General features: G+C 47.1%; 2 protein-coding genes across 5 annotated transcripts in view; one reads left to right on the top strand and one right to left on the bottom strand.

The window, feature by feature from the left end:
* Nucleotides 1-4,975, top strand: part of TXN2 (thioredoxin 2) — a 6,701-nt gene extending 1,726 nt beyond the window's left edge. Inside the window, exons 2-4 of the mRNA XM_078872988.1 lie at nt 665-955; nt 2,027-2,150; nt 2,953-4,975. Coding sequence (XP_078729114.1) covers nt 665-955; nt 2,027-2,150; nt 2,953-3,114 — 577 coding nt within the window. The 3' untranslated portion in view covers nt 3,115-4,975. The remainder of the gene's footprint in view (nt 1-664; nt 956-2,026; nt 2,151-2,952) is intronic.
* A 9,708-nt stretch (nt 4,976-14,683) lies between these two features.
* ADAP2 (ArfGAP with dual PH domains 2) lies at nt 14,684-64,853 on the bottom strand. Of its 4 annotated transcripts, none has more exons than XM_078872983.1 (11): nt 64,440-64,853; nt 40,662-40,792; nt 35,147-35,238; nt 33,612-33,694; nt 33,003-33,115; nt 31,740-31,886; nt 27,491-27,574; nt 25,151-25,213; nt 24,196-24,273; nt 22,736-22,964; nt 14,684-19,073 (listed from the first exon to the last, which is right to left on the bottom strand). In XM_078872983.1, the coding sequence occupies exons 1-11, from the start codon at nt 64,525-64,527 to the stop codon at nt 19,030-19,032; spliced, it is 1,152 nt and encodes a 383-aa protein (XP_078729109.1). In that variant the 5' UTR covers nt 64,528-64,853; the 3' UTR covers nt 14,684-19,029. The 4 variants fall into 4 exon arrangements, with proteins under 4 accessions (XP_078729109.1, XP_078729111.1, XP_078729110.1 ...); XM_078872985.1 differs by having other exon boundaries at nt 22,834-22,964; XM_078872984.1 differs by lacking the exon at nt 14,684-19,073 and adding an exon at nt 19,089-20,899.
* Nucleotides 64,854-72,089: the final 7,236 nt, after the last annotated feature.

The following is a 72,089-nucleotide window of genomic DNA, read 5'->3' as shown; positions in this document are numbered from 1 at the left end:
TTTGCGCGTGCTGGGCTCAGATTAACATGGAATCGCTCTCAGTGTGCACTGCACAGTGACATAGCCGGCGACACGGGACTCCCACCTTATAAATGTCACTTTGTCATTAATACGTTCAAATTGTGTCGGCTAGCCTGTGATGCACAGCCTAGGTATGCAGCTAGCGGTAGCGCTGCAGCATCAATGTGTGAGAAGCAAATAGAAAAACAGCAATTGTATTGTCACTGACAGGAATAAGAGGACAGCTTGAAAGGCAGCTGGCTATTACGATCAATCCGTCCTGAAAACGCCGAATCTCAGATCCGAGTACTAACGGCTCAACCTGGTTAGCACTCGGATGGGAGAGTGGGAATACCACGGCTTGTTGGCTGGGGTTGCGAGGCAGTCGGAAGACAGCAGTAGAGCAAATAATTATTGACTTTGCAGAGCTTTACGTATTGTCTGCTCCTATACGTGGGTTTTCTCTAGGTAATCAAGGCTCTTCCCACATTCCAAATGCTCAATAACTGAACTGGCTAAAGATGCCAAAGTGGAACTATCCTGAATGTTAGGTTTGTGTATTCATAGGATACGAGCAGTGAATTGATCATGACTGATGATCGTTCTTATAATACTACAGCAGCAGTGATGCATGCGCCGTGTGCATGCACATGCACGTGTGCAGCCGCACATTATTTTTGCAGCAGATGGCGCACAGGCAGGTGCTGAGGCGACTGGTGGTGGTGCAGGAGGCCGTGAGCAGGGCGGCGCGCGGCTTCCATGCTCCGCTCTCCTCCTCATCGCTGTTGCTGACGACGCCATTGTCGAGGCCGCTCGACACGACATGGACACGCAGCGCGCGCGGCTTCACGTCCACGGCGACGCGCGCCGTCTCCTTCCACGTACAGGACGTGGACGACTTCACGGAGCGCGTGGTGAACAGCGACACGCCCGTCGTGGTCGATTTCCACGCGCAGTGAGTTGCTCGGTTTCAATGTCGCATGAATGTGGCACCTCTGAGACAGAGCTAATGGCGGTAGTCAGATACGGGGTTCCTGTAGTAGGATCGCAAATTCTGGTGGGAGGGAAGAAGGTTGAGGTGGTAGAAGAGTTTGTTTACTCAGGCGGTGATGTCCACAGCGCAGGGGGCTGTGAGAAGGAGCTCACGTCACTTTCGCAGGACAGGATTTGTTGGGCTATGAAGTGCCATTTCTACTACGGTATGGATTGGAGAAGTTGCTGGCGTTTGAGCACAGGTGTCTTAGTCAGATGCTGGGAATTCCGTGGCAAGACGGAAGTCCAAAAGTGAACGTCGCAGATGGGTGTTGTAAATGTCATTAGGCAGGATTTGTGAGCGCCGATTGCTGAGACCAAGACGAAGACCTAAGAGCAGGTGGAGGGAGATTGTGAGGTCAGATCTTGGAGGTCACTGCGTGTCGACTACAGCAGCTGTGTGACCTGGTGGAGGGTAGAGAGTGTTGGCGACGTTCAATTCGCATGACATCAGTGGCTCCGACCATGATGACACCTTGATCTTAAGCACCTCTGGTGGCTTCGGTCGCATACGGTGGATGAGTAAAGAATAATCAATTCTTACAAGATTCAATGAAATTTTAATGCTGTTACTTAGACGTCTAGTTTTTACAATTTCATTCGTATCATGAGCTTAGGCATTGATTTTAATAGAAATAAATTAAATAAAAAACATCTAAATGTAACTAAGGAGTGTTGCAACCTCCTTTAAGCGGGAAGTCATCATATGAGTCTATATATCTAGAAAGGCTTTAAAGCTGTCAAAATATCACTCAGACGATTTCCAAATTATAAACCTAAATTCAGAAGAATCCTTCATACAATTCCTTAACCACTCCTAAAGCTGCTTCATGTTTCCCATTCAAGTCGCTCGTCACTTTTAAAATATTTTGTAACTTGGGAAACCCAAAAAGTCACCAAGTCTAGCGACAAAATTGCCGAGTGGGGAACACCACCTCGGGGCAGTCCCGTCGTCCGTCTTGGCTGGCGCCCAATGTCTCCTGTACACTGACAGGTGGTGCGGGCCCTGCAAGATTCTGGGCCCTCGCCTCGAGAAGCTGGTGGCCAAGCAGTCGGGCAAGGTACTCATGGCCAAGGTGGACATCGACGACCACACGGACCTGGCCGTTGAGTATGGGGTGAGTGGACGAGGCCACCGTGGCGTTTGCAGATGGCAGCGGTGGGTTGATATCCCTCGAGGGATGCACTTCTTAGCAGTATGCAGGTGTATTGGTTCCCATGGTTCTTAAATATCAAACCCACGAGTGACTGGCATGCTTTGGGATGACTGGCATTTAGACACCCAGGCTTGTGTAATTTACTGAAGCCTTGCAACAAATGTGGCAAAAGGCAAGGTTTGTGCCATGTTATTATCTCAGGTTCCAGCCCTACTGGAGGACAGCCACTGATGATTTCCTACAAAGTGGTACTCAGTGACTGCAAGTTTAACGTTTAAAATAGGCAGCATCAATCAACTCAGTAGCATATTGTAACTGAAACATGATTGGCACCTCATCTATTCATAGATGGCTCTTGCCTATCGTTTTTAGCAACACAAACACATTGTTACCCTCCTAATGTTGTAGTCGTCGTAACTGGTTCAGAGTAAACGAATGGCAGTGTAAGTAATTTGTCCACATTAACTGTGCTGGCAGGGGCAGCCTCTTGGTGGACCAATAGATGGGCATATAGCAATTCAAGGCCCATTACCACCACCTGCTCAGGGCAACAACGCCCACATCCCATGTAATAAACTAAAGAGACCAGCAGGTAGGATGTATATTGAACTTTCGCACCGTACAATGCCAACTGTGCTAATCGGAGGTGCGAACGCAGAGGTGCTAATCGGTGGGCAGATGGGCGGCGAGTGGATTGACCCGTGCCCGCATGCACTGCTGCTGCTTGACTGGTGCCCTATGCACTGCTGCGCTGTGTTCCCAGGTGTCGGCGGTGCCCACGGTGCTCGCCATGCGGAACGGCAGCGTCGTCGACAAGTTTGTGGGCGTGCGCGACGAAGACCAGCTGGAAGTTTTCCTCAAGAAGCTTGTGAGCCCCGTGGCCTCGGCACAGAGGGAGGCGGGTGACACAAAGAGCACTGAATAGAAACACGGGGGGGGCAGGGGGGTGCCTTTGTTGAAACTGAGCCGAGGTGATGGAGGCAGCTGGCTCGTGGGTTCGGCGACGCTTCTTTAACCTCATGGGAGAGAATGTAACGCAAATGTATTCGCCAAAATGAGGACAACTTTGTTACACTTACAACGATCCCTTATGGTAGTTGTAAATGTTGCAAACGATCACAAGCTAGTTTCTACAACGAATAAATTAAACTGAGTCTAGATAATTGAAACTGCACAGGTAATCATCTGATTACTATAATTTGTCTCTATATCCGCGTTGGCTATGTAAGTGTAGGCGTTCTGTATTTAAGGATCTGCATTATGTTACGTGTAGGTTGTGTGATGTGGTAATGTGCACGAGTGCAAATTGTTGCCATTAAACCTGCATCACTTTGCTCAATTTCCCACAAATTTCTGAATGGTTGGAAGTGCTCACCAATGTGTGCATCAACCCATACCTCCACGTGAAACCTGTAATGTTTTAAGAACTCTGCAAATCTGCAAGACTCGTGAGGGTGACAGAGCAAAAGTGCTTTAACTTGAGTGTCCGAGGTGTCTTAAAATGCCCTCACTCTCACTCAATGAGGGTGAAGAAAGCTGCTTCTAATAGCCTGTGGGTGTGACACAGCACAGGATAAAACATTGTTTAAGAAGAGACTGACATTTGAGCTCTTACTTCGATGATAGCACTGTCTTAATAACAATAGTAACTACATGATTTGAATCCTGCTACCACGTGCATGACTAGCTATCAATGGGAAGTGCTGGGTTTGGTCTGTGGTGTGTTGCCTTTCGGAATAAATATACATTTAGCAGGGACTATTGCACAACAGGGAAAGACTCCAATCCACTACAGAAACAATTTCGAATTTGACCAAGTCTAAATGGGTTGCGTGGCATTGAAAGCTCTAGCCTTACAACACCTAGTCACGGCCGTAACCTCAATGTTTGTCACTTAAAGCTTCGCGTGAACATTGAGCACGCAGCTGCACTCTCCTGGATCCACGTCGATCCCGAGTTTCCACGTTCCACGTTGTAACGGCACTGCTGATGAGCCCCATGTTGTCGACTCCAGAGTTCCATCTCGTGCTCTGTCTCAGCAGAATGCTATGCGGTCACACTGCAGAGATGCCGGGACGTGGGTAGCAGACCTCGGCAGGAGCTGATTTACTTACCCAAGGACACGTTGTCGGCACTGCCATGAGCGGCAGTGCCGGCAACGTCGCGCTGCCGTCCACCGTCTGCCACCAAATTGAATCTATCATGACACCTGCTTAGCAGCACAGCCTCCACTGTTTACTTACAGCTGTTGCTCATACGAAAACAATCTCTTGTTTTTTTCCCAATATCGTGAAGAAGTCGTTGCTTAAAGTAGCAACTTACAAAGAGTGCTTTCAGTCACGTATTTTAGGGAAGTTGGAAACCCCTATTGGGTTGCAAGCACTTGTGTTGGGCACAAGTTTGGCTCCGTAATCCAAGCTTTCCCTGGCAAGCCTTGTTACAAATCATCACAATTCCTCGTTTTTACTTGCAGAGTTAAATATGAACTTTGGCCACACGGTACTTGTAATTGCGTTCATGGAGGGGTTCTCGAGCCAAGGCGGAGTTTGCATTTGTGTGTTTTGGGAGTCTGCGTGTGAGCCTGCATCGCTCTGAATCCTTTTGTTTTATTATTTACAGTATTTCTTCATGTATGGTTATTATTGCATAAAACACAACTTTGCAGAGTATTTACCTATTCAATTATTGTGATACATTGAACATGTTCCTGATTTGAAATTGCAGATTGTTCTCTTGTTGTAGTTTGTACTGAGTGGACATTGTCAATAAATCACACCTGTATGAAATGTGCCTTTTAAGGTCTTTCACAAACGTCGTACAAATCGCAATGGAACTGTAAAGTACGCATCACTCCTGCTCGCATACAAGCCCCAGGTTGCTCCGTGCTTATCGCGCTGGTGCACATCTCCACCGGTAGCTCGGAGCCAGTGGTAAACGTTCCACATTACCATGGAGTTGCCAACCCTCTTGGGACAACTACTGACTTGCCACAGTAGTAATTATTTTCCTGAGTACAGAGGAATGAGTCGTGTTGACTGCCGACTGGGATTAAACTCAAACCGAACAACGATGTGAGCAGTGTCAGCCCATGGTTAAAATTTACAATTCGGTTCTTGGCGCATATATTTGCTTCTAACTCATCATGCACATCTACAGCTATTTCTCAATCTATTGCTGGATGAAGGATTCACGCAGTGCGGGTCAATGAGTTTTTTTTACCATACTTCATGCCGGTTGATGCAGGTTGCTGAAGGATGCGGTTAGCATAGAAACAGTACATTCCAACAATGTATTATTCTGCACTGCCCAACACGCCGCTCCGCTGGACTGTAACACCTTCAATGCGTGGTGGTTATCTATGCAAGCTTGATTGAGGCACAAGCATCGCTTGGCTTATGAGGTCGGGCGCATCCCAGATAATTTGGCCACAGGCCCAACCACCCACCGCCGTCATCGCTCTCACAGCGCGCACGACGCTCGCTCGCGGGCCCTGGAGTTGGTGGCGATGGGAACGGCGCCGGGGCAGCCCACACCCCATGGAGTTGTCGGGCACCGCGAGCTGCAAGAGGTGAAAGCGCCGTCCTGCAATTGCCACTGCTGGTGGTAGGGCAGTGTAAATGGCATTTTAATCGTTGCGACATTAATGGACAATGCGATTTCTCTAAATTGGACCAAGACGCCGGAACACAATGGCCTCATCATGTTAGAATAATATCACGACGATCTTCTTGGTTCTTTCGGAAAAGTCACGTAGAATGGAAAAAATAAAAATAAAACATAAAATAATTCTCACGTTTCGGCCACAACGCAAGCAGCCGTCCTCAGGTGAAGAACAGGACAAGAGTCTGAATGACACACTCCAGGCTTGGAGCGACTATTTAAGCTGGGATGGAGGGGGGAAGGGCGCCTTGACAAAATAATTTGCATATCAAGAGGAATTTAGCATATTTATGGGAAATGCAGATATGCGATTAGTACTACTTGTGAAATGCGTAGGAGGTTTGGCGGGGGGTTTAAAGTCATTATGCCCGTGCATTATGCAGGATTAGCAGCATCAAAGGGAGGGGATAGGGGTAACATTAATAAAGGGAAGGAATGTTAATAGTATGTAGCTGCAGTAATTAAACCACCACGTAAACAACTAAAGTATAAACTACATAGTATCATCAGTATACTAAATATACTTTCAATAAGCTGAGCTATTTGTTTGTAGAAAGTTCCATTCCAGGTGAAGTATGTATTGGTTAAGCAGTGTCTCACCAGGGGGGGTACCCCAGTATTCAGTCCTTGATGAACAAAGTCTTTAATGATTGCGATGGTGTCAGGTCAAGGAACTTTGGTGAATAAGGAAACCACATAATTAGCAGCATCAAAGGGAGGGGATGGGGGTAACATTAATAAAGGGAAGGAATGTTAATAGTATGTAGCTGCAGTAATTAAACCACCACGTAAACAACTAAAGTATAAACTACATAGTATCATCAGTATACTAAATATACTTTCAATAAGCTGAACTATTAACAGTAAGTAATACATTACAATTCTATGTCGCAAAAAATATAATATGCTTCCAGCTAAACTTTGTTCTCTTACATCATGTCGCAAAAAATATAAATATAATATGCTTACAGCTAAACGTTGTTCTCTTACATCACACGAGTCTACACCGTACTATATACTGCCATAGACAAACCCAACATTAAATTTTATACTGTATTACTATACACCATTGTTATATTACACTATGTATTATTCTACCCACCTTAATGTATATCACACTGCTGTATATTCACTATACAATTACGATACTATATATTACTTTGTACATTGTATTAAACATTACAATTTTATATTATTTATTATTATACAATCCGCTATACACTGTACCATTGACCGTCGCGTGAAAGATACTAAGAGGAAGCAATGAAAAATGTCAATGGGAGAGTAATGGTAGGAGACTTGCAGCGGAGCAAAGAATCCATTCCCTGCGGAGAATACAAGATATATAGTCAATGCCAGTGAGTGGAACGCGGTCTGAAAGTCACCGTAAACGTGAACACAATCAGTTAAGATCCGAAATGGTTTATTACGTCCTTGATGATTGAGCCAGAATCCATCTTCTCGGTTGAAATTGTCTCTGTGTTTGTATATGTGGATCCGCCTCATGAACGAATCTCTCATGGTAGCCAGATGGCTTGCAGAGAACCTCTGTCTTGGAGAAGTCAATATCATGTGAGCCCACTGAATTGTAACAGTGATCTGCCACAGCTGAGGTGTTTGTCCTACCGTGTTTCAAGTCTGCTTTATGTTCACGGATGCGGTCCGAGACATGTCGTTTGGTTTCTCCAATGTAACTGCTACCACAGAGGCAACTTAATTTGTAGACGCCAGGGTACTGTATGTCTGGAACCACATCTTTTACAGACGGGACCAGATCACGGATTTTATGTACTGTGTTGAATCGGACCTGGATCTTATGTTTTATCAGGATTTTGGAGATCTTTTTTGTGACCCCAGCAATGTAGGGTAAGGTGATGGTTTTGAAAGGCTCCTCAACAGGGTCCTTCTTGATGGTTGGAGTGATGGCTTTTCGGATTGTGTAGTCGGAGTAACCATTAGCCTTAAGAGCTTGGCGTACGTGTTTGAGTTCACTGGCAATGTGTTCCTGGTCGGAGATGCATTGGGCTCTATGGTATAGAGTCTTGATGAGGGAATTCTTCTGGGATGGATGGTGGTGGGAATCCGGTTTTAGGTAAGCATCCGTATGGGTGGCTTTCCTGTAGACAGAATGGCTCATTGAACCATCAGGTCTCCTTTTAATTAGGACATCCAAAAAGGGTAGCTTGCCATCTTTTTCGACTTCCATGGTGAATCTGATGGCTGGGTGTATGGAATTGATGTGGTCGAGGAATTGGTCTAGAGCAGGCCGGCCATGTGGCCAGATGACAAAAGTGTCATCTACGTACCTCTTCCATAAGGTCGGGCGTAGAGTGGCAGTCTGGATGGCGTCAGTCTCAAATTTCTCCATGAAAACGTTGGCTACAACCGGAGATAGGGGGGAGCCCATTGGGGTGCCCTCAGTTTGTTTGTAGAAAGTTCCATTCCAGGTGAAGTATGTATTGGTTAAGCAGTGTCTCACCAGGGGGGGTACCCCAGTATTCAGTCCTTGATGAACAAAGTCTTCAATGATTGCGATGGTGTCAGGTCAAGGAACTTTGGTGAATAAGGAAACCACATCAAAACTGACAAGCAGGTCGTCTGGGGACAGGGAAATCCCCTTGATTGTCGATACCAGGTCAGTAGAGTTTAATACCGCAGAGGTGGTTTTTCCAGTGAAAGGCCGCAGGATTTTAGACAAAAAACGAGCCAGTTTGTAGGTGGGGGAATTGATAGTAGAGACAATGGGACGAAGAGGTGTATCTTCTTTATGTATCTTTCGCAAGCCATATAATCTTGGTGGCCTGGCTGCAGAAGGTTTCAACGAGAACTGTTTGGTTTGATCAATTAATGCGGTTGAATCAGAAATGATTTTGTTGGTTTTAATGACGAGGCTGTTGGTGGGGTCTCTTTTTATTTTTGTATAGCTGCCATCGTTGAGTAGTTCTTGAATTTTATTGTTGTATTCTATTTTGTCCATGATGACAGTGGCATTGCCTTTGTCGGCTGAGAGGATGACAATGTCATCCCTCTTTTTTAATTGAGCTAATTCAAAACGCTCATCTTTGCTGATGTTGCTAGCTGGCATCTTAGCGTTTTTGAGGGTTGCAGAGATTTCAGATCTTGCTACGTCTGCAGCGATGTGACTCAGGCCCTTGAGAGCCACATCTACTCGGGCAATGATCGTCGACGTCCACTGAAAAGGGGACGGCGCAGAGGGCCTGCTCGGTTCGCGTGAGGCTGCAAGTCGCAGTGATGCAGCTTCCAATCCAGCAACTTTATTTAACAAAGTTAAATCATGGGCCTAATCAGACATTAACATCGTCTATTTTTTCTCGATCACAATTGTCCGTGTTAAATACCAACGAGTTGACCTGTGGCCGCATGTGCGGCACTCACGCCATGGTTCTGCACACTACGTGTTTGATGCTAATTTCATTTATTTAATGCTAATTTCATTTATTTAAATAATGGAGAAGTCCACGACTTCCTCCTTATGCACCTGCCCCGATACTCTATTTAATTTTTTTTTACTATTTTTATTTTACCAGGTAAAGGCCCACTGAGCTATATTGCTCTCTTTCATAAGCGACCTGACAACAAATGATAGCTCAACGAAGTGTTTCTAAATGTGGAGGGCAACCCTCTCAAGGTAGAGAGACACACAAACGCCAAACACGCAGCTGGCGTCATCAGGGTCGTGATCACTCAGAAGGCTGCTTAGACCCCCCACCCCTTCCTGTCGGATCTGCGCCTTTCCTTTTTAGACCACGCCCCATTTAGGCTCCGCCTCCTGCGTGGTCCCACCCCTTCCCCAGTACACGGGGTAGGGCTGGTTTGGGTGGTGGTGAGTGGTGGTGTCAGTGGTGAGGTCAGTGGTGAGTGGTGGGGTCAGTGGCGGTGCGGGTGGAACAGCTTCACGACAAACAGTTCCCTATTGGAGCAGCAGCAGCGGCATCCTCGATGTTTACAATGACTGTACAGGACTTCTGAAACAAACCCCGACCTGACGCTAAGACGCCACCACGCACTGCTCACTCCGCCTGCAGTGACAGTCAACACTGCTGCTCTGACACAGGCAGCTCGTCAAGCACTCTCCGGACCCTTAACCTTACTCCCAACTCAAACCTTAACAAAAACCCCCACACCAACAACACCCGCCATTCACCACTAAGTGGCGGTGACATCACCACGGGCGCCTGTGCCAGGCCAGGTGCACTTTGAGGCCACGTGAAGTGTTGAAGACTCGCCAACAGGTCACGGAGCAGACCCAGCAGGTGCCATGGGCTGACTGAGAAGACTGGCAGATGCCCCCTACTGTGCCAGCTTGCTGCATTCTAGCCGCCCGGCGAACACCAACCCTGGCCCAAACACCAGCCCCGTGCCTCACCAGAACCTAAGGCCTCCCTCCTGTCGAGACCCGGGTTCAACCTCCGCCCCCGGCGGGAGGTCGCTGCTCCTGGCGAGTCTGGAGTTGCCTCCCCTCGGCCGGACGCACTGCGCAGACGTCTCAGGTTCGAGCCCTCTCCATGCCCTGCCCATGACGCCCCCCCCCCCTCTCTCTCTGCCTGCGAAGCTCTCTCTCCGTGTGGTGTCGTCTTCCCCCGTCTGACACGAACGGACACAAACACAACTCCCAGTGCCCTCCCCTCCACAGACACCAAGTGCGACCCCCTCTCCTCCCGTGTGCCAACTGCGTCGCGCACTTCAGCGCCGTCCCCCACGCTGCGTCTCGGCCCCGAGCGGCATGAGACGCGAGCCCCGGAGTTCGGGCCGAAGGGTTCGATCCTAGAGGCAGTGCAAGGTGGTTTGCCTCGAGGACGCTGCACTTTGCTTCCCCCCCCCGCTCACCTCCGATTAGCACGATTGTCTACGTACGGTGCGAAAGAGGTTCAACGTACATGCATGCACTGGTCTCGCAAGCCGAGTCGCACGCGGCTGTTCGCGCCCTCACCCGGGTGGTGCAGGATGTGGGCTCCTGCAGCAGCTGTGTGTGCTGTATGTTGAACTTCTTTCGCACCGTACGTAGCCAACCGCGCTAATCGGAGGTGTGGGTGAACTTGCTTGGCTGCCGCTCCGTTCCGATAGCGTCCTTCGGGACCGTCTATAAATGACGTCACGCGATTTTGGACGATTTTTGACACCCCCCCCCCCCCCGAGTCACATGGCGTCACAAAAAGTCAGACCCCCCCCTCAAATACGTCACAAAGCTCTGCCTCCCCAAATAAAACATGCTTCAAATCGCTTTAAACTATTGTCATTGTAGTGCGTATTTAATGTGGCGCTGCACTCTGATGTTGTAGGAGAAAAGATTTATTAAAAAGTATATTTCATTAAGTAGAACGTGTTGTCTATATGTATTTAAAGTTGCGCATTTTTACATGACGTCACATTCTCACCCCCCCCTCGTCACACATGTCTGACCCCCCCCCCCCTAGGCACGTGACGTCATTTATGGACGGCCCCTTACCCTGTACTCGAGTCCGTTATTCCATTTTCAACCACAACCGGTGACTGCTTCTTCCAGCAGACGGCACACTGCGACCGTACCAACATGTCATCACCACCACCCGTTTAGTCTTCTTTTCTGAAGAACCGTAAACACTCGAGAATTGGCCCGTAACACCTTCATAGACTATATATATAGAACCACAAAACTCTTGAAATTGTTGGTAGCGCCGGGACGCTTTGCCTGGTTCCCCCGGTCGCGTGAGTGAGCGACGGAGTTGATGTTAACGTCGTTCACTGCATTTGTGGTCATTTGGCCTTTCGTCACCATTAATGCACCGGCAATTTATTGACGGGTCAATTGTTGTTGGGAACTCACAATTACCTATGTGTATTTATTAAGGAACTGGTCGTGTTGCGTAATGCATGCGTACAATTTAATAATGGTGACTTCAGACAAGATGACCACAGTGGTTCTTCAGGAACTAGTTTCAAGTGTAAGGCTGAGAGCTGGTTGTACGCGCAGTGCACTCGGTATGCGAGTTGTTGCTGTAACATTGACCTGCTCCTCTGGACATCTATATAAAAGAGAGCTTTATAGCTCATCAGACCCCCCACTATAAATATTCTGATTCTCAGATTATGTTGCTGCGTCTCCAGGCTGCGCTTGTCTTTGTTTTGATGTGTTTCTCAGCATTCACCGATTTGAATCACAGCTGCTGTTATAAGTTACATTCAACACTTCTATAGCGTAAATATCATGCTGCTTCTCATGAACACGAACAAGTGAATTATGTTGTGCATGTGCCTACACTCCTGTTGCCAATAACATCTGGAAACACAGTAGCATTCGTTTAACAAGCAAGCCTACCGATGAGACCCAGAAAGTCAAAATCTATTTTTTGATGGCCTAAACGTATTTGTTTGTGAATACACAGCATGCAGTTCTGCTTTCATTTGAGTAACGTATGGTACCGTGACTGAAGCACGTGGAACACATTCCTGCGGAGGGAGCTGGTAGGAACGTTGGGTTGCTCGGTCAATGGCCAGGGTCAACGACGGCGTGGTGTATTCCGCAAATATGCCCGACTGAGGGCGGGCACAAGCCGGCGTGAGTAGGTTAAACGTTGAGTTTTATAAGGGCACCACGGGGTGACCAGCCCCTCACCACCCAGCCCCACCCCTCCCCACCCAGCCCCTCCCTCCCAGCCCCTCCCTGCACGACGGATGGACACAATAATCTCCTGTGGGCTGGTGTAACCAGGAGGTTCCTACCAGTAATATCTCACCTGAATCAGGGCCATCAACACAGGTGAACAATCCTGTGCCTAGCAGGGATTGGCTGGACCGGACTTTGAAACGATGACGAATCGGGACAACCGTTGGACCTTAATCGACGTGAGACGGTCATCAGGACCATCACCGTTGCTAGTCTAACAGCTGGCTCTGTGATAGAGCGATACAATCGTACACCCTAAGAAATCAGATCAGAGATTTTCCCATATATATACACTACAGCGCCCATGCCATCCTCAAACATTGAAGAATAATGGTCTGTCAAGCCACTGCTGGATGAAGGCCTCCTACACCGTGTCGGTCACGGGGTTTGCTTTACCATACTTCACCACGCTGGTCAGTGCAGGTTTATGAAGGGGGCTCTCGGCTGTTGCCGGGAATATAATTCGGGTTGCCGGGGTTTAAAAGGTCACTAGCTGACCACTGAGGCACCCCCTCCCTCTACCCGATAACTCTACGGAAGATTAATCCACCAAATCAAACACAATAAGGGCAGGGCAACATGAGCAGAACATTAACATAACATTATATACACACGCATGAACCAAGTTGAAAATGATCCAGTGTAATGCATTTAATATAGCTGCCCCAAAGTTTTAGAACCATCTAGTTTCGTCTCTTGGCATGTTCATTCTGAAATCTGTCCTCATGTAAACTATCAAAACAACTGAAGTTTGTCAATGTAATTTTACAATAATTTATATTATCACGTGTTCTTTTTACATCTGTAATTGTGGAATTATTTGATGTCTGCCGGCCGAGCCGCCTAAGACAAAGGGGACATCTCCTGGTTCCGATTGTAACGAATACACTTGGCTCTAATGCCCACGCCTTCGAAAATCGCCTGGGCACGTTGTTTCATTGCAGATTGTTTCGGCAGAACCCGATTGCCATGCGCAATGATAGAACGGCAGTTAAAACGGCCGCGGTTGAAGGAGTCGCGTGCACAGCATGGCCGTGTCGCGTGTCGCGGCCACACGCACGGGGTGACCGGGCCTCTTTGTGGCCACTGCGAGGTGGGAGAGGGGGTCGTGACCTGATTGGCCTGGCCTCAAGAAGAATGAATGGTCTGAAATGAATTAGGTCCCAGAAACGTTTAAGCCTGGGCATCAAATTGAGTCTACCAGTGCTTTATTTGCAGCGTGTTCCACGGCCTGAAGGGAATTGCTGAAAGTTATTAATACCATTAGGCCGGGGCCCAGCAGTAGACGAACATAAATTCCCTCAGTACAAACTCAGGAGTGCAGCTGAAACCACTGGATCTGGCGAGACCAGCAGTCACTTGCACAACATGTACACTGCGCGAAGGTGTATGTGAATACACACAAGCAACATTCCAAACAGTCCACGATGGTCGATAGCAATGTAACTCCTCCTCCGACAGGAACGCGACACCACGACCTTCCCCGTACGAGGCACCTCGTGAACGCTTCCCTCTCTCGTGCCCTCCTCACACAGATGGCGGAACCGCGATTTCATGAACGTCTCTGTCCTTGGTTCAGTTGAGTTGCTGCAGCGAGTTTTGTGTTTGTGGATTTAATCTCTGCAATTGGTATTTATATTAAAATATATTAACCATACTATCAACGTGATAGGAATACGATTATTGCTTTACATGGTCCTGTGAGCGAAATAAATGTCTATCACATTGTGGAAATTCAACGATGTTTACTACAAAAAAATTACTGCACCCCCCATGGGAATGTGGAATTCCCACCAATAGCTTTAAGTCACTCCCAAGTCACTCTTGGAAAAAGGGACATTCCTGGTCTTCTGAGTTGTCACCTGGTTAACCAAATCATCTTAGGGCCCATAACGGAGCAGTTCTGACAACGCATCTGAGAATGGAGACTTAACTACTACAGGAAACTACTTTAACATTTCAGTGAAGTGACCTTGTTAATCTTCATGTCCGTTAACTCACGGCGTCACATGTACGTATGTATCACTAAAGTGGCGAGTTGGTTCAGCACACAGCTCCACTCATCCCCCAGCTTCAGCGCTGCGTCTCGATGTCTTCGAGGCCATGCTCAGCCTTCTCCATCTCCTCGCACTACTTTGTGTTTTGACTTAACAGCTGACATATAAAATGTCACATGACACCAATCATCATATTTCCATGTTAGCAGTTTGAGGGTGATGGTAGTGCAAACAAATATTACAACAAACCAGTATATCTTTATGATACAATAAATGTATATTGCAATGCAGGTTCACCAATAGATGTCTGTAGCGAGCGATCGCAACCGACCAATCAATCCAGAGCTTCACCCGCTCTCCAGGTCAGGTAACATCACCATCAAAACACACATTTGCATTTTGTATTAAGAGGATTTTAGGTGATTTGGTGTAAGGCCCCTTCCTTGTTCTCAAGTTATAAGGGTGATGGATAAATATTGTTCAATAATACATCAAGATTGTGATGCTGCCTTTTAAACGGTTCTATTCAAGCAACCACACATGTATGCATTCTGAATCAAAAACACAGTTGCCAAACACCACTGTATTTAAGACAAGAGTTTTTAAATGTACATTTAACATTCACGTCAAGGCTTGCTTTCCATAAAAGTTAAGATTAATAAATAAAGTCAGGTAAAATTCCAATGAACCACACACATTCTCTATCTCTACCCATTGCTTTTTGTTACATATAACTTTACCTTTTTACAATAAATCCGAAGAGCGATACAAAATACTCACCATGCATTAATTAGATCACCCCCCCCCCCCCTAACTGTGGTCTGGCAGGTTGCGGACGGCACGGTTTTTGGTGGGGTGACATTTTGGGTTTCCTTTTACATAGGGGGAGCAACACGTTAAGGCTAATGCGGGTACGGCCTGGCTCACACATCGACAGCGCCATTGCCTGAAATGGACACGGGAACTGTAGCTGTATGAAGAGGGGGAACAGCGACTCACGATGCGTGCATTTGTATTTTGACAATGCACGCTCTTGATATTTTTTATGAAACATTAAAAACAAAGGCCTGCCAAATGTGATCTCTGGTTCAGTCAGAACGCCAATCCTGACCACCGAATAACCCAAACCTACTCATGTGGATTATTGTATCAGTATGACTCGGCTCGACAACAACAATGCTCTGGTAGCTTGTGGTTTGGGGAAAATGTTTCCTCTTTCAGGTAACGCGCGCACACATACACACAGGTGTTTTTCAATGGAGTAGTGACTTCATCAGACAATTCTTTCCCCGGATGACAGCATTACAATCGCACTTTCCCAGGAGACCTTGTCACATGCCCGAGAAATCTCTCCCTGTATTGGCAGCTCTGAACTAGTGTCAGAAACGCACTACCATGGAATATACCAACATAGTACCTATTGACCTCAAAGATGACGATGGGCTGAGCGGATCCATAACCAGGATTTAAACCTTCAGATTGCAAGGCAAGTGCTCTCATTGCAGTGCCTCGCAGCCTGTATTATATGCTGCCTGGTAGTTCAATTATCCAAATCACCTGCACGCATCTGAGTAGGTTGATGGGCACCAGAGCCAGCCAGCTCCTCTCAATTGCTAAATTGACGAATTTGCTTCTTCAGCTTCGCGCACGTTCGAGCGTGGCTATAAGTATAACGCGCAATGCTGATGAGGCTGCAGCCCAATGGTTGCCCGAAGGGTTTGCGAGTTGCCTTGAATTGAAAATTCCTGGATGGAATTTGTCACCACAGCCCAAAACAGGAGGCTCACGCCACTCGCGATGCCCTACGCCATGGAGGAACACGACGTGCTGGCACTGGCCGGTTAGGAATCCGAGCTCTGCACACCTTGCATCGACAGCGACACTAATTTGCATGACCGGAACATTCCGCTACTCCCATCATTGCGACTCTCCAAGATGTGAAATCTAATTACATATAAATGCACAACACTGAAAGATGCCATGTGAAAGGCAGAATAATTCCACGTGTTTAAAGGGGTTTTTTGTGCGCTATATCCTACTTTAATTTATACAGCAGTCAATATGGTTTCACTTCAGTCAGTCTTTGCACAACGCTTATAGTGTACCAATAGAACATTTCAATGCTCCATTGTAGACTATGCAGTCTCATGCAGTTTATCAATTCAACATTACAATGTAATAAACAGATTATACAATTTACCAAATGAAAATTATGTAGTTCGGTGAGGCATAAGTTCACGGAGTGGCTTTAAGCCATATAAAATTCAATAAAAGGTTTGTCGAACTTAAAAAGATAATGCAAAATAGACTTGAATCTTCAAAAATATATGCAGTCACCGAGGCTTATTCATGTCATTATCACGATCCTGAATATTTTTTAAAAAGTGACACATCAGTTAAAATGCAATAGGTACAAAGAACATTTTCCAAAAAATCCTGCAATTATGCATTCACAACGACAACAGCTACAAAATCGTAATTTCAAACGTTTGCAACTGCAAAGCTGGCACCGAGAATGAAAACAACACTTATACCGATGCACGTTAACGATTGCGTCACAAAGATGGCTTTCACCCCCCCACACCTTGAAACACAAAATAGAGTAAAGAGGCCACCTCCCTCCGGGCGTGTGACAAACATTCTGTCCCAGTCAAACACAGACATTCTACCAATGTGTGTGTGTGCGGGTGCTTATTACACCTGAGGTGCTGGACAGAAAAGCTTCTATAATACAGGTTTTTTTTGGGTGAGATCACATAAGTATATAAATGTGTTATGTTAAAACCCACCACCCGACACAGCCAATTAGTACGGTTTGTCACGTAAACAAAACATGCTAATTCGTTACTAGTGCAGCACACCGATGTGTTGGAGAGCAAATCCACAACATTTACAATCCGAGTACTTCGTTTCGCCAGTAATTACAACTAGCTTCATCACGTGACAAACCTTACTAATTGGCTGTGTCTAGTGGTGGCGAGTTTAATGACACGTATATTTATGCAATCTAACCCAAATAAAAACCTGTATTATGGATTATATTGGTCGCGAAAGCCCACGTGTTAGAAGTTCTATTTACAACCGCTTAAAAAAATATTCGATAAAAAAAAGACATCAGGCTTACTAAAAACGTGAGCGTGGACTCAAATAAGGAAATGGCTTGGCAATCCAATGCGTGACCCACAACGCATATTTGTTTAAGCACGTGAGAGGCCACAGAGAGCGTCTCACTTACAAAGGAAATGTGGGAAACTGTTCACCTGCAGGGACAGTTACTATGCTTTTATAATTTCAGTTGCAGCTCAGCAGCGTTTGGAACGGGCATCTGCAGGAGGCTCATACTCCTCTAACAAACGGCAGTGTCCCCTTTGTGTCCCCGCCTGCCCCTTCTTTCAGGGGCAGCTCCCTGGGGTGGCTGGGGAAGATTTTAAAGTGAGAGGTCATGACAGCTGACGTCCCATCCCCCAAATTGCTCCGTCAACATTTGTCCTCCAAAGGCTACTCTTACGTTCCCATCAACACTGGACTGACTTCAGGTATTTCTTTGGCTCTCCGACCTCTGGAGGCCACTCCACTGCCCACTTCGGTGACTTGCCCTCCTCCACCCTGCACACGATGTCCCGCCCATAATAACATTCCCCTTCCTGATTACATCCACAATACTTTCTTGCCAAGATGCATTTCAGGTTTGGCCACGTAGTAGTTTCATGCCAAAGTTCTTGTTATTAACCCTCTACCACCTGACAAGAATTACATTTTTACAAAGTTAGAATTGTTGTGCCAATGTATTGATTAAACTGTGACCAATAAAGTTCCTCCACCAGTGGCTTGAGACTCGTCATGACTGAGATTAACATGAAAGTATAGTTTCAGTGTTGATGTTAATTTCAAACATGAAATCTCAAGCCATCACTGAGCGGATTTATTCATCAGAATTTGATAACATTTTGGCATGTATACATAATACCTTTGTAAACGTGACAATCCTGTTGGGTGGTGGATGGTAAACAACAAGCATTTTGACATAAAACTACCATGTGGCCTAACCCGAAAGCAAATATGAATAATTGCATTTTAAGTTAACTTTCTTGCCATGTTGTGCTTTGAACTTTCAAGTTACTTGTCCAATTTCTAGCATTCTTCACACTCATCTGCAATAAGTCAAAACAACGCGCAGAGAACTCGGCCACCCAGTCACCGCCAGTGAGCTGCTGTCGATCTTTGCAATGAAGATTTAAAATGGCCATTCGTGTCTTTGTCCTGTGTCCATCCACGGTGCGTCCCGCTGTTGTGAGATTGTTCCTGGTCTAACCGAGACGGCCAGAACCGCACAAGGTAAACGGCAAATGTCGGACCGCAAAAATGGCAGTCAAATGAAGACGCACCCAGTAGCACAGGGCTCCACCCTGCTGGATTAGCCTGATGGCAATCACAAGAGTCCTCCCACCACAGGTCCCATTAAGCGCTTAAGCAACTTTTTTGCGTGATTTTTTTTAATTGTCAGAACTTGTTTAATCCGCTAGCCTATGAGGCTCTTGCGGTTTCCACGGAAACGTGGCCACGCTGAAAGAAATACAAATAAATATAAAATATAAAGCACGTTTTGAAAAAACTATTCATTGCGATTAATTAACACAGGAATGTTATTGTACATGGGAACATTTACACAAAAAATCCTGCTCAAATAATGTAAACTTCAACATGAGTAACAGTTATACCACAGTATATAAAAAAAATACTTTTATAACTACAGTTTAGAGTAAATTGTACATATTTCCCTTTACTTGCATTCAGTATACAGCGTACTGGCACAGTACTAGCTAATTTGTGTTTAAAATAGGAACTTAGTTTAAGGGCCAAGGCAGAAAATATAAAAATCCTACAGAGTGCATTTTCTGAAGCAAGCTCAAACTCATTTGAAGCCGACTGCAAACTTTCGGATTCAAATCCACAGACTTTAGTGGTTGGACATTCGGGCAATGGTGCTTCACAACCTTCGCCCATCAGATAATTTTGTATCTCATCGTCCACCGGACTGCTAAGTGCATGTAGCGATTCATGTTTGGGGGGGGGGGTCACAATTTCTATTGGGATTTTTTTTTTTCCGTCTCATTTATACGGCGTTGTTCACTCCCCATTAACCTAAAATGTAACAATATTGTGTTTCATTGGCCTACGTTTGCGTGGATATGAATGTATTTGTATGTACGTCATTCGATAACAATTGATGTAATCTATGCGTTGCTACAAACCTAATGCCCACCATGTCCACGAGCCAAAGGCCTCAAAAACAGGCCACGTGCTCAATCAATGAGTTTACCTGGCCACCACTCAGGCCCGTGCGGCGGGTCCACTTTGGCACAGAATTCCTCAGAGGTTGTGAGTTGTTCTGGATTAAACTCATGAGTTCAGGCTATATTTTGAAAATTGGCAGGAAGGCACTCTTTGCGTGGAAAAGGTGGACACAGGCAGTGTGGCAGGCTGAGAGGCTGACAGGCCCGATGGGCGTCACAGAAAACACTCAGCACAACACTGGGGGTACCGTGTTAGAGGCAGCATGCTGCCACTGTAAGAGATTGGTACAGTGAATCCCATACTATTCCTCTGACTTTCATAGGCAATCAGATTTCTGCTACTTAACATGTACCAGTTGATTACTTGGTATGATTTACTTATTTCATTTCAAGTAAAGAAACTCTTATAAAAATAACATGTCATTTGGGAATTTACCAATCCAGTAGCTTGAGTTTATGCGAGGACAGCAGCAGTACCCAATGAATAAAGCAACCAATTAATGTCATCACAGAGCCCATAATATCACAGCAGAGCGCTGTTCATCATGGGCTTAAAATAAACGTGCTAATTTGAACAGGCAATCATAAAAGTAATCAAGCAATCAACTGACATTTCTATCGAGATACCAGATTATGTTTTAAGTTGAAATCGTTTTCAAACAGAGTGAGCAGAGACCGTTTCCTTGTGCGAGGTCGCCCTCTCAGCACCACGCACACATGCGGACAAGAGGCGACCATCGCAACCGGGTACACGGTTGGATCGGGCCCCAGTCCAATCTCCCCTCGGCTCTTGGCAGCAGCAGCGGCAGCAGCATGCACAATCGACATTCAGGAGGTGGATTCTTGATTAGAATGGTTGGAGGTTAGGAAGTGGGGTAGGGGTGGAGGCTGGGTTATTAGTCCAGGGCCATGACCGGGATCGCGTGGAAGGCACCGCTCTATGATCGATGACAGGGTTGGTAGGATCCACCAAAGGTTATGGGAAGAGTGGAAAGTTCAGCGTTGCAGTTAAGGCTGGCCGGGCAGACATGAGTGAGCAGGCATGGCCGATTGTCTTTTGCAATCCTCAGTGCTTGCGCTTAAAGTGTGCCTCGGCTGTAGACATGGAAAAGAAGGGAAAACAGAAACAATGGAAACAAAAGAACAGATATGAAATAGGGAACCACCGAGCCCGCATGCAGGTCATGTCACCACGGCCCCGTCGCCAGGATTTCCCGCACACGTGTTAGTGCCGTGTACCCAGACAATCGGCACCAGACCCCAGCACCGCGGCCCAAGCACCAGGCCCATGAGTTCCATTCAAAGGAAAGAACATGCCAAGCAAGGCCGACGGCATGCTGGTCGTCGTGGGGAATGGGTTCGCGGGATGAGGCGAGGGGTAACGGAGGGCAAAGAGGGGTGCGGGTTGAGAGGGTCATGGGTCTGGGAAGTCGGCCACGAGCCAGGGAGGAGGGTGCAAGAGAGCGCGGGGTCGACTGTTTCCATGAGCAAGGCATCTGTGGTGAAGGCAATTTTGCATGGATACGATTTACCATGAGAGGTGACACCAGGAAGAATTTCACTGCTCCCCTACTCCATTTCAATTCCCTCCTTGGCAATCACCTCACAATATCCATAATACCGAATCCCTAATTATAATACCTTATCCATAATACAAAATTTGGTCCTATTTTTCAAGCATAATTTTCGCTCTAGACTTAGTCTAGTAGTAATTTTAAAACTAGCTGCGAGCATTCGTCAGAACCCTCATGATGAGAAGTGAGTGATGCGTACTTTACTAGCTCTCAAAACATTTCCTTTTATAGTTTTATTCAATTGCTTTAATATTATAATATTTATTTTCCACAATTCTTTCCACATATGCTATTGGTACCACATCACCATGGGAAAAGTTATATGTTCCAAAATCTCAACCAGAGAATGGCCGACTTCTGAAAAATCCTTTAAGTGGCCTATTTATCCATTACACAGTAGGGTGGGCACTTTCCAACACTCTGCTATGAGAGTGTCACATGACAAAATGATACATATAATTCTCAGAGCTGGAATTTAGCCAAATTAAGTGCAAAACCAACCCTCAATGTGTTTTTTGTTATTGCAGTCATTGTCGAATGGGCTGAGCTAGCTAACCACCCGCTACACGGGCTGCCTGGATTCATAGCCAGGATCTCAGCATTGCTCGCTCAACGCTTTGACCTCCAAGCTATCCGGATCGTCAGTCGGGTTCATTTAATCCCAGTGCAATTGAACGGGAGCCCCTTTGGTTTATGGCCCTTAAATTAAATTTAATGGCGTTTACTGTCCGGTCTGTGGGTTGTTTGGCTTTATAATTGAGATGTAGTCTCGAGCGAATAAGGGTTGCTTTAATTTTCGGATCCCAATGAATGGTAATGGAACTACATTCATTGTTTTTTTATTACCCATATAATGGGGGTGAACTTTGGATTTAAACATGTCGAATTTTATACTCTTTGGCTCTTTCGGTAAAGTCACGTAAGTCACCGAAAGAACCAAAAAGTATGGATCCTTGCAGTCACGAAAACTTCAAATCTAGAAATGTCGAATTTTTTGGGAGAATTTCAGAACTATTTAATATTTTCAGATCCTTTCCACTATATTCTGCAACTCATTTAAAGGTCTTTGTCCAAACTTAGTGAGGTCACCTGATACCGCGTGACGTCACTTTTGGCAGAAAAAGCGTGAGAGGGTCACTCTTCACATGATGTCACGGTTTTCCTATCAGTCCAAAAGCAAATCTCGAATCGTCCCAAATTTCGCATTTAGGCGTGATTTCATGGATTTCACGGATTCATATGAAAATTGGGAACAATTATTTACAGACAGTAGGCCATTGCACCACATAACATGCAGCAATGGGAAGTACGACAAAGGCTGAATGACCGACCGACTTGCCACGACGACACCACTCACCCGAGTACTCCTGTGGCGACATGGGGCGCATGATGACGCGGTGGAAGTGCGTGATCCACTGCGCCTGCTCATCCTCGGTGCGGCAGCCCATAACGTACTTGCGCTCGGGCGTGACGATGGTGATGCCGTACGCCCAGTGATGGCCCTGGAGGCCCGGCGGGAAGCCCTCCAGCACCGCGTAGCCGTGGTCGCCATTGCCCAGGAACACCTCGCCCTTGGCAAACGCGTCCTTAGCCCGGCCACAACCGCATGCGCCACCGCAACCGCCGTCCGGCATGGGTGGGGAGGAAAAGCGTCTCCGTTAGTTATTGTATAAACTAGAGGCACTCTGGTGGCTTAAATCATTAATATCGACCTTGCCAGTGCCCTGACACAAGACAAGCGGTTCTACCCCCGTCTGGGAGCTGACAATGGCCATTTCAGAGCAATTGCCAAAATCCTGGGTTAAAACGACGAAACTCTCCAACACTAAAAAAAAAAGTTCCGCCACTTTCACGAGCATTGGGCGGTGTTCATTGCCGTTTGTGGCCCTGAGGCAATGGTGGAAATTCCACGTTGCTTTAGTGGCAGTCAGGCATTGTTGACTTCCCACAGAGGGGTACTTATTTTTAAAGAGATTGGGAACGTCAAGGGGCTGAATTGGTTGAATTGACTCCCAACCAGGATTTTAACGCGTGCAACTTTCCCACTGCGTGTTGAGCAGCCTATGGATGTACGTTGAACTTATTTTGCGCCGTACGTAGCCAACCGTGATAATCGGAGGTGCGGGGGAAGGAAAAACTATAGAATTTTCTAATTAGATTTAAGTGTGCATAACTTCAGTGGCTTTCTAATATTGGAAGGAAGAGCCTTCCAGACGGCCGCAGAAGCGCATCTGAAAGCACGCGATACAGTGACCGTCTTTATTGGATGGCCAGCCCAACAAGTGGTAAAGGACCAATGGGAGTCAGTGAAATGCAGTGGATGTGGTCCAGGCAGTCCTATGGGTTTGGGGGGTTGGAGTGGCCCCATTTTGCAGATTGAGGTGGGGGGGGCAAACAAGAGACTTGAATCCCCACTAAAATCTCTGAATGGAGGTAGAAGCGAATGGACTTGTGCGAGTACAATCTATGTATACATGGACTGTAAAATAAAATAAAATAATAAACAAATATAATGTACCGTACTGCAGATTACTACTGTAAAGGCACGGTAACTAAGTTGGATGTTAATTTTTTTTATAATTGTAATCTGAGGCATGGATCCAAACCCACGAAACTTGCTCCATTAAACCAAGCTGCCTTGTGTGTCGCATTCCCTCGGCTACAGCTCCTCTCTAGCAGCCCGTGCTGATTTTTCCTTGACGTAGCCTGCATCAGCACCCGCCCCCCTCCCACAGTCGCCCCCCATCTCGAGTCGGTGAGTCCCCCCCCCTATGTGCAGCATCGTGGTGGTGTGCATGGGGCGGTGCTGGCGCCCACCAGGGGATCCTTGAAATACATGAGGCGCCGGTCGGCGGCATCCAGCGTAAACCAGCGTCGCCGGAAACTCTCCTTTTGCTGCCCACGCGGAAGGAGCACACGCAGCCCAGCGAACCAGCCGGTGCATGTACGGCACACACACAAAGACAAAGAACCCCCGGCCGTTTAGCCTATGCAAGTTGTCAGGGCCCACGCAAGTGCTGTCAGCCAGCGCCTATTACGGCCGGCATGGCACACAAGGCGGTGGTTGTGACAAGCACCACACCCGGCCACCTTTGTGTCTCTCCCCAGTGGTTATGTTATAACACATTGCACCAGGTACTCATTTAAGGTCGAGGCGACCTAGCGGAGGCCCAGTACTGATTCAAATAGGTGCCACGGATATTAGCGAAGGTTGGAAATTGAACTCCGGTCGCTGTGTTATTAGCGCAGTGTGCTAACCACGATGCCAATGCTCCCTACTGTATACACAACTTTCATTTTGAAACTGTCAAGTCAGGAAATTAAACATCTCCAAGAGGCACACAATTACACACATACTGAGACAAGTACGGACACGGTCACGACTCGTGTTTGCACAGGGAACTACTGCGAGCCACATCTCTCTCTGCACTAAATACATTTAAATCTGTAGACCGCCGTGCAGAATGCAGTGCATGGGATTGTGCATTGAACTGCACACGACTGAGGAGTTTAGCGTAATGCTAATCCCCACAGTAATCTGTAGAATCTGTAGACAGGCGTGGAGATTGGTTCAACACAAAGGCTTGTGGAGATGTGTCGATTGTGTTTGACAGGTGTGCAGTCTTCCTTTGAGTGTCAACTGTAACAAGTACCAGAAGCCTGTGCGCCACGCTCTGTTGTTGGAATAGCACTACGTCACCATGTGCGTGCTGTGCTTTAGTTTCCCATGTGAAGCCGCAGGCTGTAAGGGTGTGTGTCATGGCATGCGTACCTTGGGCCCCGTCTTCTCCATGTATCCCTCCTTCACGTAGTTCCTGGTGAGCCGTGGCGTTATCTGGCAGAAGCGACGGCAACATCCTCAGCAGTTAAACACAAAGCCTCAGCGAGGCGACCTCTCCGGTCAAGCGTTCGTCACGCGCTACTCTGGATGTCTTCAGCAGTGGATTCAATGCACAGCCCAACCGAGAAAAAACACTTGGATTACAAGCCGCTGAGAAAATGTACGCGTTAAACCACCTGCCCTCCACAGAGGAAAGTTACGTCAGCTACTAGCAGGAATATCAGGCAATTTTTTCTTATTATTGTTAAGCTTGTTTACCCAGGAATACCTCAGCAAGACTCCAGACTAATTTTCAGGAGAGTCCTACCAAGTTGCCTCATTTTGGTTTGTCAAGTCTTAGAAGCTCTAGTATGCAATGTGTGGCAACGTCATGAATACTAATCAAGTGCACCATGCCATGCATATTGATGAGCAAGTGGGTGGCGGCGTCTCGCAGATGAAACGGGAGCGGGCGAGCGCTCGTCAAACCGTCGACGAGCCAGACCCCTGCCCAACCGCCACCCGGCTTCTCACTTGCACGAGAGAACGGCAGTGGCGGTCAGAGCCAAAGAGCTCTTTAGTTGACACTTTAAGCACCACAGGCTATGAAACAAATGACAAAAGATACACGTTTGTGACTGTCGCCGTTACAAGCAGTGTTTATGTGAAACCAAGATGGCCACTGCAGCCTTTCTGTATGTGGAGCTCGTCAAGGTGCAGAGAAAGTACACTGTATATAAACGTGAGCCCGAATACAGCGGCGAGCGGTAATGTTCCTCTGCCCCAAATTGGCACCAACAGTTGACTGCTCACAAAAATCCCACGGACTCATGGAAGGATCCATTTCCTCCATTTAAACTGGTAACAACCAGTAGAGATTTTTCCATGGGAGGTAAACAATCACTACAACAAACAGCAACACAAGTTCCTGAGGCCAAAATAACTCATATTGCAGAAATCTAAATGCAGGTCTGGGCTATGTAACTATAACTGATAAAAGGATGTGTAAATCGTAGACTAGTGTTTCCTTGCCGAGTATTGGGTCTAAACAGCACATTCCACATCGACTGTGAAAGTGCGATGTTCAATGTAAACAGACGCAACAATGTAAACAGATGCAACATTCATTAAAAATGAATGTGGAACATCCATATTTAGCGTTGACCTTCAGGACTCGGCTTATGAAGTTACATCTTAAGTCATATGGGTTTGCTTTTTGAGTTTTTGGCCTGGCAGCCGAATGATAATAATGAATAATATTTTTACGTTTAACGTGCAGCACAGTATTCACTACTCACTCTCGGAGAAAGAGTACGATTCAGAGGCACGTGAAGGAACCATAGACAGCAAGCAGGAAGGCAGCAGCCACACGGTGACCTGGCACTACCAACAATTTCCCCCTAATATCTGAACCCTCTTTCGTTCTCAGACATCTGCAAATTGCAGGGTGGGTGTCCCGTTCACCACTTAATCTCTGAGAGCGCAAGCGGCTCAGCGTTAATTTTATGAAGAGAGGCGTCGTAGCGCCGTTGTTTATGAATACATTGTACTCACCGGAGAGAACCGGAGCGACACGACTGCACTCTATGATAGCTGACGCCAAACTTGTCACACTCCCTCCCCCGCATGGCCTTGTGGGAGCCTCGGTACCGATAAAGTTAGTTTATTTTCGTTTTTCTTCTGGTTCCATTCCGATGACGTACACAGGAAAACTTTAAGATGTTTTCAGCCAATTAATGTGTGTGCATGCAAGAGGAAACCGGAGCACCCGGAGAAAACCCAGGCATGTGAGCGCGCAACACCTCTATCCCATACAGATGAAACACACGGATATTAGTTTACACTTATACTACCTCCTCCTGGCGAGCCAGGGTCTGTCCACCTCGACAGCTCATGGGAAGGGAGTTTCACAACGTTTGTGTGACCCCCCCAACCCTCGCTGCTGCTTCCAGTGCTGGATTACAGGCCACGTGCATGGCGGCCACCACCACCTGCCTGTAATCTCCAACATGGTGGCTCTGTGAATAGGGCTCTTGCCACACAACTGGAATTCCACGAGATAAAATCCTGGTCGGGAATTTATTCAAGCCATCACCTCCGCTTAGGAGTCTTATAAGATATATAAAACTGCACCAGAAGTCACCAGCGGGAATCTTGTGGTGTGAGCGAGGCCAATCACACGACTGTAGGTTCCACCACTGGCTCAGACGCCACCGATAAAGACGCGCGCCGCCTCGCTGCTCGTCTGAGCAGAGATTCTCGAATTCTTCCAAGAGACACTTGACCTCTCACCTCCTTGTCGACCGTGCCTGGGTAGGCCACCTTCAGGTAGTGGTACCGTACGGCGCGGATCGCATTGAACCAGTCCACGATCACCTGTGCACCCACAACGTGCCGCACACCACGATTCTCCATTGAGTTTGGATTTGGCCGTGTAATGATTTTGCCAAATTTGTGTCGCTTAGACCCTCCATCACCCAACACAGTCAAACATAAAAAATGTCTTAACGACGCCACTTTGGCGAGATCGTTACGCGAGATCAACCCAAAAAACAATTACAAATCATATTGGCTGAGAAAATCCAGGTGTGAAGTTAATAATACACCATTTCACACACCAACAAACAACTATATCACATATACCACACCAAAAACCACATCCAACAACCACATCACATACCAACTGACACACATCACACAAATAACCATGTCACACACACCACAAAACCACACCAAAACAACAGACGCCATTAGCCACAAAGTGGCAGTGACGTCACCACGGTGCCAGTGTCAGGCCAGGTGCACTTTGAGGCCACGTGAAGTGTCGAAGGCTCACTGACTGGAGTTCATGGGACAGACCCATGTGCCATTGGTTGGCTGACTGAGATGACTGGCAGATGCACTAGATGTGCCCCCTACTGTGCTAACTTACTGCATTTTAGCTGCTCGGTGATCCCCTCATTGTTTTGAGCATCGCTTCTCCACCCTCTGCATTTGCTGGAGGGCATCTGTCTCAAACTGTCCAGTGGTATCATTCATGAGCCTCTTCCACAAAAGCTGATGTTGAGACCTCTGGCACCAGTCTTCAGCAAGTGCACTCAAGCTCCACATCCTCCTGTACCACATCAGCCCATCTCATTTCTAGTCCGTACAGTACCCATTTAGCTCCCTCGATCCAGCCAAACAAGCTGCTTGGGCATGCGTTGGCTGGGCATGCGTTGGCTGGGCATGCGTTGGCTGGGCATGCGTTGGCTGGGCATGCGTTGGCTGGGCATGCGTTGGCTGGGCATGCGTTGGCTGGGCATGCGTTGGCTGGGCATGCGTTGGCTGGGCATGCGTTGGCTGGGCATGCGTTGGCTGGGCATGCGTTGGCTGGGCATGCGTTGGCTGGGCATGCGTTGGCTGGGCATGCGTTGGCTGGGCATGCGTTGGCTGGGCATGCGTTGGCTGGGCATGCGTTGGCTGGGCATGCGTTGGCTGGGCATGCGTTGGCTGGGCATGCGTTGGCTGGGCATGCGTTGGCTGGGCATGCGTTGGCTGGGCATGCGTTGGCTGGGCATGCGTTGGCTGGGCATGCGTTGGCTGGGCATGCGTTGGCTGGGCATGCGTTGGCTGGGCATGCGTTGGCTGGGCATGCGTTGGCTGGGCATGCGTTGGCTGGGCATGCGTTGGCTGGGCATGCGTTGGCTGGGCATGCGTTGGCTGGGCATGCGTTGGCTGGGCATGCGTTGGCTGGGCATGCGTTGGCTGGGCATGCGTTGGCTGGGCATGCGTTGGCTGGGCATGCGTTGGCTGGGCATGCGTTGGCTGGGCATGCGTTGGCTGGGCATGCGTTGGCTGGGCATGCGTTGGCTGGGCATGCGTTGGCTGGGCATGCGGGCGACATGACCCAGTCAACACAGCCTTGGCTACCGGAGGAGCTGACTGATGGATATGTGACTAGATATTTCAAGAAACTGTGAGCTGCTCACACAATCCAGTCTGGTTACACCCAGGAAAGATCGTAGGCAGGCCAACTGGTGCAGACATTCCATTAGAGGGGTCCACGTTTTGCAAGCATAGGCAAGGGAGGGCATAACTGTGGGAGAAGAACCGGAGTTTCATGTGGAGAAACAGGTCACGTAGCTTCCACACAGTGTTACACAGCTGAAGATAAAATGCCCCTCTGCTGATTCAGAGTGATACCTCTGCTGCCGAACCGGAGCTAGTCACAAGCACACTGCCCAGTTACGGAAACTTCTCCACCCTCTCCATAACTGTCCCATCACGAATGAGAAGTTGAGGAGGTGCAGTATTTGACGACATAAAAATATCCAGACAGGTGCTTGGTTTTTGTGGAGCTGATGGTAGGGCCCTATCTCTGAGTGGCATGTTCCAAGTTCAGCAGCAGCAATAATTACCAGACCAGCAGCATGCATAACATAGTTCCCCAAAAGGCAGCCATTCCTTGAGCGCACCCGGGCATCGATCAGCCTCCCATTGTATCTGTACCAGACGGAAATTCCTCTGGTACAGCCATGGAAAGCTCTAGAGCTATGTGGTCAATAAAATGTGTTAAGTAATGTAGGAGCCAGAAGACATCCCTGTCGCACCTCAAGATGAAAATGGAATGTCTCGGACTCCCAGCCACGCAGCTTTACCAGGACCTGCCCACCATCATGAAGGCCCTTAATGATTGTGACCAGAGGGTGAGGGACCCAAAACTATGTAGAATAACCCAGAGCCCTGGCCTAATGATGGTATCATAGGCCTTGACCAGGTGAATAAAGCAAATATGTAGGTGCCGTTGAAATTCCCTACAACTTCTGCTGTAGCAGATGGACAGAGAATATGGTGTCGGCTCAGGACCACCCCGGTCTGAAATCACATTGGGGCTCTGCAGATCTTTCCTCCACGTGGCAAGGCAATGTTGAACAATCCTTGCCAGGACCTTTCCCGGCACACGGAGGACAGATATGTCCCAGTAGTTGTTATAATAAGTACGGTTCCCCTTCTTAAAAAGGAGACCACCAGGGCATTATTTAAATCCTGTAGTCCAGGCAGTTGTTATTATGCCATATGAATAAGTCTGTACACAAATGTCACCCTCCATCAACTATTCGCTTAGGAGATTATTTCTGCTCGGCACTTTTTCTGGTATCAGACTTCCTGATATCTCTAGAACAAGAATTGGAATAGGTGACAAAGCCTTTGCCGTTGCAGCACCAACGTTTTAAAACAACCTTGTTTCCTCCCATAAGATTGTAAAACTTCCTTTAAAAATATCCTGAAGCAGAATGTTAGTGCCAGATGCAGCGACATTTGCAAATTTGATTTGTAACTTTGAACCTTACCCATATATTGAAAGTTACATTTTAATGTGCTATGTAATTGAGGGATTGTGTGTTGTCTTGGTGTGGTCTGGGACTATTGTTGTTTTGCTGCGTTGTGTAAGCTTGCATTTGGTGTTGACAAATCGGCAGGAATTTTAGGTACTTGTGCAATTTGTACTTATTGATAGTTATTTATTTTTACCGACTTGCTTACCTTTTCTCTATCTTACACTCATATCGTCTTTTGTATTTGTTGTTGATGTAACTTGCTGACCCACCCTACTGGATATCTGTAAAAAAGAGCTTCATAACTCATGGGATTCCTCCAAGATAAATAAAGATTCTGATTCTGGATTTCTCTTCATACTTTCTCAACAGATTGCAGATCAGCTGGCCACTCACATGTGGTGGCTATTTCCTCCAATATTTGAGGCACATCAGCCCTAGTAAGTTCATTTCCCACCTTGCCCCATAATATTAACTGGGCTGAGGGATTTTCCCTCCCACAAGACGTAATAGAAATGCTCAGCAAACCTGCAGACCTGTTTCTGGGGGTCAGAGATCCCCATTCTTTCCCTTACGAATGGTAATAAGTGTGGCACTGCAAGTTACGTTTTTTATAAAATTAAAGAGTTATTTGTGATCGCGAGCTACTGAGGAATTTTCCATTTCCTCAACAACCTGCAACCTTCACTCTTCCTTGCAGCGCTGCACAGCTCTCTGAACCTCCGAGTAAAAGCTTTTTTGAGCCTCCTCATTCTCCAACGTGGGATGTTGTAGACCGTGGGAGGCAGCCTGTCGCTTTCTTTCAGCTAACCGGAACACCACATCTGTCCACCATGGTCTCAGATAATCATCACTGGTGTTGGTCGTGACCGAGAATCGAACATGGGTCACCGAGTTTGTAGCGCAACGCACTAACCATTGCACCACTGCTCCACAGGCACCTCACACCATATCACACACCCCAATATCAAACAACATCATACAACCACATCACACATCATACCACATGTCACAAATCAACATCCCACGCACCGCACAACGCACAGGTCAGAAAATCCCCAGCGTGACCGCCAGCAACATGAAGAGGCAGCAGAGCGAGCAGCAGCCATTGGGTACAGGGAAGTGGGCATTGAGTAGTGAGCGTTCTGCATTTAGCATTGAGCAGTGGGCAGGGGGAACTGGGCAATGGTTTGTGAGCAATGAGCGTGGGGCAGCAGGCCCACCTTGCCCTCCTCGTGGTAGACGAAGAGGCTGCGGGTGCTGCCATCCTTCAGGTAGGTGACCTGCAGGCCGTTGGGGTTGCCGATCTTGTCCGGCTGGAACGTTGCATTGATCTCGGCGATTTTCAACTCGCCCTTGGGCTCCTTCGCCTGCCGCGGGCATGGGGCGACGCATCGACACTTGGTCACCAAACCTACTTTGCTGCACTGCCTCTTGCAGGTGGTACAATAATAATAACTTTTAACGCGCACAATTTTGCTAATGGACGAAAAAGTGGAAGAGCAAATCACAGGTGCGGAGCCTAGCTCAGAGTTGAAAGCTTGCTGGAACGAGTACGTTCCGGTGACGTATGTGTACATAATTATAACGGATAACTTTATCGGTATCAAGGCTCCCACAAGGCCATGCGGGAGGGAGTGTGGAAGAGTTTGGTGCCAGCTATCATAGAGTGCGATCATGTTGCTACAGTTCTCTGCAGCGAGTACAGTCCAATGTCTTTAAAAACAATGGTGCTGCTACGCTTCTAAATAATATTAACGCGAACCACTTGCACATTCTGAGATTCAGCGGTGAACGGGACCCACCCTGCAACTTTCAGACGTCTTGGAACGGCAAAGCATTAAGTGCGTTTTTAAATAAGTTGGTGATTGTACATTATGTATATGGGGATGGAGTTCCACATGGTGGGAGCAATTACGGAGAAGTGACGGTCGGCAGTCACAGTCCATAAATTTGGGGATGAGCAGATTGAGAGATATGCCGTGAGGTACATTGTGATGTTTTCCGAGGGAAAAGACGGTAATGACGCCAAGTCCCTTGGAAGACCACGGACAGCATCCCGCCAGGTGTTCTGTGGTTCTGTAGTTTGAGTGCTCAACTGAAAATCGGAAGCTTTTGAGTTCAAATACAGCGGACCACTCCGAGACACGTCGCCAGTGGCCGTCCTGTACAGACTGCAGGAATGTCCACAGGAGACACTCATGTAGCACTCGGCTATTAAAACCTATGCCATGTCAGATGCATGGGTGAACAAGGGAATGGCAGTGGAGGAGCTCCTAACAACAACAACAGGACCCCGTTACTTGTGAGGCTGGGAATGAGACCACCGGGCGCGCTTGGGAGTTGAGTATCAACGCACGGGTGCGGACGCCGCATCACGCAGCCCGATTCGATGAATGATCTGCATCGGCCAATATTTGCCAAAAAACGTGCCGACGAGTTCCCGCCGATCCCTGAAGATGCGGACGTGACCCCAAAGCACTCACGTCGCTCTTGGTGAAGTACTTGAGCACCCCCTCGCGCTCCGACAGGATGAACTTGCGACGCAGGAACTGGCTGCTGTCCCGTCCGCGCTTCCACAGGTACCCCTCCCGGTAACCTGCGTGCAGGGTTGATGAGTCGAGGGGGCACAGGGGTCACAAGGTGATCACACACGGGGCGATAAAAACATCGCGAGGAAAATAACAAAACGAACACCCCGACACAGTCTATCACGCCCCCATGGTGGATAGGTCATTACTTTGTGGTGTTATTTCTTGTTTTTATAACAATCGTTTACCCAGGAAAGCCGCACTGAGTGACAGCACTCTTGTAATGGGCTTACCATGTTGCAGCACTACAGAAGTTGTCTTAATTGTTATTAAGACCTTTTTCAGGAGGGTCCTGCCAAGTTATTGCAGTAGGGGGCGCTGTTGCCGTGTGTAATTCCAACTGAGTTAACAGTGGTTGTCCTCTTAGACACCAGTCACCGCCATACGTATGTGACATCTCCACACAACAGAGATGAGAACGGGACCCAGCGTTCCGCTCCGAGTTTGTGATTTATCCGAGACAGCGTTAGGAAGGTCCCTTGCGCGAGCGGCAATCGCCAGCACCTGTGGAGTAGGGCTCCTGCTTCTCGACGTCTATGAATTCGCGGCGCTCATATCTGGCACGGATCCACTGCTCCTTGAGGACCCTGCGGTGAGGACAAGGCATGCGAGCGTGAGGAGACTCAAGCCAAACCCCAGCGGAGCGCACGCAGGTTCAAGAGAGCAAACGGATGATCAAGAATTCTAAGTGGGCTTGGCAAGATAAGCCTCAGAGAGATGATGGCTGGCGGTTGAGACTAACTACGGAGCTACAGCCAAAGGAGGTAACACATCCAAGATGACGTCCACTGAGGAAATGAGGCGATGAGCAGGTGCTAGGTAGACTGCTGCATCGCAAGACCATGGAGATGACGGTTGGGGGAAGCCTTCATCTAGTAGTGGATAGATCATGGCTGATAACTGTGATAACAGTTAACCAACTACTTTCAGCCAAAACCACCGTAAAACTGTGAATACAATGCCCACAATAAAAAATATCTGCAATGGCAAAGCCACGTTTTTCCATAACTTCAGTTTTGGCCCGAGCTTGACGCTATAAAACTTACGTGAAATAATAATGTATTTCTGAATCATATGGAGTGCACGATTGCATCATCAAAATCCTCAATTGAGGATTGTGGCCTTGAATCAGGACCCTTTATTGAAGCAGGGAGGAGGGGTGGAGCCCACTGTGAGATGGATTTAACAACAGAACTAAAAAACGTGGCCATCCCAACTTTGAGTTGTTGGTCAAATCAAGAACATGGCCACACATTCAGTACATGAGCTGGAGGTCTGGACAAGGCTGATGGAAGTTGAGTACTGCTGTTTGTGAGCACACGTTGGCATGTTGATGAATCTGTTGCTTTCCAGCATGCACTCATTCTCCTGTTGCTTTGGGTTCTCAACATTTACAGCCAGCATTACAATAAAAACATTTGTTTTGGTTCATTCAGAATTCTCTACATTCTCACTTCCTGAATTTCATCCTGATCTGACGTAGTTTCAATTCAGCGTCGTATAACTAGTCGCTAAATTGGGTTGTGAGAATTGTTTCTCAACTCAATGGCGAGAGAGCTGAAACAATAATAATTGTAAATACGCTTGTACACGACGTGCCAATTGTATTTATTTGGCTCTGTGTGGTGGTGCAGAATCTTAACGACACAAATTAGGACAAATCATTGTGGCTTAACCTAAAAATCAATTACTAGTTAAGGCCCACCGAGATATATAGCTCTTTTTCAGAGGCGACCTGGCCACAAATGATAGCTAAACGAAGTGGCTTATCACGTGCAACAAATATAGCAGCAAAATACTCTAAATGCATGTTTCTAAATGTGGAGGGAAAAAAAACAGAGGATCAGGATAAAAATCCGCATGACCACGGGGAAAAATGCAAACTCCAATTATATGGCCATTAGGATTGGGCTCGTACCCATGACCTCCTGAAGACCAGGTGAGGCAGTTAACACATCTCGCCACCGCGGTGCCCGCCGATGACTCATTCACAGGAAGTGTTGTATTTGAGCCTGTGCGGGGCATGGAGTGGCACTCACTGGCAGTCGTCGGCCGTGGGGCGGTAGTAAAAGGGAGGGATCCGCTGCTCATACAACTCCTTTGCCGCGACATTCCCCTTGTTTGCCATGAACTGCAAAGCAGAAATGAATAGAAATGGAGAGGGTCATCGCCGTCGCTCCCACGCCCGGTCCCCACTCCTCTCCACCACTGCGGAGCTCCCTCCGGCACTCGCACCTCTGCGGCGCGACGCACTGGCGCACGCCTCTAGCCCGGCGCTCTGGAGGCGGAGTGGTTGGTTCACACAGATCTCATCATGAGCAGCAGGAGGCTCCCACCTGTAGGGCGAATTAGCTTACCAGTCGACAATAGTGCAGCAAGTAGGACGCCGAGCAATCTGTACACATTATTTATTATTATCGGTGCGTTTTTCAGGTGTTCTGAATTCCTCAAACATACCAAAAAATACTCGTGAAAGAATCGGCTAAACGCATCAATGCAGGACCCTCTTGTAAGTCTTGAGACTGAAGAGGCTTTCTATGCTAAAGTATTACAATTGTAGTGAGTCCAACCGAGTGCCAGACGTTGTTCTTTAGAGGCAATACATTTATTGTAGCATCAACACGTAACACAAAGGGGTAACTACTGCCCCTTCACCAGATACTGCCTAGGGTGGTGACCACCCAGCTAACTACCCTATACGGCTACGAAGGGTCTGGCCCTCACTCGGGTCCCGACCACGTGTTGATGCCTGTAGAGCTTCTAGCTTGTTGGACGTAGAGCTTCAGCTTTTAGAATCCAGCGACCCCGGTCCCACTCAGGGACCCGCCTTATATCCCTCCACGAGTCGGGCCGCTCCGCCTTCGGCCCCACCCGCCTTCTGGAGCCTTCTAGCTCCCTCTCGATCCCTCTCGAGAGCTCTCCCTGGACACGTGATCACCCCCTAGTCCCCCCACCTGGGGGCCTCTATATGGATACTCCAGATCACGTGTCTGCAGGGTCAACCAGAGTGCCATGGCCCAGGGCAACCCGGACCCTGGGCTGACACTCTCCTACTCCCCCCTGTGGGAGCCCGCACTACACGCTATGCGTGGTGCCCGCGCTATCCCAGCGCACGCTAAGCCCCGCTAGGACTGGTACTACACCCGCCTACGGGGTGTACGCGATGACAGTGCATCGCGTGCCGTGGCCCTCTTAGGCCGGTACCATACAGTGACATCCCCAATGTCACTACACAATTATTGTTAGATCGAATTCACAAAGTCTGGGTACACAGTTTAATTTGGATCCCGATGGTAGAAATGCAAATCTTGGCATGGCTCCAGACAAGTCGAAATCCAGATTTATTTTAATTCAGAGTGCAGGTGAGGCTTCAGGCTTTAATCCATAGCAGTAATTTAATCTGTGAAGATGGATCAGCACATATCTGTACGTTAATCAAATAAAGATTTAGATTCAGATTCCAAAATGAATCAAAATCCAGATCATAAATACTAAACTGGTGTTTAGTTCACATTGAGACCACAATTAAGATAGAGTTTTGCTTAGTCCTTTCAATCGCTGCCAATCATCAACGTTTCTAGGGATACATTGGCTGCTAGTTGACAATTCTGAGACATGATCACGTGACAAGGTTTGGTGACTGGCTCGTTCTCAAGTCCACCATCTTGCCACACCCACCAAGGACAACCGCTCTGCCCATCACCACCCCCACGAGTGTGGGAGGGTAGTGAACCGAAAGTAATCAGTCTCCGATTACAAATTACTACGCCACTGCATACAGCCACAGAAAACCTCTCACACGCACGTGGGCAGCCAGGAACTTAAAACAATTATCAATCTATCCTCCGTGCAGGGCAACATGAGCAAGCATCACTGTGATGATGATCCAGGATTACAAGTAATATCTTACCAAGCAACAAGAAAATATCCACCTGGCTCTTACGGACAGTGGCCAGCCCTCCCATACACCCATAATCTGCCAAGGAGGCTTCTGGCTCAACATGGGCCTCTGGTCACAGTTTGGTGTGAAATTCCTCCAATAGTGAGAAAGTGTTTATTTAGTTCTACGAGCCAGTGTCAGCACAAACATTGACGTGCGAAACTCATACAAGCATGAGCCCATGTGCAGTATGCACAGACAGATGGGTGAATGCCATGGCAGAGGACTCAACTCGCAGTTTTAAGATTGCAAGTTCACATCGTCATCTGGGATTGACTCAGTCCATCATCCCTCTAGCGTTGATAAAACGAGTACCTCTGCATAGAAAACCAAGAGTACTTGTCCTATGTAACCTGTGCAATTTTCATTACTGGCTACAAGCCACCACTAACTTGAAAAACACTAACATGTCGTCATCATTCATCATCATACCTCTCGGGCAGATACAATGAGCAGCTCCGAGTGAGGCTGCATTAATTGGTACAGGAAAGCTAACATTGGTTATTTAACCGACTATTTTAGGAACAAGGAATAGTGTAACAGATAATCTTACTGGTGACGACTGGCAGCAACCACTGCCTTAAAATAATCCGAATTCATCATGTCCCCAAGTCGGTAATGGACAGTCAACCCTTGTGGACTCTCCACAAACGTTTATCTAATGATGTTGTAACATCACTTCCATGTTTTGCCCGATTCAATCGCCCATATTTGGTGGTTGATTCTGGAGATGCTGACATCAGCGGCACTTGATTTAATTTGCTGACGTTCACCCACGAAACTACGCGCATTTTCCCCTTGGGCCATCAAATGTTTGATGACTTGGAAGACTACCAAGTGAACTACTGAGGCAGCAGCAGCACTGAGGCGTCATGGTGGTGCCTCTATATATAAGGCAGCAATGACGCAGGGTTTGATTCCTGGTCATGCACAACATCAGGAGCACGTTTTATATAAACCTGTCCATGGCCTCCTCAATGTTGACTCGGCCTTAAATGTGTACTTTGGAGTGTAAATATCAGCACTCGAGGATAAGGGAGGATTGGGGCTGGCCACATCACCCCCTCATGGACCATAATAGGTGCTCGCTAACAGCACTCGACTACAGTCTACAAATACCAACATTGATATGTTTGCATATATATTACCTGGAGAAAAGGATGCCCATTTGAGTGTGCGTGTGTTAACCCAAAACAATGAAGTGTTCTTTGGTTCTTTTCGGTTAAGTCACGTCTAAAAATAAAATAATAAATTAAAATAACATATTACGACGTTTCGATTGCAACACAAGCAATCATCATCAGGTATAAAAGAAATAGCAACAAAAATCTAACTAGAAAACTATAGACAGACATACAAGCAGACAGACATCACAACGGCACACAGAGAGAGGACACACATCGGCACAAAGAGAGGGGTTGTCTCTATGACGGTCCCTTAAATATAGAGAGGGGGGGCGAGAACGGAGAGAGGGAGGGGGCAGAGAGAATTAGCATATCAATGAGTGTACGCCAACGTACTGCTGCTGCTGCAAGTAAGATGACAATGTGGAACGCGCACGCAAAATTGAAAACTAGGAGACAGGCACACGAAAATTAAATAACCCAGCAAAATATCGAAATGTGATGTAATACAACACAGAGAGTCGGTTAACACACAATTAACGCATAGCCTGGTTGATTACGTGTTTCAAAATTTGCTAAGTTAGAATTTTAAGTGTGAAAATTCCAAAGAGAGGACACAGGCAGAGAGAACAAATAGCCAGAAAGAAAAAGGATAAGCTTAAAACTTCCCCGTAGAAGTGATTCAATCTTAATTTAGGAGCTTTCGTGACTGCAGGAATTATTCTTTGGTTCTTTTCGGTTAAGTCACGTCTAAAAATAAAATAATAAATTAAAATAACATATTAAGATTGAATCACTTCTACGGGGAAGTTTTAAGCTTATCCTTTTTCTTTCTGGCTATTTGTTCTCTCTGCCTGTGTCCTCTCTTTGGAATTTTCACACTTAAAATTCTAACTTAGCAAATTTTGAAACACGTAATCAACCAGGCTATGCGTTAATTGTGTGTTAACCGACTCTCTGTGTTGTATTACATCACATTTCGATATTTTGCTGGGTTATTTAATTTTCGTGTGCCTGTCTCCTAGTTTTCAATTTTGCGTGCGCGTTCCACATTGTCATCTTACTTGCAGCAGCAGCAGTACGTTGGCGTACACTCATTGATATGCTAATTCTCTCTGCCCCCTCCCTCTCTCCGTTCTCGCCCCCCCTCTCTATATTTAAGGGACCGTCATAGAGACAACCCCTCTCTTTGTGCCGATGTGTGTCCTCTCTCTGTGTGCCGTTGTGATGTCTGTCTGCTTGTATGTCTGTCTATAGTTTTCTAGTTAGATTTTTGTTGCTATTTCTTTTATACCTGATTATGATTGCTTGTGTTGCAATCGAAACGTCGTAATGTTATTTTAATTTATTATTTTATTTTTAGACGTGACTTAACCGAAAAGAACCAAAGAATAATTCCTGCAGTCACGAAAGCTCCTAAATTAAGATACAATGAAGTGTGTTTTTTGACCAGCCAACAACCAGACTGTCACTTGATGCACAATAAAAGTGAACCTAGCCTAGCGTGCCATCATTGCCACTGATCAGTGAATGGCAGCCAATGTTGCTGTTGCACGGTTTGTGTGCATGTGTAAGCACACTTCTTATTTGTGGCCGTTCGCAGGCGTGCTTGTTTAAGAGGTGAAGTTCCGTGTAGGCGTATGGTTAGTGTTAAAGTGCAAGACCGTGAAGATGTTGACAACCTTCCACCTTCACTTCAAACTGGAACCAGTAAATCCAGCTTTTCTACTGTGACTGCCCACACGACGATGACTGTGGGTGCCAGCGATTGCGATTCACCCAACAGCCAGGCTTGTCATCGCTATGCTGATGATACCAGCCACCTCCACCCGGGCTGTCTCATGCGGAAACACCAATCGATCGAACGCACCACGATTCAGAGCGATGCACGAGACAAGCACACAGGAGCGCATGCCCGCAAGTGTGTGTATATGTCCGTAGCAGCGGCTACCTGGCCCCTCACCCATACCTGCCATTGAGATTACATCACCTAATGCTCTGTGTGTATGTTGAACATCTTTCGTAACATATGTAGCCAACCATGTTAATCGGAGGTGTGAGGAAGGACACTGGCTCCAAAATCTATTTCGGATCAATTTCACCATCTCCAAGATCCTCCATGGACTTTGTCCCTTCCTTCCTCTCCCCTCTCATCTCACTACTCCAATCACATCTTCTTGGCTTTATTCACATCTCGCACCCCCAGTCTGGACCTCCCTCCCCCAGCCATCCCTGCTGTCGACTCCCTGCAACTTGTTCAAGTTCAGGCTCAAAACCTTCCTCTTCTCCTTCTCTGCCTTCGACTGACAGCCTCTTTCTCTCCATGAAATGAACACGCCCACTGTTTCTGTACAGCCTCTTGAGTTCCGGTACCACGGAGATGCTACATAAACCCAGTGTACTGTGACAGTTGTGAAGGCGAGTGGGATCGGTGTTAGAGGTACAACATCATGACCAAGGTTTCAAGGTCACATGGTGTGGTCACCTGACCTCCACTTGCTCATCCTCCCAGAAGTCGAGGCGGAGGGACTTGACGCGGCTGACCTCCGTCATGTTGCGGTGAATCCCGGAGCAGTGCAGGCAGATGAACACCCCGAGTGTGTATGACGCCCAATCAGGATCTGCAATGCACATTCACGCGCACATACAACCTTGACAAGACTGTTCGGGCAAGTGCTGTTATTGAAGGCAGACACGACATACGAGGGGGTGGGTGGCCATCACCACACCCGGCTGCCTTTGTCTCCCATGTGCTGATAAATACACCACACCAGGAATTAATTTAAGGCTGAGTCGACTTTGGGGAGGACCACAACTGCTTGAGATACAGGGTGACCCAAAAAAAACGGGCCCCGTGTACACTTTATGTGATATCTCCTTTATTTATTCACCGATTGCCCTTATTTTACAGGACATGGCAGAATCAACGACCGTGAGTACACCAAGACCCCAGTGGGAGCTGGGACAAAGAATACACTGTGTTAAATTTTACTACAAGACAGGCTCGTTTAAGAAAACCCAGGACAGTTTCATGCGTCAGTTCGAATGTGAAAAGGCTCCATCCAAAAGCAGAATTCAGAACTGGGTGGCCCACTTCGAGAAGTATGGGACCGTGGAGAACCTCAACGCTGCCAGTGAGAACCGTCCAAGCCACTCGGGACGTCCCAAGAAGCGAACAGCCGAGCTGGTCGAAAGTGTGAGAGAGTCTCTCCAGCAGAGTCCGAAACGCTCTGTGCGTAAGCGAAGTCAGTCCCTCGGTATGTCCCGTGAGACTTGCAGGAGAGTGCTGGTGAACGATATCAGGGCTTACCCATACAAAATACAGACGCTGCAGACCCTTACAGCCTCAGACAAGAAGCAGAGGAGCGCTATGGCAGTCAAGATGCTCGAGAAGATCGAGGAGACACCAAGTTTCCTTAACCTCCTTTGGACCTCAGATGAAGCCCACTTCCATCTTGACGGAAAGGCGAACTCCAAGACAAATGTCTTCTGGGGGTCCTCCAGACCCAATGAAGTAGCCACCAAGCCCTTGCACTCTCCTAAGTGCACGGTGTGGGCTGCAATCTCGGCCAGAGGCATCATCGGACCAATCTTCATCGAAGAATCTGGCGCAGCAGTGACAGTCACCAAGGAGCGGTATGTGGAGGTCCTCAAAACCTTCAAGAGTGAGCTCCAGACCCTCTACCCGTCGCTCATGAGCAAGTTCTGGTTCCAGCAAGACGGAGCAAGTTCTCACACCTCAAACCTGTCCCGAGATTGGCTGAAAGAGAACTTCGGAGGCCGAGTGATCAGTCTCAAGACTGATTTTGAGTGGGCACCCCATAGCCCGGACCTAAGCCCCCCAGATTTTTTTCTTTGGGGCTATCTTAAGGACAGAGTCTACGCAGGGAAACCCAGAACCATCACGGAACTCAAGGAAACCATCAGGGAGGAGATGAGAGCCATTACCAATTCAGTCTGTAAGAACGTCATGGACAACTTCGTGCTGCGCCTCAAGAAATGCACGGAGCTAAATGGAGGCCATCTAGAGCACATGCTGTAGAACGGAGAAAAAAAGGCCAAAGACCCTAGTGTTTTGATTTGATGTTTTGAATATAATAAACTAGTTATGACCAAAGTTTCATTTCATTCGGACAAAACACTAAGAAACGGGGCCTAATTAGAGTTGGGGCCCGTTTTTTTTGGGTCACCCTGTATTCATTACCTTTTTTGGATGTGAGTGGGAATGCAACTCTGGTCAGAGTCCGTGAAGCAGTGTGCTAACCAATGCACTACTGCTCCATAACATAAAAGTAGACAAGACATACAAAGGCATGCACTGTTAAACAGACAGTCACACACAAACACTCCCACACACACACACACAAACCCATACACAGAAAAAGAGACGCACAAAGATCCACTGTTTAAGCCAAAAAGAGCGGGTGGGGTGAGCTATGTAGTAAACGCCATCAATGCCCGAACGAAGCATTTTGTTTTGCAGCAGAGTTTGTATAAGCGGGTAAACTCAGAACCGGTTTCAATTTTCAGGGTCTCATCGGCAGACTCAGACCAGTTAAATAAGTGGTGCGAGATAGTCAGATTTTATAGCAAAGAGCTCTGTATAATGTGGGGCCAATTTGAAGATGGAGTTACCATAGAGGAGGGCCACAGCAGTTATTTCCGGGAACAACAAAGTCAAAATAAAGTGACAGATTGGCAGCCTTGGAGACGGGGGTGGAAATTCCTCATTACTATGTCAGGGCTGGTCTCTTAACACAATGGTAACTTCTCCACAAGGTGGACCTCGTTGTTTCGACCTGAAAGGAAATTAGGTTTTGTACCTCGGTAACAATGAGTTTTTCCAGTCAATTATACTGTCCCCTCATCTTCTTATTATTATATAACTAGCTTTATTACCCGGCTTCGCCCGAGATTTGGATTCTTGTCTTGGATTAATACACAGCCTATGCGGAGGGTGGGGGGGATGCGTGACGTCAGCAGGCACACTACGTAACGCTGCCGCATGCGGGTGACATGACAGATGTGACGTCACAGCTCACTTGCCGTTCGAAATATATGCATTATTGCGCCCCCACCCCCCACAAAATACAAAAGTCTATTTTATACTTTCTGCATTGTATACAGTCTGGAAGCTACCCACATGGCAAATTTCAAGTTTGTGTTTCAATGGTAAGCCAGGTGAGAACTCACCAGACCAGGATAGAGTCTCATGCCCCACCTAAAAGAATCTCACGAGAGACATTCAGACTGAGGACATCACTAAGACAATGGAGGTCCTGGAGCTCTTCTCTGAGATTGTCCCGGACTGCGAGCGCAGCATCTCCCACAACCTCATCTCCCACTGCTCCCATGTTGGAGGAGTACCGTAGGATGCACTCGTGCATAGCATACATAATACTTACTGATGTCATGATAAGTTATTATTAAAATTTCTGAAATAATGTTTACCATCTGTATTATTAGCACGATCACCGATACCTCAATGAAGCCCTATGTTGCTCATACGAAATAAATGAAGCAGTAGTGAACGCATCCCCATATATAAAACGGAATAATGACCCCTTTAAGCGCCAATTTGATTTGCACTCACTTATCTAGGAACGCATCTCGAGCACTACGCGAAGTCTACCTGTACTAACAACATGCCGTAGGGCAATTGGACGTGCAAAAAAAGCTCTTTGAGAGCGGGTAACCACTCCCATCACCTGACCTAACCCAACCTTTACACATAACACCTCACCAACTTGAGCAGAGCACAAGGTCCAGAGTAGAAGTACACAAGCGCAAACAGAAATACACAGCAGAAAATAGCACAAGGACAGCCTGGAGTAGAGTAATCGGAGAGGAGGCATCCACCTCCTCTCCCCACCCTCTCGACGAGCACGAAGAAACCCCTCGCGCTGCACTCCCCGTGAGGAGACGTGGAAATGGACAATAACCCGAAACAAAAAGAGGCGTATTCGGTGCCAATCCCTTACCCTCCATATTTTTAGGAGCAAGGTCTCCTGAGGAGAAACTTGACGTGGGGATGGATGGGTAGGGATTCCACAGTGGACGGTGGCATTAACTGGAAAACAAGTTTTTACCGAGGTACATTTTTATTCCGTAACAATGTCGCCGTCCACTGGTCTTGTTATTCTATAAAGTTAGCAACACGTGCAAAAGCTGGTGCGCCGCTGGAGGGGCAGGGTTTCCCTACAAGACTGCCGCCAAAACCGCCCTGCGAAATGTGGCGTCCTGAGAGGAGACTGCATCCAAGCATCCAATTGATAATGCCAAGAAAGTGTGTGGGGCGACTTCCACTCGGCCATCTTGCAGGTTGCCTCCAACGGTTGGCAATGCTGTGCCACACTCCCTCAGCCGCACGGACAGCCTAACCGTCAAGGCTGGTTTGACCCCTAGAGCTTGGCCGATGAAGACAGACAGCTGCGGTGTACAGTGATACCTCGGTTCACGAACGTTTCGGTTCACGAACGTTTCGGTTCACGAACAACTCGGTTCACGAACAGAAAATTTCATAAAAATATGCTCCGGTTCACGAACTCCGCTTCGGTTCACGAACAGGAGCCGCGGCCATTTTTATGCTAATTCCAGGCTGTCACATGGTCGTGACTTCCTGTAGGAAGATTGTGGAGAGAAGCAGAGACACAGAAAGAAGTACTGTGGGTACTGTGAAGACACTATCAGTGACTTTTTGATTTTTGGTGTGCTTTTTAGCACATACAGTACTGTACTGTACTACTGTACTGTACAATACTGTACTTACTGTATTGTACAGTTCACCCGTTTGAGTGCTTACTGTCTCCCACCCGCCTCCCACCTGCCTTCCTCCATGCCAGAAGTCATCTCAAGCAAGGTTAGTGTTCTCTCTTTATACATTACTATACTGTACAGTACTACAGTAATGTGTATTGTCATTTGTTTCATATTTTTGTGCTTCAAAAACCAAAAAAAAAGGTCTGAACAGATTAACCGGATTTACATTGAACTCTATGGGAAAATGTGCCTCGGTTCACGACCAATTCGGTTCACGACCAGAGTCAGTTCACGAATTAAGTTCGTGAACCGAGGTATCACTGTATCTCGTTGGTTGGCCGTTCTCAGTAGCTAAGACTTCAGGACTCTGGCAACATCTAGGGATGTGGAGCACCCTCTACTTCTTGAAAGCGTAGGGTGCCGAGCACAGGGTTGGCAAGATGGAACTCCTGTTGATGGTGAAAAGCAGACGCCACCTTCGACAAGAATTGAGGCGATTTCGTCAAAACCATCTTATACGGCTGAAAAACAATATATGGGAGGGTGAGCTAATAAGGTGTGTAAGGCCCCAAAACTCCATGCTGATGTAATAGCTACTAAAAAAAAGGTTTCCCAGGGTTAGGGGTTTGGACGTTGTAACCATCGGCTCAAACAGCAGCCTCGTGAGGGAATCGAACACCAGGCACAGTAGCGCCCGGTTGCATCAGCAACCGGGGTTGCATCAGCAACCGGGCGCTACAGCCAGGCTAACGACATCGCCCTCAGGAGCCGAGAGAGGACAGGGGCTGCCCCTGTGCTCTCTAGGCTCCGCAGTTCAGCTTCTCATGAGAGGCCGAGATCACGGCTAGGTCGAACTTCATGAATGCTGTCAAGCGCCTACACTAACAAACCGCTTCTGGAGGTGGCTCACTATAACCGAAAGACCACAGGTTAGAGGGTCTAGATGCGCTGAGACACACCAATGCGCGAAGGCGTTCCAGTGCGAGGCGTATACCCTGATCATGGGACGGCTCCTGGATTTTAACAGCAGCATCTGACACTTGGTCGGAGAACCTCTTATCCACTCAACATCCAGGCAGTCAATTGTAAATGCTCCCTCATAGTCCTTGGGCCAGACCAGATATCGGTACCACCCAAGGTGGCAAAACTTCAATGGTGCCATTTCATTTGTTACACCAACAGAAGTAAAATAATACGTGATAACCTTTCCAAATGAGCAGCTGTTTAATGTTCCTAGCAGGAAACCTGTTTTTGCACCTATTGCAATCACGCCTATTTGCCCGGACATTGCAAATAAAAGAAATAAAGAATTTACAAAATGAATATTTGTCCCTAAGGCATGTATTTTATACATATTCTTGCATGTATTCACGCTCGTTCTTCAATTCCAGTGACTTAGTTAAGTCTGGAATAGATTGGCGCGATCTCTTTTCCTTCTGTTTCTGCAGCTTGTTTGCTCATGATCAGTTAGTGGCAGGTGAGGCAAGAACTGGTGGTTCTCTATTATTTCTGTTTAGTAAAGATATCTGAAGTGCTAACTTTACCCTCAATGTATTGTTAATGTACCTGTTAAGATTATTAGTTAAGGCCAGCTACTACAGGCAACAATAATGATTTTTTGTTCAGTTTGTCTATTGATATTTTTTTATATTTTGCTTCTATAAATTGCAAATTTTCATAACATGCACACAATTATTACCAATAACAAAGTTATAATAACAAAGTTATTGGTATTGCTAATAATTTTGTGCATGTTATGAAATATGATTAAAATCATAAAAACTAACCATTTCTATTTTACAAATAGTTAGTTTTTACGATTTTATACAAACTTCGCCAAGTAAACAAAGCCTTAAATTAGCGTTTTTTAGTGTCTTTCATCGCAATTTGTCTCTGCATTTTAAGAAATACCCGAGTTGAATTGCATATCATTGAAAAGCTTATTCTCTGGAGCAGATGTCTAGCTTAGCCATATACGGCTACTTACTTTGCTGTCATGGCAATAAGAAGGGGAACACAAGTATAACTCTCAAATCTCATTGCTGCTAGTGTAATAAGAGAGTGCCATCTCCTGCATTATTGTGGGGGTTTAATTTACAGACTGATACAGTCCAGGGATTATCCATAGTAGGGTTTCTATCTGGGGGAAAGGTGATTGGGCGGATCTAGCAGTGAAGCCTCGTTGGGTTGCACTCCCTCGTCGGAGGCCGCTCTCCTTTTCTACAGTTACATGCTAATCTCTTACATTAACATCATGCTAATCTCTTACATTAACTTAGCCACTTCCGTGCCCTCGTCGAGGAGGCCGCTTTCCTATCTTACAGTTACATGCTAATTTCTCACATTAACATCACTAGCCATGGCCACTTCTTTATGACCCTTGGGCTACACCCATTTCAAACCTTTTAAAACCGTCTGCCTCAGCAGCAGACCATGCTTTCCCACCTGATGACGGACGCTTGTGTTGCGCCCGAAACGTCGTTATTTATTATACCTACGTGACTTTACCGAAAGAACCAAAGAGTATAGTCCCTTACCTCACTATGGTATTACTTATTATCCTGTTTTTTCATTATGTATTGAAACCAATAAAGACCAGTTTGTGACCTAACTGGCTTTGGTCTAGGTAGTTTTTCAGTAATAATGCCCATTTCATCGTCCCGGACGCCTATCATAGGGTATGGGTATAAAAGTCATGGTAACTACAACTAAGCTGCCACTCCGCAAAGGTTATCATATCAGAATATGTCCCACACACATGGAGGATTACAAAAATCATTACTAGACTTTGCCACCTCAGATGGTACCAATAAGTTATTTTTTTTGGTCTGTGCCCATGGACCATCACACCCTTATTGTAGCACTAGCCTACGTTACATGTACTTACGTGGTGCAGAGATGAAAGTAAGGGGTACTGGGTAGAGGTTGGAGTAAGTCAAGTGGCGGGGGTGGAGATCTGCCCCCAAAGAGCCTTTTCTGCACTTATTCCGTGGCCCTGCAGGAATTTGCTTATATGTATTTAATAAGAACCTGGTGCATGGTGAAATTGTAATGGAAAGGAATGATGGCCCGAGTCAACCCATGCCCAGGATTTTTACTTTTTGTTGTGAGACAAGCGCTCCGCCCTCGCACGACAGGGACTGAGGTGATGGTCCCTGACATTTTAAACCAGCCCCTCATTAAGGGATGGCTCTCTGAAGGAATATATAATCAGCACAGCTTTTGCAAACATCACCGACTCACACCGTCACAGACTCACCTGCGTGACCTTTCACCACAAAACATGACCGCCGCTGCCACAAATCCTCAATGAGTTACATCAAGTCAATGGACTCGGCGATTTTGCAAAAAAATACAATCTGTAACACCATGGAGTACAGGTATCCATTGATTTAGAAATGTTCGTACAATATTTTGCGTTATCATGGACACTTTTCGATGAATGTAATCAAATTTCTGTGTAAACGAAATTGAATGTGGCATGCGCCATGAGATGAAATAAGAAGCACCCGGGAGGCTGCGCCATACATCTGTAATGCCATAAGAGGGGGAGGCGCTGCTGGGGGCTCTGGGACCCTAGACAGATAAGCCCTCGGCGCCAGGCGCTAGGATCCCAGGCACCCCAGACAGTTAAGCCCCTTGGCGCCACCAACGGGGGGGCTGTGTGTGCTCTGTGGGATATCTGGGGGCGCATACAACCCCACCCCTCATTGGGGACGAGGCATAAAAGGGCAGCTCCCTGGCCGATCGGGGCCAGTCGCAGCTCAAGACCCAAGACCCGCCAGCCAGCCAGCCAGCTTAGGACCCTGGACCCCCTCGTCCCGCTTGTCCTTGTAAGGGCCAGTGGTGGGACTCTGGGACTCCCGGCTCTACGTCCTTGTAAGGGCGAGTTCAGACCCGCACCTTGGCTGGGTCGGGTCAGGTAGCCTCCCCTAGGGTAATTGTAGCCAGAGGACCCCAGAGCGTAGCCAGAGTGTACCTAGGCTGTGTACCTAGGCTGTGTACCTAGGCTGTAACAGAGTATCAGAACTGTTTGAGTGTTGTATTGTAATAAAGAAGTTACCTCTACAAGTGTCTCCGGAACCTATTACACATCTGCGACAGCGTCACGGTGTCCCTGCAGTGCAACAGTAATGCCTCCACATCACCTCAGTTATTCCAACATGTAGACCTTTTGATGAGTTCCCTGAAAAGGTAAATAATTTTTGCTTTCAATTATCATGCAATTGTTTTGACATTTATGTTCTTCATTATTATTTTTGTATTGTGAAAAGTAAAATAAGTGTATATTTTAAGGTTACGAGGATAGCTGAAATGACTGGCCGAAACACATTCCTAATTTTTGTATTAAATTCATTTAGGAAATTTCGTTTCATGCGTGTTTTTTAAAGAAGTCATCCCTTTCATAAATCGAGGGATAGCTGCAGTTGACTCACTCAGAAGGTTCTCAATTAAAATCCTGTTTGGGGTGGGTGGTCCACATCATCCCCTCAGGGTTCACAAAATGGGTCCCCCACTATGTGCTCAGGACCAACCACAGAGACGAGCATTGCTCCGCTCTGGTTTGAGTGGGAACAAAGACCCCCTGACTGCGATACGAATCTAGACCACGTGGAATGGTGGTTTATAATCCATACCATTAAAGATTTGTTCGTGTCAATTAATTGACTAGCAGTGACTGCACCAAGCTGAACAACGTCAGCGGTAAGCAGATAGCAACATCCTTTACACGGCTCTGCCATGGCGGTGGTGTCTGAGTCATAGTTTATTAAACGAGGCGGGCAGCCTGGGCGTAGATTTGATTTTCACGTCTCGTCTTTCCCATGACTCGGCACACACAAGCCTGGGTTTTGTGTTTGCGTAGTAGTTCCAACACAAGCAGGGCATACAGAAAACATGTAGAGACAGACGCTTCTCAATGTCTGCATCTGTATAATTTGAAAAGCCCTTCTTATTCTGTCAGAAAAATATTCGTTGCACAAGGTCCTGCTGCGGACGTCTGCCAAATTATTTTTCAAGTGCTTATTTTTAAGTTTAAAGGAATATCCTTAGTTACAAGAGGTGAAACGTGCAAATACTATTGCACGAAAAAATCCACCCGAAGCCTACTTGCGGTGCTGCCTCCTTAGAGGACCACCTCACTGCCCTGCATACCACACACCACCATAACCAGTGTGTGTTCCACAAACCTCATTTCCAAACCACGCTTTCTTCTCTCACATGGCTTGGATGGCCGTAAGACTTCAGAGGCCACACACATAGTCTCTAGTTCTTGTGTTGAAGTAACTATTAATTCACACCAACGTTCGGTGAATAAACGAGTAAATAATGAGGATTAAACCATTTTTCTGACTAACAAGAGCAGACGGTCTCTGCTCATAAAAGAATTATGTCATAAAACAGCAGTGGTATGGTCATTTAATTTCGGCAGAAACCGCTTTTCCCACAAATTAATTAGGCCCCAGGTGGCTCGAAAGCAACGTTGATTTTGCTCGCTGCCTGAAAAAGGTGGCAACTGCCTTTCTGCAAACACAAATTAAGCCCCATATGGCCAGAAATAAGCGAATTGACAATTTTTTGGCCAAGTGTCAGTGGAAACTGCCATAATGACAAATGAAGCACGCACATGTTAATGCGAGACCTGGTTATTCTGTTTTCACCATGGAAGGCGCATGCAGCTGGGGTTCAGGATGGATATTACAAAATCGCACAGTTACACCTTTGTGTCATATGCATGAGCAAGAGCCTTTTCACGTCGTTTATATTTAATTGCCAGTTTCGCGCAACGGGCATCATTAATTCCTGAAAATAAAACCCTGGTCTCCAAAGGATTAAAGATTGCAAATTGGAGACACGAAGGAAAAATATTTATGTTTGCGCTAAAGAGTTGCCAAGAGTTGGCACACGCACGCAAAGCTCATGGGAAATTTGTGAGCACAGCACTTACGTGTATCGGCCGTGACATTAGCTGACCTGGGAAACTGGAATGAGTGCAGAGAGAGAATTGTCGCATTATATTCTCATAAACCCCGAGGCAATGGGAATGGAAATTAGTGACATTCAATGGCTCAATTGTGGAACAACTGAAAGTGACACAGAAATACTGAGTTTTCCGTCCGTCCCAAGGTGGCAGAAAAAGCCCTTCGTCACTGCCTAACACTTGCAAAATGCATGTTTTGTTTGGCTCTGCAGGCATGAAGGAAAACGCAATCTGTGGGACCTGAGCGGCACTGACATTCCCATAACATTTTATAGACTGCAGTAGGGGTGTTATTTAGCAGCTTCCACCCTCGTGCAAAACAGCTGTCTGAATAACACAAAACACATGCAGAGCATGAAAACCCACAAAGTGCAAATGAGAAAAACACCGGCTACATTACAAAATAAAAATCCTCCAGCTGAAAAACTAAAGGATGATGAAGAGCACATTAAATGATAATTATGGCCATAATTGCCATAATTTAGAAAAGAGCTTGCACCACAGATGCCCTGTGTGCAAATCCTGGCAGACACCCACAGCTGAGCCATGGGGTAGCGTGTGTGGTTGATCCCAACCCACCCACTGTCAACACAGAAAATAATAATTAACCATTGTATACACTTTGCTTCTCACATACAATGGATCTTCCCAGCTGTGGGTGCATCATGGGTAGATACACTGAGACTCACTGGCAGAAGGCCCATCGGAGGCCCCATCAGCTCACGGCGCCATGGATCCTTCTGAATTGTCCCCTACTTTCTGAGTCACATCAATTCTGGCCGATACCACAATAAAACCTCCTCTTCCTCTCTCACACTCCTCACCACCCTCCCCATCACCCACCTCTGCTCCACCTCTACTGGAGATGCCGAACCACACAGTGGAGAGACGATGTTGCCGGTGCTTAGGGGCAGGGCCTGGGCCCTCAAACATCTAAAATTGATCGGAAATCTGAGCAATCCCACCCAGCGCTTCCGAGCCTGGGCAAGCTCAGCTGACGTCACCACTGAGCCACAACAGGGCAAGCACGGTCGGCAGATTCAGGCACAACTGGTTTATGGTAAAAACCTAAGTCTCATATACACGGGTGTATATATGCACACATTACATACAGGTGTATCCTGATGGACAGACATTCGACTTATGAGGATTAGTTATTACATTTGTCATGAATGTACACCTATTTTTCGGCATAGGTCTCGTTTGTTTTGTTCTTATGGTTTGTCTTTTTAATATACTAAATAATAATTTATGGGTGGGAAAAAAAATTGAAATACCTATAAATAAATGCATGTTTTGTCTTATGTCCGTGCGTGCGTTTTATACAGTTCCAGACCCTTTGCATGGCCACTGAGTTATAGCCTCGCCCCTGGTTTACAATCCAAGCCCCAGGGTTAAAACTACTGTATGCTCCACCATGATTTAAAGTGTCCTGTAGCTACTGTACCCCCCCCAACACCTCACACCAACAGTATGTAGTCAGTTAATTCGTCAACAGTATCTGTTTTAATTATCTAAATTATAATTCTCCATAAGTGTGCATGAAAATATCTCGGGTATGTTGAAAAGTGTTATTTTTAGTAGGTTTTGGGTCAGTACATATTTTCTAACGAAAGGATCTGTAGGTTATACGAGTTCTTTGTGCGAGACTACGTTGATACAGACCGATTTTTCACTTTCAGGTTTTCAAGGACGCTAAACAAACACATATCGAGGTACGCTCCTACACATGTATAACTCGCTTTACTACACGACACTCTTTGTTATGTGGGGTAGTACAGCTGGGGGGGGGGTGCGTGACGTTAGCAGGCACACAGCGTGACGCTACCGCATGCGGGTGACATGACAGATGTGACATCACCGCTCACTTGCCGTGCAAAATATATCCATTATTGCGCCGCCCCCACCAAAAAACATAAAAGTACATTTTTATACTTTCTGCATTGTGTGCCAAATTTCAAGTTTGTTGCATGTCGGGAAGTATGCTAAACATTTCGAACAGACACACATTCACGAATTTCCCTTTTTTATATATATCGATGTAACAGATTCTGAGGTGAACAACAAAAGTACAAAGTCTGGGACTCTTTTAAACCCCAACTTTGTGCGAGGGGAATGCCAGATCGGAAGAGAGGAAGTGGGAGTTAAAATTTGTTTCTGTCTCTTTAGGTCGGTGTCTCCGGGTCCTCCGGGTTTTCTCTGCATATTTAGAATCAACATGCGTTTAGAGTAATTCGGATGCTATAAATATCCACACGATAAAACACATCGTTGAGCTATCATTTGTGACCAGGTCGCTTCTGACAATGAGCGCTGTGGGCCCTTACCTGGTAAAATAAAAATAGTTTCGTTTATAGCTTAGTCTGCCTCCATAACTCTGGTCTCTTCATCGATGACTCTCTGTGTATCCGTCTCGTCTGTACTCCCCGTCTGTCTCCCCTGTCTCGCTCTCTATGTCCGTGCCTTCCACCCGGTTCTCTCTTCACGAGTCTGCCTCTCTCTCCGTGTACCCCCTGCCTCCAGGGGCGCCTCTTTCCAGGTCTCCACAGGGCTCCACTCCATGTTATAGTCAATGGGCTGTAATGGCAATTATCAGTATAAACACAAAGGTTTCTCATTTAGCCTCATAGCGTTGACAGGTGCTATTAGCGAGCGCCTATTAAGGCAGGCACGGAAAGTGAGAGGGCAGGTGGTGTGGTCAGTACCACGCCCACTGGCCATTCATGGTCTCCTCCCCAGTGTGGACACCAAGCCAGACGCTGCTCATGTGTGGCCGAGTCAACCTATGAAGGCGCAGGTCAGGTTCATAAACCACATGTCACCGATGTGCATGGCTGGGAACGAAACGCAGGCTGCCAGAAAAGCAGCAGGGACACTGCATCACTGCCTCTGGGCTGCGTGCATCTACACAAACCCAGCAGCAGTGGGATTTACAAACCCTGGAGGTTATCTAATCTGGCTGATGTGTTTTTTTTATCGAGTATTTGTTCTGTTGTAATCATTCATTTATAATGTTTACCGAGCCTCCAGGTCAGCAGCCTACTTGCTGCATTGCCTTCTACAGACACAGGATTGCTGCTCTGCCAGTGGGTTTCATAGCAGACGTCATAGTTACTTTCATCACTACGCAATTCATAAACCTGTCTTCAACTTGGCCGGATAAACTAAACCTATAAAAAACAGCTGCTTGTGCTTATTTACGAGGAAAAGTTCAACTGCATTATACAACCGGATGTTGGCGTCCAAGGGGAAGAGCCAAAGCCAGATTGCGGGATAGAGCAAGTGCAGAACCCTGGAGGTTGGACATCAACATTGTAAAAACTGTAGATCCTCACGTAAGCGAGGCTGGCGAGGAGTGGTGGCATCCGTGAGATTGCTCACCATTACCTCTTGACCATGAGATAACGTTTAGAACACTTTCACACCGTGGAACTGGATTGTTCATCTTTCATTGGCCAATGTTTGCATTACGTGTCCAGCCGACTGGCTTTGTGGTAAGAGCCTGTCCACCTGCAATTTGAAAGTTGCAAGTTCAGGCCATCCCCGACTTACAAACATCGCACTTATGAACGAGCTTCCATTTGCTAACAGAACCATGCCACTGTTTACAGTGCTACATGCAAATGTACAATATTTCTTATTATTTACGAGTTTATCTATGCTTCCCATTTTTGTTGAACCATAAACACATATTATAACACTGACTGCATGTGAATTGAAATAGTGTGTTGTGTTCCGACTCACGAACGGGTCTCAGGAAAGGAACCCGTTCGTGAGGGACTTCCTGTACTGTACAAATCTCAAATCAGGGATCAGCTTGGTCCATCATCCCTCCAGCTTCATCAAAATTAATTCCCTTTGTGCAAAATCAAGAGTGGTCATCTTATGGAGAGCAGTTTTTACCATAGGAAAGAAGAATTTCCACCAGTGGCTATGGGCTGCCAAACGAACATGAGCATCATTCCACACGCTTCCAAACCTTTGTTCCGCTGTATGTTAGACTCGCGCTTTTGTTGGCTTTGTGAACGTACTAAATATGCTGCATCTAAAAATGATGCAGCCGCCCACCTAAACCTATAAATAAACAAAAGCCCCAAAAATACTTTGCCTGCTCTCCTGGAGGAGGCGTGACGTGCACACGTTTCCCAAGTGAGCACGGCAGCGTTGGCTCAGCCAAGCTTGCGATTAGGTTTTGTTTCTCTGATATTTTTCGGAAAAAAGAGAACTACGATGTAAGAACAGCTCATTCTGGATTGCAGATGCCATGAGAATCATGGGAGGTGAATGACTATTTTAAAAACGGTTAAATTAACCAAACGGGTACTGTATACACAAATTGAATCGAATGGGGAGGTGCTGCGTGTGGCAACACGCGGCTTATAACCTGGAGATTGCCAGTTCAAATCCCAGCCCTCCTGAGCTGATCAAATAGGTACCACGTTGACAAAATAAAGCCATGGTAGTGCCACTTCCCAGTCAGGTCAGCGTGTTATCTGGCAATTCTGCACACATGCAGAAGGCGAGATACATCAATGTCCGTTATTCAACAAAAGTACGCAGTCGTTACATAGGGAAGACTATCAACTCGCAGAATGCAGTTGTGGAGAACCTGGTGGTGATAGAGGAATGACATCCACAGCAGAAATCGCACCATAGAGGACAACTCTGAGGAGCTGGAGGGATGAGACAAGCATATGCATCTCGTCAGTGGGACTGCAATAATGACAACTCGCGGACATTAATCCAGCAGTGGATAGATCATGGCTGATCATGATGATTCTTCACATTTGGCATATGGGTTATTAAAGTGTCCACTCAAACACAGTGGTACTGAGCTAGTGGTATACATTCCATATCCCTACTGTAGGTGCCAGTTCCCCCTTAAACAATCACTCTTTCTTACAGTGATACTAAATAGGGAGGATGAGAGGCAAAGTCGACCCTGACCAGGATTTGAACGCTTGTCGCTGGCTGTTATACAGCACTACCCGGCTAGAAGCACTCCTTACGTTAGATCAACACATTCTTTGGCAAAGACAGGCGGTAGAAATTCGAGCAAGCCTCCCTTAATTAGCTTTCATTTCCTCCTCTCTCACTGGGGTCCAACTTTAATGCGAAAACCATTCACGGGCAAAAAAAATAAGCCTGAATTTTTTTTTTAAATAGTCAATCAGTGAACCGAATATTTTGGCTGCAAGACCCAAGATTTTGTTTGCCATTATCAACTCACCAATAGTCACAGTTTCCTGTATGAAGAATTACATCTGTGGCTTCCGGCCCAAGAACATGTTTCCGAAAGTCGGTGAAGGAGATGGTTGGTATTTTCGGTTGGCAGTGCTGGGTCACTCAAGTCTGACAGTGGAGTGGGGGGGGCTATGAGCAACGCGACTTGGTAAACCGACATTTTCAGTACGCAGTTAGATTTAAAAATGTAAACCCGATTACAGTGCGCACAGCCTCGTGCCGTCATGTGCGGGGATGACGCTGGAAGATCTCTTCTTGAGCCTGAGTCGGTATTTATTTTAACCAACACACTAGTTCGCGCTTGTTTAGCCAACTGAAAGTGTAGTTCGCCATCCAAAGCAAATCAACAGTTTTATGTCGTCTAACTTGGGTCGCCTGCTGTATATTTGGAGTTTGCATGTTATCCCCTTGGTCGTGTAGATTTATCTCTGGGTCCTCTGGGTTTTCCCTCTACATTTAGAATCATGCGTGTAGAGTGTTTGGCTGTAATACATTTTTAAACGATAAGCCACTTCGTTGAGCTATCATTTATGGCCAGGTTGCTTCTGAAAAAGAGCTATATGGCTCAGTAGGCCTTACCTGGTAATATAAAGATAGTTTAGTTTTCTCTTATTAGTTTAGTGTGGAACAGAGCTACTACCAGAATAATTTCAATTGCCCCCTTATCCACACTGTATAGCACATCACACCATGTGCTGTGACGCACGTTAGCTGCATAGAAATAACCTGTGTGTAGAAGTAGTATTGTTACTCTTATTTGTTTTCTGCCTGCAAGAATATTTGCCTCAAGCGATTATCTTCCTTTACAAAGTGTCAGAGTGGGTGTGGAGCAGGCTTCATGCAAGGCAACATAATACATTGCAAATCTCAGAGCTACATGTCAAACTCAAAAGTGAACTTTGAGATGCTGCTCACCAATCGTATCTGTTGAGTCAGCAGTGACAATTCCATATTCCCATGGTGGGAATCCTGTCACTCCATAGGGAAAATCAGTATTAACGTACATTACGATTGGTTTAAGTTGTGTAATGAGAGAGCGGCACCTGGGGGGTTACAGGAGACATCTGCATGGTCATCGCTGGGTAACCGGTATCCAACCTGGAGTAGGGATTCGATCTAGGCCAAAGGTAACGGGCGGAGCTACGGGGAATATACGGGAACCATCCAGAATGTTCCACCAGGGGGTGTGGTGGTAGGCGGAGCTCAGCTCCGCCGGGAGGCATATAAGCGGAGGCAGGAGAGGACTCGGGGTCGGTGTGGGAAGCCTCGGGTCCGGACTGCATCGCCGCTCTACCTCTCCTCGCCAACGACCACGTGGCGAACCTCCAGCGAAGCAGCATCTCCTCCTTTTCATCTCCTCCGGGCACGCCGCCAGCCAGCGGCGTGAACGGAGAGAGAGAGTGAGGCGTGCCGCGGCAGCGGACAGAAACGGATCGTCAAGGCAGCGGGGGAAGCAAGAGAACTACCGAGAGAGAGAGCGCAGAGCTGTACAGACACTGTTAAATAAAAGACACCAGTCCAGAGTCGTCATGGAAGTCCTTTATTACAGTTGGATTGATCCCAGAGGAGTGACGGGCTCAATCAACCCAAGACGGTGATCAAACGCAACTGTGTGCAGGTCTCTGGGCTTCACCGCGTCACTGGGTCCAGGCACCGGCCACATCACCATGACGTTGATTCGCCCACGACTACAGATTCTTAAGTTCACGGCACACACAATCGAATCGTGCACATGCAAATCAATAATTTACGATTCACGCACATGACATGCTCATGTTAGATTTAGAATTGAATAGAAAAAACACGATTAACTTGGTGAAAAAGGCGGAGACAAACTAAGAATTTATTCTTAAATGAAACTGCAACCGCAAACCGTAACAATATTGGTGGATGGGCAAGTGGTGGGAGGATGGTTGTAAAAACGTGACCATCGCCATTGCAAGGTCTCAGAGCCCCCTCCCACTCACCCATAAACACGTCAATTGAATGTGGAATAACGGGGCCCAGAACCCGTCACAAACAAACCATGAAACGAACAGAGAGAGACATCGCTCACACCACCCAGCAACACTCCTCCGAGAAATAAATCCTTCGAAACCTAGAACAAATGACGTCTCTGTGGTGTTCTGTTCTCCCTCACACTATTCAAACCACAGCACAACATTATGGGAAAGAGGAACCAGAAAATGCGGTTTGCCTGCCAAACGTGCTGGATGTTGGCCGGGCACGTGGGGCGAGCTTGGCTAGAAGGGACGACTCCTACGAGGCCGCAAGCACAGGTGTGCACGCACGAGTTCCATGTTGGCTCAGGGCCGCGAGCACACGCAGAGACGTGGGTGGTGGTGCCCGCCACAGCTCGGGTCCACAGCCATGGCAAGTGACTACCGCGTGAGCTCCCAACACCCACAGCCTGGACCTTCGTGACCTTCACACCATAACCTCATTGGCACTGGGGTAATTTCGATATATAATCAATCTCTGATTAATGACTAATCAACATTTTATAAGCATCTTAACTGTGTTTTTTTAATCCAATCCAATTACAATACTTTATTGTATTTCAGTACATTATTCAAGTTAGCAAAGATTCATTTATTCTGGGTGAAGCATTGGCACAAGTTTTGTCCACGCACTATGAGCCCAATAACCTGAATTTTATTTCTGGCTATGGCTAACATCATTGGGAAATTATGTTATTGCTTTGAACACTATAATCATTAGCATCACTGGCCAATATAAGGTACAAAATAAATAAGCAGACAATTCATGTTTTTTCCCCCATTAACCAACCCCTGGAATGCCATAATTTCAGCAGCATTAGTTCAATACAATGCTATAACCAATGCTGACGAACTGATCAATGAAGGATATTGATTACATAGTTATATTCTTCACAACACTTTTGATCATTTGTATCATGTATTATACAATTGTGTCAAACTAGGAGCCATTTCTGAAAGAGGGTCCCTCTTTCCTTATACCACCTGGCAGTTGACCAGCATTAGCGCAACTGTTCATGAGACACTCCAGGTATCCCTCGATTTACGAACGTTTGGTTTACAAAATTTCGCGTTTACGCAATTCCAAAATTATGGACATTTTTCGATTAATGAAGTCGAATATTCCACGTAATCAAAACATCATACAGCACGTGCCACGAAATCAAACAAGAGCCACTCGGGAGGCTGAGTCATCCATCCACTACTGGGCATCTGTGAAAAAGAGCTTTGTGGTTTATCAGATTCCTTCTGCAGTCTAAATAAAGATTCAGATTTGTGATAGCGTCACGGTGTCCCTGCAGTGAAACAGCAATGCCTCCACATCACCTTTCCAGTCATTCCAATTTGCAAACCTTTTGGTGAGGTCCCTGAAAATGGGAGTCATTTTTGCTTAAAATAAATTATTATTCAATCGTTTGTTATTTTTATTTGTATTGTGAAAAGTGATCTAGGTGTACATTTTTAGGTTACAATGATTTACGAAATGTCGTTTTGAGCGTGTTTTTTGAAGAACGCATCCCTTTCGTAAATCGAGGGATACCTGTTTGTCGAAACTGGCCCCAGGGTTTGCTTGCGTTGAACCCAAAGCTGCTTAAATAATGCACTCCTCCAAAGGGCAAGCGGCTGATAGGATGTGTAACAAATACTTTTATTTATGTGCAGCAACAGATACACGGCGAAGACGTATTGTCTGCTTATCTATTTAGTGATGATTTTAATCTGATTTGGCCTCAGAAATGGGAGCAACTATGCTTTGGCTGTTGGCTTTGCATTGTGATCTGTATGCATTGGCAACCGCTGTCCTGACACATGAATTAAACATGCCGACCAGCAGGCAGACTGTCAATTTCCTATTTCATTACCTCAAACGGTATTAAGTAATGGTTTTGCGTTTCATTGGTCTGTAAAAATGAATCCAGATATCGGCTTAAATCAAAACAGAATCACAAACCCAAACGAGTCATCGAAAAAAACTAGTCATTTTATATTCCCTTTAAATCTCTATAAAATAATAAAAAAATACTGCAATTCTTCAAATGTTTCTCAACCAATCATGAATCATTTTTAGTTTTTCTTCCACAAAATGCCAGCGCCCAATCCGTTTTTACAGAACTGGCGATGGAAATTATAGCATGAGCAAATGTTATTTACAAGCCGCCACCACCACCCGCGTTGGTCGCAGAGCTGCGGCATCTATTAATATCACGTCTTACTTCCTCTACCTGCATAAATGTGATACAGTGCTTGGACATAACTCTTACTGCACCCGTGTAGTAAATGTAACTACTTTATGGAACACTGTACAGTGCTGGCAAGTACCCAGTCTTATCACGATTATTTGAATAATCACTTTTGTTATACTGTACTCGTTCACCCAGAAACGCCTCTCAGAGGCTCAAGATACTTTTTCAGGAGTCCTGCCGACTTTTTGCAGTATTGCTATGTGTAATACCAACCGAGTAATTTTCAGTGAATTTTCCAGCACGAGGATGTTTGGCTCATGCCAGTTTCATTGCATGGCTTTGTTTGTCTTATCACTGGGGCGGCACCGATCTCTGTGGAATTCCCCGAATCACTTGGACATTTCACGATCCTATGGCAGCAGGGGCCAACCTCTGCATCGGGGGGCCACTGGTGAATCTTCACGAAATGGTGCAGCATTCATTTTACTAACTGGGGGAGAGGGATGTTGTGGGGAGGCAATTCCTGACCAGGACGTCAACTCACGACGTTCAGGGTGAATCAAGCAGTCTCACCGCAAGCACCACCCGGCCAGACTCATAACCACACTTAGCCACGTATAAACACGGAGGAATGAAGATTCATTTTGGCATTTATATTGCATATACAAAAGTCACTTTAAATCTTTTATCGCAGATAAATTCACTCGGGTCTTTGTTTTTGCATTTGGAAAATTTGGTCAAATAATTTCAAAAGAAGTCTGGATTGTTTTAGATTTTAAAAAATCTTCGCATAGAACAAGATGAAGACACTTATCCGTGCCCCTTTATCCACTCCTATTATGCCTTCCCCCAAAGCGGTCAACTGAAACTCCTATTATCCCGATGGAATAAAACCTTGGTCATTTGGACTTGAATAAAATGTTTCTCTTACTTCTAAATGGAAGCCCGGTGATTAAGGCTTTCCCTGATGAATGCAGGAACACCGCTATTTGTCAGTGTTTACAGCACGCTTATGAACTCGACTATTGCGTCTGTAGTTCAATATTTTAATATCCGTTTACCAAAAAAGTTTCACCCACCACTCGTGTAAATATATGAACAAGTATGTATATTATATTATTATTTAATGTACGTGTTACTCACATGTTTTCTGTTAGCTTAAGACGTCTAGGGGAAAGAGTCCAAACGGAAAGTATGGATTTTGTTAAGCCTGGCTCTGAGTCACAGACCCGACTCTCGAGATACAGAAACCTTCCGTCCATTACTCACGCATAACGTGCATGTGTACACGTTCACAGTACTTGTTGGCTTACTGATTCAACACATACATATAGATCACACAACCGTGACTACGCTGTACTGCCCAATACGAAGTGAATGTAGATTATGTGAGCACAAGACAATAGACGCCACTAATAACATCATGTATCCCATGAACACACCACACATATTACCATATAAATCTCCATTAACAGTTTAACAATCTGAGTCAATGCCATGTGAAAATAGAATCTACCGCCCTACATGGCACCGGGGCCTATCATCCCAATGGGGTCAATATGAGAACCACTTTCTGGCGACGACAACGGTGGTTGTCCTATGGATGACACTCACCCCCACCATAGGAACATGGAGTTTCCACCACTGGCTCAGGGCTGTAAAGCGGAGATGAGCACGGCTTCAGTTGCTTACTTGAGCAGGGCATACTTTTGAATGTTGACACAGACCTACATGGGGCGCTATCGCACCACAGTGCTCTAATTTATATACAGTACCGATCAATGTACTTCCAAGACCCTGAGGCCAGGGAGTGATATCGCTGCCTCTTGCGCGCTGTACTGCCGGTGACATAGCCCAGCAATCGCGTGTTCTCTGATTGTCGCAGAGGTTCGTGGTTCTAGACCGACAGGCCCACCTGGTTACTTTCGCGGTGTGTATTAATCGTGAACCACTCCGCCGTTATGCTTCATAGTGGGCGGTACAGATCCTGAGACGTAAATCGAAAAATAGCGAGCCATCGAGCACCTAAGCCATAATCCAAATCTTGCCAAATGTTGTCAAATTTTAAACATGACAATTGGGAATACCCATAGCAACATCGTCCCCTGCTATTAAATTACAGTAGCCCCTGTTCCTTCGCGATAGCCTCACGCTATCAGAACGGCGCAAATACCAGCAAATGCACTAAACTCGTATCGCTGATATTAAGACCGCCCATAGCTCCAGTCACACTGAGGGCAGAGGAGCTGAGGAAATCATGGGGAGCCAGGAGAAAGGATGAGGCTCTCATCCCGGTCAATTGGCACAGCACGGGAGAAGAGGCGTCCTCCCCCCACAGCGTGAGGGGAAGGCAGGCCGGTGTGAGGACATTCGTCTTTATCGGGCGGCCACGCCACCGCGTGCGACTGATTGCGCCTCTGAGTAATGAGCTGCAACAGTGGCGCGATGGGGCTCCCGAGGGCACGGCTTCTTATGCGGGAGGCCTTTGGTAATGCAGAGGCCACGCTTCATCGCTTTTCCAGATAAAAACAAAGATCCCCCGATAGGCCTTTAACGCCAGACTCTTTGGGGTCAGTGTTGTTAACGAGCACCTATTAAGGTCGGCACAGCACACGAGGGGGTGGGTGGCTAGCACCACAGCGCTGTTTACACACCGCGCTAGGTACGAATTTAAGGCTGATTTGGCCGACGGGAATCCCAGGATCTGGTTGAAATACCAGATTAATACACACACACACGCAGTCTCGCATCTCCAGCACAAGGACGTGTAGATGAAAACACTGCATCGTGTTGAAACCACTGTCCCAATGATGATTACGTCGCTAGAGCATCAATGGCGAGTGGATATCAGTAAAATAGGTCTGGACCAGGGTGGTGAACGAGCAAAACCCCCCATGACCGACACGGGGTAGCGAGGCCTTCATCCAGCAGTGGATTCACAAGTCTATAAATCACTAGCCTTTTGACCGTCCAAAGCACGGGTGTATTTCAGTAAATCTGAGACTTGCAAGCAATAAGCAAACCGCGACGTGATATTTATTGCATCAATTGACGTGCAATTTGTAAGGCCGCGGTGACACAGACTCGTTTAATTTAAAGGTTCATCATGACGTCCTTTTTACTTCGATGTCTCAACAGCGTGACGGAGATCGCGTGACGTGAGGGTTCTTGCCTTTGTCGTGAGGGCTGTAAAACTTCAAATCGAGATTGAGGGTTGTGAGTTGACGCCGAGGGGGGGGGGGAGGCGTCTCGCCCCATGTGGAGTGACGTCACCCGCTAATTATTATCAATGGCGGGGGGGGGGGTCATTTGGAAGACGTCACCACTTCACGATTGTAGGGGGCTGTTCCATGTGGAGTGACGTCACCTGCTCATGATTATTAATGAGGGGGGGGGGTCCATGTGGAGTGACGTCACCTGTTCATGATTATTAATGAGGGGGGCTGGCCAACGTGGAGTGAAGTCACGCGCGGGACACACATTCTTGGCTCATTATATTAGTAAATTATAGTAGTACATTCTAATTATATTTGTACCGGGCGAGAGACCACGGAGGATCGGGCTCGCTATCGAAATATAGTCCCCAGAATAAGGGTCTCTGCCCGAAACGTTGAGAACTTGTGTTTCAATGGGGCGGTGCTCTTCTCCTTTGGCGGCCCTTAAGGTTGGCCATTCTTCGTTCCTGTGGCAGGGACGAGTTTCCCTACAAGGCCCTCTGTAAGACAACCACTGTGACCTGTGCATCACTCTCCGACACCACGTTAAGGGGTTAAATGAACGGCTGGTCTCATCAACCATGATCAATCCACTGCTAGACGAGGGCCTCGCTGCCAAGCTCACCGCGCACCTGCGCATGCCCCGATCTAATCGCTCCATCCGCTCGGATGGTCGTCCTCACTCTTTTGGCTGCCACTTAAGCATTTCTGACCATCGTCCATTCTCCCTTCAGCAGCCGTGGCGTGTCCGCTCAAGGCCACTTCTCTGAATAATGTGGACGATGTAAATGACCCGTGTAGGAGCTCTAGTGAATGTGTTCCTCTCTCGGTCTCAGTGTAATCGTAAGGCTGCTGCTGGGGGCTGCTGCTGCCCCGGGTCCTCTCACCTGGCAAACCGCAGTCGGCGCAGCACTCGTTCCCCGGCCTCCGGAGCAGCTCGTGCAGGGACTTTTTATTTCTCTCGCGGTCGGCCATCGGAGTCTCCCCACCACCTCCACCCAGCACCAACAGCAGCACCAACAGCAGCTACAGCAGCAGTTCCGGCAACAACAGCAGCACTGGGCAGGACCGAGCTGGGTTCTGGCTCGAACCGACCCGAGGCAGCTCCGTGACTGATTTCAGTCGCTGCCGCCCGGACTCCGGCGGAGCCGAGCTGCGTTCCCCTCAGCGGCAGGAGGAGGAGGAGTCACGGGCCGGAGGGGCCGGCGAGAAAAACCCCGACCCGCCCCGCTCTGGGCCCCGACTCGCGCCGCCGCCACCGCCACGGGGAGCGCCGAGCGAGAAGCGCGTGGGGGCCACGGAGCCCGCCAGCCGCGTGTACAGTGCGGGGGGCGCGCGCTCGACGACGGTCAGCAGGGCGTGGGGGCGGGGCTCCGGCGCGTCCTGAATATTCATCAGCAGAGCGGCGCTGATTGGGCAGCCGCTCATGAATATTAACTCCGAGGGTGGGGAGGAGGCTGTGAGGGCACGTGCGCTTTGTGATTGGCTTAGGGCAGTGATGGCATCCACGTGCTCTTTAATATTAATTAAAAGGGCGGGGCTTTACACAACACCTCATGAATATTAAGCAGCAGACGGGGCGTGAGCGCACGAGCTCGTGAATATTACCCACGGCTATCGCGACCAATATCCATGATAATAATGAACACGTTCCTTCGGAGTGGGCAGGCAGGAACTTGGTTGGACAGCGCATTCGTGCACGACAGACAACTATGCACGACAGACAGACAAATAATCCCTGGTGGGCAGTGTGGAACTTGTTGTTCCTACCTCTATAAAAGATAACTTGACTTGAGGTAGCCAGGCAGCCAGCCAGGTAGCCAGCCCCCTTAACTATCGGCCCCTCCCCCTTGCTTAGGCCCCTCCCCTTACCCCACCTCCCTTAGGCCCCTCCCCTTACCTCCCCCTTCCTTAGGCCCCTCCCCTGACCCTCCTTCCTTAGGCACCTCCCCTCTCTGTACCCGGTAGTAGGTCTCCACCAATCCAAGAGCTGTTTATATTATATATATGCACGACAGTCAGACAGACAAAAAAATCCCTGGTGGGCAGTGTGGAACATATTGTTTCTTCCTGTATGAGGGTGTTTGTTTGGGGTGAGGGGTGTCAAGGAAGCTTGACACCCCTCACATTGGAACCGGACCAGAGTTTGGTTATATTGAATTAAAGCTGCTGGCATTTTGCAGTTTCAGAAGACAATGTGGCTTGTGGATTGTCTGGGAAATAATGTTTTGTTTTAAAGTGGAGAGATAGATATATGCTGGAGACACATTGTCTACTTTTATATTGATTTATTTTCCCTACGACATGATTATATTGTATCCGTAAGGGATAGAAATTGGTTTTGCGTCTTCATGTTAGAATCGTAATCTTTATTGGTGCTGGAGGAATCCGATAAGCTATGAAGCTCTTTTTCACAGATGTCCAGTAGGGGCGGATCAGCGAGTTAAAGGTCGCACTAATTATGAGAAATCACAGTGTGTGCCCTTCAAAGGAAAATTATATAACAGGTGACGTTTTGGGCAACGATCCTTCTTTATAGCACATATAACGGCCAGGAATTGGATAAGAATTGGAGAATACACTTTATACCATGGGGTCTGGTAAGAATACATTATTTAAATATTTCCTGAGTATAGTATTGAAATTGGCATATGTAGTTACTGCACCTGTTGCTCAACATTGTCTGATACACAACCCGTTCAGTAATCAAACAGATATTAGCGTACTTCAAATAATTTGTACTAAAAGTAAAGTAAAAAATTGCTGCACACTGAATTATGGGTAACCTTTCTGCAGTGTAGTAATAAAACAACAATGTGTAACACATTTTTTTGTTCATGCGTAGTGTTATTTCCTAATTGCTTCTGCCTCAAAAGTACAGAAAATGGCTATTATTCCCCACAAACTTTGCTATTGTGACCAGGACAGTGATATGTAGAAATTTACCTATTTTCCAGAACATTCCAGATAGATTCAGTGCTGAGTAAACTTGGAGTAACTACTAGAACATTCTAGAACTTTCCAGTAATATAAATAGCAGTATAAATATAGGGGCTTTAAGCCCACCAGTTCAGCTTAGTTCCAGCTGCCTAAGTGGATATCTGCTTTTTTCTGAGATGGCATCAAGAGGATGCAAGCATCCGGCAGACGCATTTTGCTTTGTCTGTGGCCAATTTATCAAGACAAGAGCGAAAAAGTACTCTGTGGAAGCATCTGCTAAGATATGTGAGGCCTACAAGGCATATTTCGGCATGCCTGTTGGGGATCAAGACAAACCCTGGGCACCTCATTTCACCTGCGAGCAATGAAAAAAAACTCTGGAAGGTAAGATGGACAATTGTTGCTCGGAATCTTTCGTTATAAAATTTGTTAAGATTTTTTTAAATTGTAAGTTTTTAATTTTAAAATGTTATAATTTTCAATTTTATTGAAAAAATATATATGAAAAATGTTGGGACAATATCTTACACATTAGTCATGGGTGAAATAAATTTACTTTTTAGGATGGTACAGAGGGGAAAAGAGTGCCATGAAGTTCGCTATCCCAAGAATTTGGCGGGGACCCACTGACCACTCAAGCAACTGCGACTTCTGCATGATGGACCCTTCCAAACGTCGGACTGGCAAGAATGCACCTGCTATCACGTACTGTGACCTTCCTTCATCCATCGCCCCGGTGCCACACTGCCATGAGCTCCCCATACCCACTCCTCCAGAGAGAGAGCAGCCGTCTTTCGAAGGGAGCAGCAAGTCAGAGAGCGAGGTAGACGTTGTAGATCCAGATGACAATTTCAGAGGTGGAGCTGAGGAGAGAAACCCATACTACCCCAACCAAAAAGAGCTCAACGACTTGATCAGAGATCTTGGTCTTACCAAGTCCAATGCCGAGCTTTTGACACCTAGGCTCAAGCGGTGGAACTTGTTGGATACAAATGTGCAAGTTGCAGATCAGAGGAAGCATCACCAACCTTTTTGCAGCTTCTTCACCCGTCAAGATGGGCTCTGCTTATGCCACAATGTGATCAGTCTGTTTGAGGCAATCGGAATCGCCTGTAATCAGAATGAGTGGCGCCTCTTCATTGACAGCTCATCCAGGAGCCTCAAAGCCGTGCTGCTCCATGATGGTAACAAGTACCCGTCTCTTCCTCTGGCTCACTCGGTGCACCTCAAAGAGGATTACAACAGCATCAAGACCTTGCTGGACGCCTTGAAGCATGATGAGTACGGCTGGGAGGTCATTGGAGACTTCAAGATGGTGGCATTCCTGATGGGTCTCCAAGGCGGTTTTACCAAGTTTCCCTGCTATCTTTGCCTTTGGGACATCAGGGACACCAAGGCGCACTACCACAGGCGGGACTGGCCACAGCAGACCGAGTTCTCTGTGGGGAGGAACAACATCAAGTGGGATCCACTGGTGCTGATGCCACCACTGCACATCAAATTGGGCCTTATGAAACAATTTGTCAGAGCTGTAGATAAGGAGTCGGCAGCCTTTAAGTACCTTCAAGACTTCTTCCCTAAGCTGTCTGAGACAAAGGTCAAAGCCGGTGTCTTCGTCGGACCACAGATAAAGAAGATCCTGGACTGCAATGAATTTCCCAAGAAGCTCACTCGTAAGGAGAAAGCAGCGTGGAACAGCTTTGTCGCAGTGGTTTGTGGCTTCCTGGGCAATCGCAAGGTCAAAAACGATGTGAAGAACTGCGGCACAATGGGCCGTAGGATGTCCCTCAAAGTCCATATCCTTGATGCTAATCTTGATAAATTCAAGAACATGGGAGCATACTCGGAGGAGCAAGGTGAGCGCTTCCACCAGGATATACTGGACTTTGAACGCCGCTACCAAGGACAGTATAATGAGAACATGATGGGAGACTACATTTGGGGGCTGATTCGTGAAAGTGATTTACAGTATAATCGTAAATCTCGAAAAACTACTCGCTTGTAAATATTTTGTAGTAATTTTAGTATTTAGTATAAATACATGTTAATTGTGATTCATATGTTGTTTTTTTCTGACTTTATGTGAACGAAAAGACACAAATTCGACCCGTTATCTCATGGAAAATAGGTAAATTTCAAAATATGACTGTCCTGGTCACAAAAACAAAATTTGCGGGGAATAATAGCCATTTTATATACTTTTTAGGCATAAGCAATTACGAAATAACACTTACTACCCAGGAACAAAAATTGTGTTACATAGTGCAATCATTGCTTAAACCACTGACTAATTCCTGGAACCAATTATGATTTAAATGGGATTAAAGAACCTCTAAAGAATTAAATTTCGATTTAAAGCTTTCGTGACTGCAGGGATTCATCTTCTTGGTTCTTTCGGTAAAGTCACGTAGAAGGGAAGTAATAAAATAATAAAAATAAAACATAATAAAACAATTCTCACGACGTTTCGGCCACAACGCAAGCAGCCATCCTCAGGCGAAGAATGAAACACCCCAAGCTTGGAGCGTATATTTAAGCTGGGTTAGAGGGGGGGGAGGTGGGAAGAAGAGCGCCTAAACAAAATAATTTGCATATCAAGAGGAATTCAGCATATGGAAAATGCGTAGGAGGTGGGCGGGGGGGGTTCCAAATCAATACTATGCCCGTGCATTATGCAGGATTAGCAGCATCAAAGGGGGGGGGGGAAGGGGGGGAGCATTAACAAAGGAAAGGAAGGAAAGGAATGTTTAGTAACTACAGCTACATACTATTAACATTCCTTTCCTTTGTTAATGCTCCCCCCCTTCCCCCCCCCCCCTTTGATGCTGCTAATCCTGCATAATGCACGGGCATAGTATTGATTTGGAACCCCCCCCGCCCACCTCCTACGCATTTTCCATATGCTGAATTCCTCTTGATATGCAAATTATTTTGTTTAGGCGCTCTTCTTCCCACCTCCCCCCCCTCTAACCCAGCTTAAATATACGCTCCAAGCTTGGGGTGTTTCATTCTTCGCCTGAGGATGGCTGCTTGCGTTGTGGCCGAAACGTCGTGAGAATTGTTTTATTATGTTTTATTTTTATTATTTTATTACTTCCCTTCTACGTGACTTTACTCTAAAGAATTGTTAGGTTTAAAGCTGTGAACCAAAACTCATTTTAACGTACTTGTATATCTCGCTGTTCAATTCTATTGAGATATTAAATATAATGTCAACGAATGTTTTCCAATAGGAGGTACACATATACAAACCTACAAAAATGTCTCGTAAGTCCTCCTTTACTCCTGTAGATTACAAACATGTTGTACAACATGTACACTCAACACAGGGAGTGGCTTTAAAAGTTGTATAATCTCCTGTAGATGTAGATGCCACTGGTTCTTCACGTTCTGCATATGTAGATGCTGCCACTGCCATCTATTGCGCGGCGGTTGAACTTACGACTCTTGGTCCTAACAGACAACTGGACATACGGAGATATTTTTAGTATCTCTGAAAGTTCATAAATCGAATGTTCGTCAGTAGAGGTGTCCATCTAATGCTAAATTGCAGCATTGTTGCACTATATTTCCCGGCTGGTTGGCTGACTGGCGCGTGGGCATGCTAGTTCCCGGTGATGACGTCTAAACTAAACTATAAACTAATTTTATTTTACCAGGTAAGGCCCACTGAGCGATGTCAGTTCTTTTTCAGAAACGACCTGGCCACAAATGACAGCTCAACGGAGTGGCTGTTCGTGTGGAAATGTATAGCAGCCACATGCCCGAAATGCGTGTTTCTAAATGTGGAGGGAAAAAGTGGAGGACCCGGAAAAAAATTCACGCGACCAAGGTGGGTGAGAGAGACACGCAATCTCCAAATATACAGCAGCAGGCGTCAGGGTCGGGATCGAACCCACGACCTCCTGCATACCAGGCGAGTCAGTTAACATCTCGCCACCGCCCACCTGCAATCCCACAGCGCTGAGCAGGGCTCGTGCGTGGTTGACCTCACGCCCCCACCCTCCTCCATATTTCACGCACAAATCGGCAAATGCACGTGCTGTGCTCGTAAACATATAAATAACTACACATTGCCCACTCTTTCCACGCACGCGAATGTTCAGTCAACGGCACAGGTAATCCAGCAGAATTTGTTCAAACAAACAAACTACGCTGGCTTCAACCTCAGGGTCTCATCAGCGGTCAAGCAGTGTTAATTGGCATTTGTTATTGGGCAGAGCACTCGGTGGCGCATGCTTGTGTAAGTGTAATGCGAGCATAAATGGGGTGGTTGCTGGCCTCCGCGCCAATCACACGGCCCGGAGCATTGGGGGGCGGAGCCTGGTCGGCGGAGCGTGTGGGAGGAGCCACTGCTCACCTCGGCTCCAATGGGAGACGAGGTGAACGGGCGGCGGAGACGGGGGCAGTACGGGAAGGAGGAGTCAGGGTCACGTGATGGGAAGGATATAGGGAGAGAGCCGGAAGAGATCGAGGAGTTGGAACGGAGCGAGAATAGGGGAAGCCACGCTGGGCAGTGCGGGAGGAGCGGCGCCATCTGCCACGTGGTCGAAGACCTACGCACACCGTCGGCCAGCGGTGTGCGTGGGGTAGACGGGGCTAGCGGTGTGTGAGGGGCTAGCAGAGTGTGCGGGGCACACGTGGCTAGTGAGTGACTAGCGGAGTGTGTGGGGCACACGGAGCGAGCGGTGTGGCTGGCAGCATGTGCGGGGCACACGGAGAGAGCGGAGCGGCCACCAGCGAGTGCGGGCCACATGGAGCGTGCGCGGGGCGCGCGGCGGAGGTGGCGCGGGTCCAGCCGAGGACCAGCGGGGTGCGATACGAAGAACCTAAATAAACGACAACGGAGACCAAGAGAGCCTGACAGAGTCGTTTATTACATTGGTGTCAGAAGTGGAACGTGATGTCTAAACATCTCAAGAAAAATAATATTCCGGCACCATCTTCAGAAGACGAAGAGGAACTGCCTCCGGCGGTAGCAGTCCCGACCATGGAAGGCGTGGGCGAAGTGGCGGCGAGCGACACGCCAAGAGTACAAGATGTTGTCGGGGCGGCCGGGCCGCCTGCGTCGACGGGCGTCGAGGACGGCTGGCGACACGTGGCAGTCCAGCTTGATTCGCTGTGGGCCGTTCTGCTGCAATTACTCACCCTGGTGGCGCCAGCGACGATGCCGGATCGTCCAAGCGGGGAGCCTTCGAGTGGGGCCGAGCCGTCCGCCATTGGGGCCTGTGCGACGCTTCCCGCCCTCTCCGACACGTGGCAAGACGCCGCTATCTTGGGTGTAGTCGGGGACGAACGGCGGGAAGCCGCCATCTTGTCGCCTCCACCGCGGGAAGCTGCCATCTTGCCCCCGCCGCATGGAGACGCCATCTTGTCGCCACCGCGTGGAACACCTGCAGCGGGAGACGGCGACTCGGGGACCCGCAGCCATTGTCTGACGACGGTTAAGGAGTTCTCAGTTGGCGGGGATTGGAGTGCATTTGCCTGCCGTTTTGAGGCGGCGGTCCGATCCGCCAAGTGGACGGATGCGGAAGCCTTGGAGGTCCTGCTGACGCTCCTGGACGACAAGTCTGTGAGATTCTTCCGCTCCATCAAGG

The sequence above is a fragment of the Lampetra fluviatilis genome, chromosome 35 (genome assembly GCF_964198595.1).
Source record: "Lampetra fluviatilis chromosome 35, kcLamFluv1.1, whole genome shotgun sequence".
NCBI classification, from domain to species: domain Eukaryota; kingdom Metazoa; phylum Chordata; class Hyperoartia; order Petromyzontiformes; family Petromyzontidae; genus Lampetra; species Lampetra fluviatilis.
Note: the sequence above shows the minus strand (reverse complement) of the source record. Positions and strands in the feature narration are given on the sequence as shown.

Coding starts and splice junctions, on each gene's coding strand:
- ADAP2 (XM_078872983.1), bottom strand. CDS start 64,527: ATGGCCGACCGCGAGAGAAATAAAAAGTCCCTGCACGAGCTGCTCCGG. Junction 27,575..31,739: donor TCTACCACGAGGAGGGCAAG/GTGGGCCTGCTG, acceptor GTGGGTGCACAG/GTGATCGTGGACTGGTTCAA. Junction 25,214..27,490: donor CAGGCACGGTCGACAAGGAG/GTGAGAGGTCAA, acceptor CGCTTCTGCCAG/ATAACGCCACGGCTCACCAG.